Genomic DNA, 71,149 nt, shown 5'->3' with positions numbered 1-71,149 from the left:
ATCTTCCTGCTACTGGCTCTGGCACCACCCAATCTTGTGTTTCATGTAACCCGAACCCAGATTTGGAAATTTCTCAGCACCAGCAGAGCCCAAATCTGGCAGATTTCTGTCGCTGGCAATGACACCACCCAGATCTGGTGTTTGCAGCCAGCGCCAGCACCCAGATCTGAAAACTTCCTGGTGCTGGCACAGCCCAAGTCCAGTGATTTGCTGGCACAGAAAGCCAAAGTTTGGAAATTTCCAGGTTTGGGCTCCAGCATTATCCAGATCTGGTGTTTGCTGGCAATGCCAGTGCCCAGATTTGGAAATTTCCCGGTGCCTTCACAGCCCAGGCCTAAGAATTTTTTTTAGCTAGCTGGGGCAGAGAAGTTCCTTGGACTGTGACTTTCCTTTTTCTTGGAACTGTTTACACCTGCTCTGGACTGAGAACCCAGACAAACACCTGCAGCTCACACCTGTGGCCCACCAAGCTCTGGGACACTGCATTCCAGAACCAGAGGGACTTAGAAGAGACCGAGGGAGCCAACTACAACCCACAAAAAGAACTTTCTGAATTTGCCATCTCTTCAGCACTGTCAGAGGTTTTATTTAATATTATGCATTTTTCATGCTTGTGAATACTTTACTTGTTAAATAAACTGGGGTTTTTTCACTTTTCTCCAGGGAAGTCTTTCCCTGAACTAGTAGGGGGAGGGGCTGCTTGAACTTGCTTTCTAGATGGACCCCTTTTGGAGGTTTCCTCCCCAAATTTGCCCTAAGCCAGCACAAACAGTCATCATGAAAATTTCACCAGTGGCATAATTTCCTGGTGGCAAATCTTGCGACAGAAGCTTGACCTTGTTCTCCATGAGAGATTCTTGGGAAGAGCAGACAGGAGAAGATTCCTGGAAAACTGAAACAGCTTTCCAGAAGTGAAATGGAAATGAAAGAAACAATCCAAGGTGTTTTCCTCTATTTATTTCTATGCTCCCCTTTTCTATGTTGCATCCCAGTAATTCCAGATGCACCTCACCTCTAAGATCGGTGGCTTAGTGATTTTTAGATACTAAAATACCATGAGCCACACACAGTTTTCCTTCCCCTGTTTTTACAGGAAAGCAACACTGGAGGTGTGAGTGCAGTGCTGGGGTCAGGTAGGAATCCTACCCCAAGGGAAGGTGGCCCGACAGTGTTTGACCCTCAGCAAGGACAATGCACAGCAGCAGGCGAGGGGATCGCTGTGCCAGCGTGCAGGAGTCAGGGCTCTGCATCTGGGCTCAAGGCTGCAAAGTTCCCGTGTTTGGGCAAACGGAGGGGCTGTCCCCGGGGCGCGCGGGGCTCGAACGTGGGGCTCGTGGGGCGAGCAGGGAACGGACACGGGGACGAACGGCCCCGGTGCTACAGTTGCAGCAGCGGCAGCGGCAGCAGCAGCAGCGGTGGCAGCAAAAGCAGCAGCAACAAAGAGATATTTTGAATAATCTCTTTCTTTCTCTTCTCTTCTCTCTTTCTTTCTCTCTCTCTCCCTTTCCCGCGGTCGGGCACCCTTCTCTCGCGGTCCCTTGCCCGGCGTCCCTCTCCTCTTCCCGCCTCCCTCTCCCCTGCCGGGCCGGGCCATGCCCCCGGCCCGCCCCCGGCCCCGGGCGGGGCTGCCCCGTGTCCGGCCCCGGCCGTCCCGCCGCGGTCTCGCCTCCGCCCGGCTCTGGCCGTGCTGGCGGTGGCGCTGCTGGGCGGGCATCGGTGCCTGGGGCGGGGGCGGCATCGCCGCCCGCCGGCTCCGCCTGGCCCGAGCCCGGCCCCAGACCCGACGCAGGGTCCAGTCCCGACCCCGGCCCCGGCCCCGGCCCCAGCCCCGGTCCCGGCCCGCGCTCCTCCCGGGGCCCGCGGAGGACACACGTTGCGCGGCCGCTCCCGCCGCCTCCGCTGCGGCTTCCCCGGCCCGAGCTCCGCCGCTCGGCAGCGCGGCCGCCGGCCCTGAGCCTCCCGTGCCGCGTTCCCGGGAGCGAACGCCTGGGCATGGCTGGCCCGGGGCGGGTGAGGGGCGCTCGGGGGCCGTGGCTGGCCCCGAGCCGAGCGCTGACAGCCGCGTCCCGCCCGCAGGGACGGCGCAGGAGGCCCTGCAGGAGCGGTACCGGCTGGGATCGCCGCTGGGGCGCGGCGGCTTCGGAAGAGTCTTCGCGGCCACGCGGCTCTCGGACGGCGCCCCGGTGAGCGGCGGGGCCGGCGGCGGGCGCAGGAGGAGGGGATGGAGGAGGAGGAGGGCGGAGGGCGGAGGATGGGGCTCGCAGTGCGGGCGGCGAGCTCACCCCGCTGCTGCCCTTGGCTTGCAGGTGGCCATCAAAAGGGTGCCACGGAACCGCGTCCGGCACTGGGGCGAGTTGGTGAGTGAGCGGGGCCGGCAGCCGGGGCTGCCGGCCGGGGATGAGCCGGGGCCCGGCACGGTGGGAGCCACCAGGACGCCCCGAGGGAGAGCGGGCGTGGGGCCAGCGCAGGGCGCAGAGCATCCCGGGCTGGCTGAGGGCTTCCCCAGGCCTGGCACGGCATCGGCCCCACTGACGGCATCGTGCTCCTCCCGCAGCCCGACGGCACCAGCGCACCCCTGGAGGTCGTGCTGCTGGCCAAGGTGTCCACTGGCTTCCCCGGTGTGGTCCAGCTGCTGGAGTGGCTCGAGCTCCCCAACTGCATCGTGATGGTGCTGGAGAGGCCAGAGCAGTGTCAGGACCTGCAGCGTTTCATTCGGGCACGGCAGTTCCTGCCCGAGGAGGAGGCACGGGAGCTGTTCCGCCAGGTGCTGGAGGCCGTGCGGCACTGCACCAGCTGCAGGGTCCTGCACAGGGACATCAAGCCAGAGAACATCCTGGTTGACCTGGACACCAGGCAGGCCAAACTCATCGACTTTGGCTGTGGCACCTACCTGCAGGACACAGTCTACACTCACTTTGCAGGTGAGCCTACCCAGGGCTGTGCTCCCGCTGCTGACATCTCATGGCCCAACATCTCCCAGCCCAAGCTGGCTGTGGCAGCGGGAGTTCTACCTTTTGCTGCCAGTCAGGGCACTGAATCTTCAGCTGAGTTACTTTAGAGCAGGGCTGGGTGGGCAGCCATCTTCCAGCCCTGCTGACAGCCTCTGCCAGCCACTCTGCCCAGGACTGGGACTGGGCTGGGGCAGCCAGCCCGACCAAAACCCCCGTGGGTGGGGGTAGCAGAGAGGGAGGGCGGAACCTGTGCCCCAGCCACTTTGGTGTGCAGACGAGAGGAAGGGCTTGGGCTGCTCCACTCGCCCTGTTTGCCTTGGCTTCATAATATTTTTGGGGCAATGCAGGCAGGGAGGATAAGGGCAGGTTTTTTTCCCAGCATGGAGTGGGTTTTTCCTTTGCATGTCATGGTCGGGCCTAGCCAGGGCTGCCCTCTTTCAGAACCAAAGGCTTCTTTTCCAACCCTAACTTTGTGCACAAGTCCCAGGTGCTGGCGAGAGGACAGTGGTCACCCTGTGTGCCCCTGATGCAGCCCCCGCAGGTGCAGGGATGCTGGGGCCAGGCTCGGGGAGCAGCAGCATCCCCCTGATGAACTCCATCTGTATTCCATAGGAACACTGTCCTACAGCCCCCCGGAATGGAACGACTTTGGCTGGTACCATGGCGAGGCAGCTACCATCTGGTCCCTGGGCATCCTGCTGCACCAGATGGTCTGCGGGGAGCATCCTTTCAGGAGGGGCCAGAACCTCAGCTGGGGCCAGCTCCCGCTGCCACAACGGCTCTCTCAAGGTGGATCCTCTTATCTGGGCACGGGGGGAATGCCAGTGCTGGGAGCCAGCAGCGGGCTCATGGGCATCCCGCTCTGGCAGCTGCTGAGGAGGTGGCACATGTCCTGCTCTCCTCCAAAACAGGGAATTGATGGGAAAGTTTAGGCCCAGCTCTGAGCACATCCAGCATGGCCTGGGCATGGGAATAGTGGGGTAAAGCAGAAAGGAGCCTTCTCTGGCCGACCGGCAGTTTCTGCTTTCTCTCCCCAGAGTGCAAAGACCTGATCAGGTGGTGTTTATCCGTGAACTCCTTGGACAGACCCACACTGGAAGACCTGTTCTGTGATCCTTGGATGTGGGATATTCCTCTGCCATAGAAGAAGGGAGAGAGCCACAGGCACACTTTGATCCAGAGCCCTGGTAAGTTCCTGCTCCACATATGCCTTGGCAATCAAAAACAAAGGAACCCAGAGCTTTTTGCGCTGCCTGTGTCACTGCACCAGGGTCATGGGATGGGAACACACAGCCCTTGTGCCTGAGCTGAGCTGCTCTGCCCAGCACTGGTGGCTGCCATCCAAGCTGGTTTTGCTTGTCCTGGTTCCCTGACAGCTGGGGCCCTGGGCAGAGCCCTGAGAGCCTGGTCTGCCCCCAGGGAAGGAGAAGCAGCCCCTGGAGAAGCTGTACTGGGTGGGGATGCTGCTGCTGCTGCTGCTGCTGCTGGAGACAGCGAGGGTGACATCAGGGATGACAAGCTCTTCCTCAGCCTGGCCACTGGAGGCTGAAGGTGATGCACTTTGATTCTGGCACCTTCATCAAAGCCAAACTCCACAGGGAATTTGCAGATGAGTCCCCATCTGGGGAAATTCTGCCAGATTTGGGCATTGCCCAGCATGGCGGGGAACCAAAGGCTCCCCCTTTGCTGGGGCAGATGCAACTCATTCTTCAGTGGCTGCCCAGCTGCTTTTGGCAGGGCTGGGAGGATGGGCTGGGGTGGGTACGAAATGGGAGTGGGCTCCTGGCCCTGCCAACAGCCCCCAGCACCCACCGTGCCCCGGGCTGGGGCTGGGGCAGCCAGCCCGACACAAACAAAGCCCATGGTGGGAGCAGAGGTGGGACTCCAGAACCTGTGCACAGCTGCTTTGCTGTGCAGGCAAGGAAGGGCTTGGGCTGCTCCACTGCCCTTGTTTGCTTTGGGGTCACCATGATTTTGGGGGACAGTGCAGGGGGGAAGACAGAAAGTGTGGGCTTCCCTCCCCAGTGGTGTGTTTTTCCCTGGCATGCAGGGGTTTGGCCTTCCTCAAGGCCCTGACAGAGATAGGAGTTTTTACCGTTTTTCTTGTTTTCCCTTTTTGCATCTAACCTCTTTTCAATAATGTGTTGTTTGTTTTTCCAGAGGAAATGTTCCAGGTGGTCCAGTGTGGATGGGGAAGTGCTTGGGAGCAGCTGTGGCGTGGATGGGCCGTGCCCTTGGAGGATGCTGAGGACAAGGTTTGGGAGCAGCTTTACTTCAGGGTGGCGTGAGGTGGGTCCCTGTGTGCTTGGCAGGGTGGGATCAGAGCTTTTGGGAGCTGGCAGCGAGCACAGGAGCATCCTGCTCTGGGCAGCTGCTGAGGGCTGGATGTGCCCTGGCTGGCTGCAGGCTGGGCACATGTGCTGCCCTCCTGCTCTGCTGCCAAAGGCAGCAGGGATGGGCAGCTCTGGGCACATCCAGCATGGCCTGGGCACCGCAGGCCTTGGCACAAGGGCACAGGAGCCCTCAGCTGACGGGCGGTTTCTGCTTTCTCTCCTTGCAGCCGGGCTCTGCGGGTGCTGAGGCTGCTCTGGGCTCTGCCAGGGCTCTGCTGGGCTCAGCCCTGGGCACAGCTGGGCTGGCTCTGCCCTCACATTGCTCTGACAGCTCTGCATCAGACGAGCCCGTTGCGAGCACAGCGCCTGAGCTTTCTGCTTTGGCAGGTGAGTGAGACCCTGCTGCAGGCCCAGAGATTGCAGCTGGGGACACACATCCAACTGGCAAGGACCCAAACTCTCCACAGTCCCAGCTGAATGCCTGGATCTGCACAGGGTGTTTTGTCTGTCCCATTCTTCCTTCTTGATTGGCTGGAATTGTGCAATTGCACTTTGTTCCTCCTCTAGCAGTGCCACAAGTGGGCCAAAGCTGGCGAGTGGGCCGTGCTCCTGAGGCAGTGCAGTGTGGAGCTGGTGGATGGAGAATTGCCCTTCTGCACTGCCAAACCAGAGCAAAAAGCTGTCAGTGGGACTTTGTGTCTCTAAGAAATCCCTGACAGTTTCAAAGGGAATGTGCAGCTCATTCCCAGGCCGAGAAGGAAGGTCATCTTCTAAAGGATTTGGGCTTTGACAGAGTTTCCATTCCCAGTCCTGCTTGGAGCTGGAAGGGCACAAAGCAATTTCCTCTTGCTTCGACCACAGTTTCAAATACCAATGTTGGAAACAAAGCCCAAAATCTTTTAAAAGGCTGCTGAGGTCAGTAAGATGGATCCATGCCATCAGCACATTTACAATGTAAAGAACTGAGTTCTCTTCTGAAAAAGATCATTTACCTCTTAATGCAAAGAATGTGTCTTTGCATTTATGTTTTGTTTTTTTCACTAACATTGTTTTATGTTTTTTCACTAAAACTTGGATTTTATTCTTATCTTTTACAATTTACCTAGTTTTTTCCTTTTTTTTCCCTCTAAATAGAAAACATGTCCTACAGAAGAAATGTCCTTTGCTCCTGGTTCCCATGTGGAGCAGCTCCCTTCTTGCTGGCTGAGCTGCTCAGGCAGAGCCCGGCAGCTCCTGGCCCTGCAGGGCTGAGGCTTTTCCCCGTTGCTGGGCACAGACTGATGGAGCAGCACTGCTGAACACGGGCACACAGCAGAGGGAGCAGCAGCAGCTGCCTTTGGCCACCTGAGGCTCCAAGGCCCAAACTCTGAGCAGCCAGGGCTGGAAGAGACTGGCAGGATCTGATCCCTGACTCTGGGCCAGGGCTGCACAAATGACCCCACAGCAGCAGCAGCAGCAGCAGCAGCGCATGGAGCTGACTTTGAGCACAGCCCCTGCCCCTCTTCCCTCCCGTGTGCAGCGGTGTCACAGCAGCCTGAGGCACCTGGGAGCCCCCAGGGCCAGCAGGGACTGGAGATGGCAGCCCTGGGCTCCTGGAGGCTGTGCAGGGAACAGAGCTGGGCACTCCCTGTGCATGGGGAGCTTCCAGATGGAAAAGGCTGCTGTGCCCAGGCAGCTCCAAGGGCACAGAAAGGAGGGTCTGGAGCCCTGGATCTGTGCCAGTGCCACAGTGCTGGGCAGCAGCCAGCGAGCCCTGGGGGAACAGAGGGCACAGCAAGAGGGACAGAACCAGGCAAGGGCAGAGACTGGAGAGAGCCAGGCCTGGGAGCAGGAGCAGCTGCTCCATTGCACTCTTGGAGAAAGCTCTTGGCTGGTTCAAAGCGCTGAAAGGCGTGAAGGGCAGAGGAGGAGGCCACAGCAAACAATGCTCCTGTTTGCACAGCCTCCCCTCTCCGTGTCCCAGAAGGAATTGCATGGACTGTGTTCTTCTCTCCGAGCCGTCTTGTTCAGCATGAGCAGCTCAGCACCAGGAGCTGAAGGAGCTGAAGGCTCAGGCCACAGGAGCTGGGCAAGAGGGAACTTCTGGAGCAAAGGAATGCTGCTAAAATAGCCCCAGCTGAATACAGTGGATAGAATCATGGAATCACAGAATCCTTTCTCTTGGAAAAGCCCTCTGAGCTCAGCCAGTGCAGCCGCTCACCCAGCAGTGCCAAGCCCAGCACTAAACCACGTCCCTGAAGTGCCAAGGCCTGGACACCAGCCCTGAGTGAGGCCTGGACAGCAGGCCCTGAGCCAAAGGTGGCCTCTGGATGAACCTTGCAAGCAAAGGTTATCTTTGTATCTGCTCCCTAATGAAATATGCACAGTCATTAGCACTGTGATAGATGTAGCCACTCATTAGTGAAACATGGATTGACCTTTGTGTATTTAGAAGCCTGACAAGGCCATGAAATCTGACATCTGGCCTTGTTTGGGGCTGTATGGTCAAAGTCACCTGCCTTGGTTCCTCCTGGGGCCCTGGCCAGGCTTTGGGAGGGACCCCAGAGGAGGATGAAAGCATATGTTGCCACACTAGCAGTGCTCTCAGTTTGTTCATTCAGCACTGTCAGAGCTGGGCCCTCTCCCAGCGGGGTTGGAGCCTCACCTGGGGCTGGAGGCACCTGCAGGAATTCCCAGTGCCCAGGGGTGGCTCTGCAGCCCTTGGCTGTGACAGCTTCCCCAGCTGCTGTGTGGGTCTGGGGGATGGTAAAGGCTGAGGGTAAATGCTGCTTTGTTAATCACTGCTGCAATCTTTGGTGGGGATGGTTGGGTGCATTGCTGAGCTGCTCCTTTTGTGGTTCTTTGCTGCTCTGAACTGCAGGAAATGACACTGATTCCTTCAGTTGGAGTCTGTGCCTGTGGTGCTGACCCTGCCCACTGGCAAAACAAAACTGGAACAGTCTGGCCAGATCCCAACAAAATGTCACTTGTTCAGTGTAAATGTGAGGAATCAGTCCCATCAGAAATTCCCAGCTGGGAAGCCCTTCCCTGGAGTTCCCTGGCTCTGGAGTGGGCTGAGGTCGGAGCCCCATGGGAGCAGTGGGGCAGTTGGGTAAAAGAAGCTGCACCCCTGGATGTCTTCAAATGCATCCAAAAATTGCACATGGAAAAGGAAAAGACCTTGTGGGTTTGGGCAGACAAAGATGAATTTGTTGTGAGTACATACGAAACAGCACCTTCAGAAGAAACAATTATGGTTGGAATGCTCCCACATGGAGCAAGAGAAGAAGGTTTTAATCTTGAGCTGATATGCATTTGTGCAAATGAAATATGTATAAACATAATAATTATATATGTATTTATAGTATAATAAGACCTCAATATGTCTATTTATATAAATTTATTTATGTCTGTATCTATCTATATTTCTATATCACTATCTATCTATAAAATTATATAATAATGTGAAATAGTGCTGAAAGTAGTAATTTGGTATCTTTGGCTGCTCAGGGATGTAACACTAAATACCCTACAGAACAGGATTGGCCAGGACCCTAATGTCAGTGGTCAACTTTTTGAGATTGTATACAATGAAAAAGGGAGAAAAGGAGGAAATTGGCTATTTTTGCAGGGGTTGCTGATACTGTGATGCAGAGTGCTTTGTCTGTTCCTGTGAAAAATACAGTGATTTTGCCTGCAGGGTTTTTCATGTACCAGATTATGCACAAGCTGCAGGAATTGGTTGAAAGGGTGAAGGGGTTGTTAAAAGAGCAGTTGGAAAAATGAGGAGATGGGAACCTTTGCCCATGGAGAACCCATCTCCCAGATGTGCTCCATGCCCTTCACAATGGCCCACTGGGGAAATGGAAATCCCCTGGCTGTGCACAGCTGCCCCCAATTTGCAAATCCAGCCATGGGCAGTGAGACTTGGGCTGCCTGGGAAATTGTTCTGGCTGTGATGGCCCCTGGCAGGGCCAGCCCAGAGGCTGCAGGGCTGGGCCTTCATGCATTGGAATTCATTGGGAGAAATTCAAAGCAAATAAGAGCTATCAGTACTGAAACAGGAATTCAGATTCCTCCAGGACACATTGCTTTGGTAACTGCTCCCTTGGAGCTTGGCCTTGCAAAGTGTTCCTGTCATGGCAGGAGGAATTGATGCAGAATATCCAGGAGAAATTGCAGTAATTCTGTAAACAATAGTGACCAGGATTGGATTAGTCAACCCTGTGACAGGGTAGTACAATTATTGATACTGCATTTTTCGGAATGATTGTGAAAAAAGGAGATCCAGCTCCAATCACCACTGTTTGTGCAAATAAAGGGCTTGGGTGCAGCAGTCCTAATAATGGAGCCAGAGTGTGGGTCCAGAGGCCAAAAGGCCCTCCCGAGGCAGCTGAAGGAACAGCTCCTAGGAAAGACAACTCTGAGTCCTGAAACCTGGGCAGGAACAATGGGAATGTGTCCCTGCAGCCAAGGATTCTCTGTGAGAACAAGTAGATCTGCCAGGATACTGTTTTACACATCCTGCCAGACCAGATCTCCCTGTTTGCCCCAAGGGCCCCTGTGGAAAATGCTCTGATCCACGGGGCTTCATGTGAAGGCTGCTGTGACACTGAGGGACTTGCACAGGAATTCCATCCAGGAGCCTGGGTGCCCCTCAGGGACTGGGACCCGACCCCTTTTAGCCAGAGGGGAAAGGGCCCCCCAAGCCTTGTTAGCCACAGACAGCGTGGTAGAGCTGAACAGCAAAGGGCCTGGGGGCATTATTCTGGAATTAAAAAGGTGCCAGCTCCATGGACAACAGAATTCTTGTTCCTAACTCAAATGAGATTGAGAAAAAAGAATGAAGAACGGTGTCACTAAAGTACTACTGATGTCTGTAAGGTGTACCTTGATAGTCAGCCAGAATCTTTGTCTGCCACAAACACCTCTGGTGTTTCACCAAGGGATTGGTCATCAAAATGTAACGATGGCTTATGATGGATTGCTGAGCTTCTTTTGTAATTCTTTGCTAATGATGATGTGCTTTGCTGAGCTTATCCTTTTGTAAATCTTTGCAGCTGTGCATGATATAAATGACACAATTCCTTAAGATGGTGTCTGTGTCTTTGGTAGTCACCCCGGGCTCTGGTGAAACAGGGCCCCCTCTTACCCAAGTGTTCCCTGGGAAAGCAAAAACCCTCCCTCCAAAATTCCCCCCTTCCTCCCTGTTCCCCCCTTCACACCCTGAGCATGATGTGCTCTGGTCTGGGGTACCCTGGGGTCAGTTGGGGTCCCCTGTCCTGGCTGTGTCCCCTGCCCAGCTCCCCCGCAGCCCCAGCCCCTCCCCAGCGTGGCTGGACGAGGGGCAGGACAGGCCTTGGCTGTGCTGCAGCTCAGCAAGAACAAAACCATCTCTGCGTGCTCAGCCCTGTGCTCAGCACCCGGCCCAGCAGTGTCTCAGTGCCAGGGGCTGTGACCTCAGTCCCTGCCAGGGGTTTCCATGGCAACTGCCAGGCCAGGTGACCCAGGTGTCCCCCCCCCAGTGCCGGTTGCCATGGAAACAGTGCCCAGCCCCGCCCCTTTCTGTCTGGCTGACCTGGCCTTTGGCCCTGGCAGTGCCGGTGGCTGCTGGTTCCTGGTGCCAGAGCGGCCAGCGCGGCACAGGGCAGGTGGCCATGGCACAGCCCCCAGCAAGGGATCCCCTCTGGCTCTGGGCACTGACACTAGCCCTGAGCAAGGGCCCAGGGCAGCTTTCCATGGCCACCAACCACCACAACGGGACCGGACATTGGTTGCCATGACACCAAACCAAGGAATGGGTCCCCATGGCCGTTGCCATGGCACCTGGTGGCACCAACGAGTGTCACTGCAATTGTACCTGGAACAGCCCTGGCACTGCTTTGTCCCAGGGTTGCCATGGCAGCCAAGGGCAGCAACAGCTCTGCAGGCAAGTGGCCATGGAACCTGGCTGCAAAAATGGCTCCTTGGGCTGGTTTCCAGGGAAACCTGAACTGATGGGTGTTGCCATGGCACCTAAACCCAGCAGTGGAGTCCTTGCAGTGACCATGGCAACAGTCCCTTGCAATGGCACCACTGCATGTTGGGATGATGATCCACCCTCAGAGCTGGCCCAGGGCAGGTCTGGAGTGCTCTGGGTGGCAGCTTGGGCTTGGCACACATTTGAGGAGGATGTCTGTTTGCAATGGGGAAACTCAGGAGTTTTAGATTGCTTCAAAAATCAAAGAAGGAAAATCCCTCTTTGGCTGTGTGCAGCCACTTCTCCAAGCAAAGCAGGTCCCAGGTGAGTGAGGAGAGACACAATGGGCTTGGGGAATGTGGAGCAAGGTTGTCCACACTGGCTCAGAGCTCAAGGCACCACTTGTCTGAGCAGGCCAGGGCTCCTTAGGAGAGTCCCTGGATCAATATCAGTCACTGAATGCTGCAATCACCTCTTGTGTAATAGGAACAGCAATAAAAGACACCCTTTAAAATAGGACTACCTATTTCCTGGAAGCTCTTTGAACTATTTCTCCATAACTGTCAAAGGAAAACCTCCTAATGAACTACACTGGAGCAGAGGGAAATCAAGGCAGAGCCAGGTTTGTCAGGACTTTCTTCATCCTCATGAGCCTCACTGTGCATTTGGAGTGAGCCCTTGAACCTCAGGGCCTGGGAGGAGATTGCACAAACCTTGCCAGGAGTCAAAGGCAGAGGAAACACCCAAAGTGTCTCCAGGCATTCATGGCTCCCACTGAGGTCCCTCTCCAACACAGGCTCCTCATGGACTCCTTGGAAGAGAGAATTTGTGGCCAGGATGGCACAAAAACCTCTCAGACAGTGTGGAAAGGAAAATCTAAAGTACCTTCAACACCTTGAGTGTCTCAAAGCATTAATGAGCCCCATTTCGTGTCAGTACAAAGCTCTCCAGGGACTAATTAACGCAGATAATTGGGGCCATGATTGGACAAATATCTCCCAGAGTCTATCCCAAGGGAAACACCAAGTACCTTAAAAGAACTGAAGTACCTTGAAGCATTTATCAGCCCCACTGAGTGGTGTTACTGACAAAGCCTCTCTAAGGACTAATTGCAACACATAATTGGAGGCCATGACTGCACAAAGCTCTCAGCGACTCCAAGGCAAAAGCATAACCCCAAGTCCTTTGAAAAACCTGCAGTCCCTGGGAGCATTCAGGAGCCCCCAGGGCCATTCCTGAGCAAGGCTCCCCAGGGACTCCTTCCAGCAGATCCTTGAGGCCACTGGGATGTGGGCTAGGGGGGGATGCTGAGGGCAGGACAAGGGGCTTACAGTGCCCAGCCTGGCTGGGGTTGTGCCAGGAGGCTCCCGTGCCTCAGGACAAGGTGTCTCCTCCCAGCCCTTGGTGGCACAGACCCTGCTGCTGTGCCCCAGGGCACCAAGACTTGGCTTCTCTTTGTCCGCAGCTGCCATCAGTGCCTCCAGTTCTCTGCTCTGCCTGGGGCCTGGGGACACTTTCCCTGTCGTGTCCCTGACAGGGATCTCTTCAAAGTACAAGAAACTTCAGTGTTTCAATAGAACTGAGTTCTTGAGGGTTCTTGAAGGTTCTGTGACATCCCAGAGCTGGCTGTGACATCACAGAGTAGGGTCTGAGGCCATAGAACAGAGTCTGCCATCATAGAGGGTGGCTCTGTGGCATCATAGAGCAGGCTGTGACATCACAGAACAGATTGTGACATCAGAGGGTGACTTTGTGACATCAGTGTTCTGTGATGTCACAGCACTGCTGCATGACATCACAAGGTGACATTGAGTTTGGCTCTGTGACATCAAAGGGGCAGTGTTATATCACAGAGAAGGCTGTGTGACATAACAGGGACTCTGTGACATCACAGGGGCAGTGTGACATCACGGGGGCTGTGTGATATCACGGGGCCTGTGTGACATCACAGGGGCTGTGTGAGGTCACTGGGGAGGTCACTCTGCCCCGGCCCCCCTCACAGCTCCCCCCAGAGCAGTCCAACCCTTCTCGTGCACAGCGGGGTCCCCTGTCCCCTGGGTCCCCCCCACCCCTAGCCCCGCAGCCTCCCCCAGAGGATGTTCCACGAGATCGACCCCAGAGCCTGACACGGGGACGGGGGTACGGGGCCCTGGGGGTGGCACAGGGGGACAGGGACCCCCCGGCAGCGTCCCCGTGTCCCCCAGGGCCAGAGCCTGGGCCAGGGCTCCTTCACCCTGCTACCAACGAGGCCTTGAGAGCGCTGAAAAAATCCCCAGCAAGGGAGCAGCAAAAACCAGATTTAATATTAAGGGACAGCAGCACAAAGTTCCTTGGCAAGAGTCACTCTGCTCCTGACTGGACTCTTCAGGCACACCAGGGAAACAAAGCAACAACAAAGCCAAACAGAATCCAGGCAATAAAACCAGAAATTAACCTAGAACTGTCCCTGTGTGTGTATGTGTGACACAAGGACAGCAAGGGCAAGGATAAAAGGAACACGGCCTGAAAGCTTAACAGAGCTCAAACTTAACAGGACTTTACTTATACATTAACCTTAACTGATACTTTCAACCTCACAATTTAGCAAAAGAGCACAGCGTAACAGCATGTAACATAACTTAAACCTATGACTTCGCAATTTAACAGAGGAATAACACTTAACAATATTGAACTTAACATAAAAATTATATTAAAGGTAACCGCTTAGCAAAAGAAAAACTCTCAGCAGCATTTAATTTAACTTAGGCCTTGTGATTTAACCTTCCCTACAGGCCTGACTGACTCAGCTATCCAAGGCACTCCAACCCCTCAGAGAGCAGCATTTCTGCTAACAACGTTTCCCCAGCACAGGCACTCCTGTGTGCACACAGACACAAAGAGTCAGTGCAAGGCACATGGGAGAAATTCCCCTGAGGGCAGGAAATGCTCACTGTGGATCCTTTGGCATCTCCCCAGTGAGTGAAGGGCTGAGCCTGGAGGAGTGGGGGGATCGGCCTAGGCTCTGTGGTTGTTCAGGATCCCTGGGTGCAGCAAACGGGAGAGTTCCCGGCTGGGAGAGGCCCCACTCAGAGGGAGTCGCTGGCCCAGGAGAGCTCCAAGGGCTCCTTTTGGAGCGCTGTTTGCAGGGCCCCAAGAGAGGGGCTTCAGGCCCAGCAATGGCTCATCCTGGCCACACTTGGCACCAACAGCTTTCTTTGGCAGGGTGAGAACAGGGATCTTGTGCCACTGAGGGAACAAAAACAGTTCCCAGGGCTGCTCCTACAGGAACCAGGAGCTGGTTGGGCAGCTGCAGTGCCTGGAGCAGACAGTGTTTGTGATGAGCTGCAGAGGAGCTGAGCCCAGGGGCTGTTGGCCAAGGCCCAGGCCCAAGGAGCATTTCTCAGCTGGCAGGGCTGCCTGAGAAGGGGAGGGGGGAATGCAGCAGCACAGGGCCCATGGAACCAAGGGACCATTGTGACACTGTGGGGCCCTGTGAGACCAAGGGACCATTGTGACTCTGTGGGGCCCTGTGAGACCAAGGGACCATTTTGGCAATGTGAGGCCTCATGGAGTGATGGAGACCACTGTGACATTGCTGGGCCTCATGGAACCATGGGGACTGTACTGACGCTGTGACTCCATGGAATGTAGGGATCATTGTGACACTGAGAGGCCCCATCGAACCAAGGGTCCATTGTGACACCACGGGACCTCATGGAACCATGGAGACCATTATGATACTTTGTGGTGTCATGGAACCAGGTGGCCATTGTGACACTGTGGGACTCCATGGAACCAAAGGTTCATTGTGACATTGCAAGGCCTCGTGGAACCATGAAAAGACAATTAAGACACTTTACAGCCTCTTGGAACCAAAGGGCTATTGTGACACTGAGGGGCCCATGGAATCATAGAGACCATTGTGACACTCAGGGGACTCATGGAGACCATTGTGACACTATGAGGCCCCATGGAATAAGCAAAGCATTGTGACACTGTGAAGCCTCATGGAACCAGTGAGACCTTTGTGACCCTGGGAGGACCATTGTGATATTGTGGGGCCTCGTGAAATGAAGAGGCCTTTGTGACACTGCAGGGCTGCATGGAACCAAAGGTCCATTGTGACACTGCAGGGCCTCATGTTATCAGTGGTCCATTGTGACAGTGGGCAACCAAAGGAGACCATTGTGACACTGCAGGGCTGCATGGAACCAAAGCTCCAGGGCGACACAGAGTGACCTGCTGTCATCAATGGTCCCTTGTGACACTGTGGAGCCAAAGGAGAGCATTGTGACACAGCAAAGCCCCAGGGTCCAAAGGTCCATTGAGACATTGCAGGGTTCATGGAACAGAGGAGTCACGAGACATTTTGGGGCCTGGGGAACCATGGAGACCATTGTGACACTGCAAGGGCTCTTGGAATCCTTGGGACCATTGTGACACTGCAAGGGCTCATGGAATCCTTGGGACCATTGTGACACTGCGGGGCCCCATGGATCCAAGGCACCATTGTGACACTATGGAGCCCCATAAAACCAACAGAAAACAGAACAGGTCTGGCTGGTTTGGCTTCCCATGGACTGCCTGACTGATCTAAGTGACCTTTGCATGTTGAGGGTCACTTCTCATCTGCTGCTAAAACGCTGGGGCTCTGTGCTTTCCTTCCCAATGGAAAAGAACTGTCCTTCTGCTCCAGGCACCCATGGCCAGAATTGGGATTTCACCTCCAAAGTTCCTTATATCCAGAGATTGTTCCCATAGGAATATTGCCAGGATAAGTCTGGCTGGCAGTAGTTTCACAAGGGTCACCTCTCATCTATCCCCAAAACACTGGGGGAGGCTCCATGCTCTCCTTCCCATGGGAGAGAACTGTCCTGCTTCTCCAGGTGCCCATGGCCGAGATTGGGTTTCCACCCCCAAAATTCCCTAAATCCAAAATCTGCTATTATTGACAAGTCTAGCTGGCCTTGGCCTACTGAGGCTCTCACCTGCCTTCCAAATCTTGGGGCTCTGTGCTTTCCTTCCTATGGAAAACAACTGTCCTTCTCAGCCAGGTGCTCATGGCCAGAATTGGGATTTCACCTCCAACATTCCCTGTTGTGACAGACTGGAGGAGACTGTTGGCTAGAAACATTTCATATGTTGAGGAGGAAGGGGCAGGTCCAGCCTTGCCCTGCCCTGTAAGCCCAGCCTTGCCCTGCCCTGTGACCCCAAGGGGCCTCCAGTGTGTTTACGGTTTCTACCTGACCTGCGGCACACTGAACCCCCAGCACTGCCATCCCAGCCGGGGCACTGGGGCCCTCTTGGCTCTACTCAGTGCTGCTGCTGTACTCGGGGCACCCTAAACCCCGCTAGCGACCCACGTCCCCCCACTGCAGGGATTGTGCGCGACTCACACTGCCCCGATCCTCCACGCACCCGGAGCTCCGTTCGGGGTTTGCGTGCTAACTCACCAATTCACCTGCCATCTTTACTTGAGTTTGGTGCACAGGAAAAACACCAGCCAGATATCTGCAAGAGGTCAGGAATTACACAAATTTTTACAGGCAAAGTACAAAAAAACCAAGAAACTTTGGAAGAGGATTTCATGCAACATCCAATTACAAAGAAAACACTTATCCTAGCAGTAACTTCATTAACTTAGTTCATTTGACGTAGAAATCATTGAACACGTAAGCTGTTGAGGTACCCAAAAATGTTCCATATAAAGAGCATTAGAAGGAGAAGAAAGAGAGACAGAAAGACAGAAGCTCTATAGAAAGACACACATCTGACTAACAGCTCCTAGGATTCCAGTGTGGGTGAGACACAAACCCCAGGAGAGGGCAGAGTCCATACCAGGGGCTGACCTTGTGCTCTGTGTTTTTAAGCCTCCGGGCCTTTGTGGGCCTCCCCCCAAGTGGGATTTCTGATCGCTCAGGCAATCAGGGCTGGGTTAGCACTGTCCTCACTGTGTGACTGATTGACAGCTCATCCCACAGTGTCTCAGGACATTGATCTCATCCATCCTCTCATAGTGACTATTGGTGACACTGGGGAACGTCATGGAACCATGGGTCAGTTTTGACCAGGTGGGTACAAGGACACCACGGTGACATCAGGGAACCTCGTGGGAACAAGTGGCCATTGTGATGCTGTGGATCCCCATGGAACCAAGGGAACATGGAACAGGCTGATGCCTTCAGTTTTAGCTGTCATATTTCCAGATTCTCTACTGCATTAGTCTGTAACTCTGTACTTCATACACAGTGTTAGCAAGTTCTCTTCACAGTGTAGTCTGACAAAACAATCCTTTTCCAGCCCCAGAACTGGACACTGTTGCAGCTTCAGGCACAAAAAGTGCAAACAACAGCGAATTGAGGAAAGCAAACTGGGAGGATGGGACTGCATAACCTGAGGCTGTAACTGGACAACTAACGCCAATATTTAAATGGACCAAACCTTGTAAAAGTGTGAAAACTCCTGACCAGTCATCCATTTTGAGTGTAACCTCGACTGGGCTCTTGTCCTGCTCAAGGTGAATCCTTTGAAGGCCTTTTAATAAATCCCAGCAAGAGGCAGAAGCCATGAGAAAGCTGACAACTCTTTGTGAGAACAGAGTTGTGGAGCAGTGAAAAACAACTTGTTTTTCCTGAGAAAGAGCTCTAGGACTGTGGAAAACAACCTACTTTCCCTGAAAAAGAGCTGTAAGACTGATAAACACCAGCCACCTGTGTAAACTGTATTTTCCCTCTTAGATAGAAAAATGAAAACTATCTCTCACAAACAACTTTTCCTGCACATACACACCAGGGGTTTGAGTGACCAATCAATACAGGGTAACAACTTGTTGCTGACCAACTGGGGATAGACAGGGGATGTTCTTAAAAAACCCTACAAAAAGGCCTATAAAAAGACTGTATAAAAATAGCACAGGATTGATCCTTTCTTTTTGCACCATAAAACGTGTCCTGCATCCCTTTCAGTGCCCTTTTATTTCATAGTTTTTTGGATGGTCTGTTCCAGTTCACCCCCTGTATGTTGTCGTTCCCCAAGCTGGATTATTCCCAGGTTATATCCCTCCCCTTTTATCCTTCAATGATTATAATCCCCACCTTGTATTCCAGTGCCTTCCCTATCCATCCCTGTAAACTCTGCCCCTGTTCTGGACCCTTCCCTGTCAGTCTCTTGTAAACCCCTCCCCTGCAGGTTCTGCCCCTCGGGAATTCCCCTCATGGATGATGCCCCATTGGCCCATGTGACCTGCCCTCTCCACCCCCTTATCCCATTGGTCCCTGAGATGTATTCCCCGCCTTTTACTCCTCCCTCCCTGATTCCCAATTGGCTCAGCGATCGTGCCCACCCACAGTTCTAGTGCTGTATAAAATCCTGAGCACACTGGTGCTTGGGGCTCTTTGGTGCCTGTTCTCTTTGACGAATAAATCTTCCTCAGAATCTCACACCAAAGGCCTCCCTCTCCTCTTTGGTCTGCTCCCTGACGCTGACACCATTCCAGCTGTGGAGCAGGTGGAGTTAAGGTTCAGCTCTCCCTGTATCAGGGGAAGCTGCTCCCCACTCATGGCATGCAGCACCCCTGAGCCAGCTGTGTACTCCATCGCGGTGTCAGCCAGGGGCTCCTGGTGGGCTGAGTCTGCGCTCAGGCAGGCCTCAGGTCCCCCACGGCATCTCGGTGTCACCTGTGAGCCCTGAGGAGAAGACACCTCTGTGCCCTCTGCTCAGAATTTCACTGCCAGGACAGCAGGAATGCAACCCAAACCTGCCTTCAACCTGCTGGGGTGGGCAGCTCCTGCACCAGCGGCTTTCTTGCCATTCTGCTGCTCATGGCCAAGACATTTTCCCTGCCCCCCTGCCAGGGGAATGCCCTGTGCCAGTTCTGCTGTGAGGCTTCCTTGGGGCGATGCCGGCACCAGTGGTTCCTTCAGTATTGGAACTGGAGTCAGTGAACATGACTGAGCCCTGGTGAGCTCTCAGGATGGCCGGGGACAACTGGTCCACCTGGCCCACCCCAAAATTCACCCAAGTCCTGCTGGAGCCGATGGACTCAGCAGCCAAGAACGACCCCAGAGCCAGGTAGAACCACTCGCCCTTTCCCAGGACACCATGGTGGCTCTACCCCACTGTGGCCAGGCATTACAGGCGACCATGTAGGGCCCCTCGCCTAGGAAACCCCAGAGCCCCACAGTGCCCCGCAGACAGGTAGACCCAGCAGCCCCATCCCGCCAGGGAACCAAATTCCAAGACCAATAAATAATTTCAACATACTTTTGACATAGGAAGATTTTTTTTTTTACATTTAAATTCTTTTGAGTAAATAAAGAATTTTGGGGTTGTTATATTGTATTTGCAGGGTTGCCCAACGAAGTCAGGAATGATGCATTTAACTCCATGTTCTCAGAAGGCTAATTTATTACTTTATAATACTATCTTATAATAAAGTATACTATACTATACTATACTGAAGAACAGAGAAAGGATTCTTAGTGAATGTTCAAAAGATAATAATGAAAACTCGTGACTCTTTCCAGAGTCTCGACACAGCTTGGCCATAATTGGCCAATGAGTCAAAGTAACTCACACCAGAATCCAATCAAACAATCACCTGTGGGTAAACAATCTCCAAACACATTCTGCACATGAGCACAACACAGGAAAAGCAAATGAGATAAGATTGGTTTTCCTTTTTCTCTGAGGTGTCTCAGCTTCCCAGGAGAAAAATCCTGGGCGGAGGGATTTTTTCAGAGAATGTGAATGCCACAGTGTTAGAGATGAGTAATGAGATAGTTGGCTTTCCCAATTAAAGGGTGAACATGATAAGTATGTTAAGAGAAGTTGTACAGATGTATAGTTATGTTACTGCAATGTGTCCCCCCCACCCAGCATTGTTATCCCGGGCTGATCTTGGTAGTCCGGGCATTTGGGGAGGGGCAGATTGTTCCTAAGAGGCACGGCTTAGCAACACCTGCCCTCCAGTCCAGTTCCAAGAAAGCAGTCTACACCAATGGACAGCGAGGAAGAGTCAACAGACAGCCTTTGGGAGGAGCTAGGGCTGCCTGTTGCAACAGCAAGGCTATAAAAGGGAGAGCAGCCATTGTGTGGATGAGCCAGACACGTGGTTACCAGCCATGAAGTGGGGGAGGCTCCCAGCACTGTAACTTTTTCCTTATTTAGTCCTTTTGTTGTAAGTTTGGTTAAGGTTTTAATAAACCTTTCAAAATTTTGAGAAGTGAACGGTCATTTCTCACAGAGAGAAAAAGTTTTAAAAGAAAGCTTTTTTTAAATTTGTTTTTCTTTTAAACCCAGGCCATTCCTACCACACTCACAGTGAACCACAGCCTTTCTCACCACCTGGACACCCACCCCCCCAGTCAACTCACTCCCCCTGGATTCTGCACAACTCCCAACACACCATTTGTCGAGGGGAAGGCACAGACTGTGTAAAGGCAGCAGAGCCCAGACCTGGCCTGACTTCCCTGGACCACTGGAAAGGAGGAAATCCAGATCCACAGACACACACACGGACACTGAGCAAAGCTTTGCTCAAAGGGTTTATTGATTCTTGATGATTGATTCTTCAGGGGAAATGGCCCAGGGCTCAAAGAGTTCAGGGGGTTCCTCCAGGGATGATCATCTCCTCATGCCACTGGAGAGGAAAAAGGACACTGGTCCTTCCAACCCTAAAAGACCAACCCCAGAAGGTGACCTCTGGAGCCCCTCTGGGCTTTGTCCCCAGCCCTGTCCCTGCAGGCACGGCTCACCTAGGCATCCAGAGAGGCAGCCAGGTGCTTCTGCCGCAAGAGAGCCCGCAGCTCTTCAGCCACAGGGGGCTGGGGACAAAGGCAGCGTTAGAGACCCACTGGGGGCACCGGGCTGCACTGGGAGGCAGGGGAGAGCAGGGGGGCTTTGGGGAAGGGGCTGTGGCAGCAATGGGGTGCAGGAGCTGCTGTGCTGCTGCCCGGAAGCACTGGGCTCCGGGCCAAGAGGCACAACTGGGGCAGGGGCTGCGTCCTGGCTCATCCAGGGGGTCCTGGGGTGACAGGGATGGAATGCAGCATGGCCCTGGGCAAAGGCTTCACTGGGGAGGAGCCCTAGGGCAGGGCATTGTCTGGGCTGTCAGGAAGGGTGCACTGGGCTGTGCTGGGACAGACTGGGATGGCCTGGGCTGTGGTGGCCATGCAATGGGAGGGTCTGGCACCGGCAGAACTCGTGGTACCCACCAGAGGCGTCTCCAGGACCGCGACATTGTCTAAATCCAACTGCAGAGAGACCAGGAGACCTCGCTGGTCACTGGGATGTCCCCAGTGCCAGCAAGGGATGGGGGGACACCACTGCCCCCCAGTTCCCTGAGGGGATGCCCTCCAATGCCAGCAGCCCACTCACCTCCCGCAGATCATCTTGGGTTCCTTCCAGGAGTGCCTGGAAAGGAGAACAAAGGCTGGGTCTGGACTGGACCATGTGGGGCTGGGGGGGACACAGGTGCAGGGAGCAGAGCACAGGCAGAGGGATGGGAATTCAGGGCCTCCAAGAAGATCTGTTTGAGGTGGGGGGAGACCCAAAAGCACTGATCTGGGGTCAATTGAGAGTCCAGGGGACAGGGCTGGGGGTGTGGAAGGAGCAGGGTGTGAGGTACAGGGGAGGAGAAAGGAATTGAGGTGTAGGGACATGAGAGTGCAAGGGAGGGGCTTGGTGAGGACAGAAGAATGAGGACAGGTGGGACAAAACCAACAGGACTGGGAGATGGTGTGGGAGGGGGGGGTGAGTCAGGGAATTGTACAGGGGGACCCCTCTGCAGTGGCCAGGAAGAAAGACAAAGGATTGAGGGGGGGCATGAAAGGAAAGGTCTCAGGAATGGTCAGTGGGAGGGCAGCTGGGGACCCTGAATGGGACACAGAGGAGGGACCAAAAGGGTGGGATGGGAGGCCAGAAAGGGCAGGATGTGGGGACAGTGTTTGGCTGGTGCCTCACCTTGGCCTGTGCCGGGGGGCACAGCAGGATGGAGAAGAGCAGGGCCACGCTGATCACAGCCACCTTCATCTTCCTCTGGCTCTGGGCAGCGCTGCCTGAGGCTGCATCAGGTGAGGAGCACCTTTATCCCTGCCGGGACTCCTCCCTGCACCCTCCCTGCCAGCCCCCAGGCCAAAGCCCGGCTTGGCACAGCCCCTAGCCCTGGCACAGAGCCCATCCCCACCTGAGGCACGGATCCAGCCCCCTTGCCTGGCATCCCTCCAGCTTCCTGCACAGGGCAGCTGCCCCTGGAAGGGCCCAGGCACCTGTGGGGCTAAGGGGGGCAGCCAGGGAGCCAAAGGCACCTGGGGACCCTGTGGGGACAACCCCCAGTCCAACACAATCCATCCTCCAACAGCCCCAGTGCCAGATCCCCCATCTCCTGCTGCCCCTCCCCTCCCAGAGCTTTCCCTGTGGGACACCCCAGAGCTTAGCCTGGCCCCAAACCCAACATGTGGGAGAACAAGGGGAACAAGGGACACGTGATCAGGTGGCTGATTGGCATCTCAGACACCGCAGACACTGGGGAGCACTGGGCAATGCTGATCACCTGCAGACAAGGCTGAGGGCTGGGGAATGGCTCAGCTGTGACAATTCCCACATCCACACAACTCGATATCCCTTTCCCTGCAGATGCCAAACCCGACCAAGCTCCATGCCCAGAGCACTGTCCAGAGGGGAATATGCCCTGCCCTGCTCCTCATCCTGTCACACCTGCAGCCTCGGAGCCCTCCCAGAGCACCTGGGTCATGGCCCTGGCTCTGGGCCCAGGCCAGCACTGGAACTGAGCAGGATGTGCCCATCCCAGGGCACATGGGAAAGTGGGCACCTGTCCCCAGGCAGCCACTCGGAGCTAATTGGGGTGACAGAGGTGCCCTGTGAGGAGGAGGGGTGTTGGTGCCTGCCAGCATCTCTGACGAGCCCTGTTTACCCAGGCCCTGAGGCACCAGGAGGACATTCAGACATCCTGGGCCTCCAGGAAGGAAAATCCACAGTGAAGTGGTTTCTGAGAGCTGTCCAAGGCTGTGATTCCTGTTCGACATTCCAGGGCATTAGTGAGGGGTTCTGCATCTCTCTTTTTCCGGGGACCTTTTGGATCCAGCAGAGATGTCTTGTGGGCCACCTGGGAAAACATCTCAGGCCACTGCCTTGACTGTTTGCTCTGGAACTTGCCCCAGGAGCTGCAGGGCCCAAGGGGGAGGATTTTCCTCAGGGGTTTTGCTGCTTTGTGCCCTTGGAGAAGAGACCAATGGGAGATTTGAATAGACGGACAAGAGCTGTGACATCATTGGTGGGCTGAGGTCACCTTGGGGAGAAATTTAAGGAAGTGTCTGCAGGGTCCTAAATGGTGAATGAATGGATGAAGGAGATTCTCACTGTCCTGACCCACTATCCAGCAAAACCACAGACAAGGGAAGAGGCCTGGTGGAGTCAGGGGAGAAGCAGACCTGGTTGAGCCTGGTGCACACTGGGTAGTGTGGGGTGATCCCCTGCTGGTGTCCCAGCTGTCAGTGCAATACCACTGCTCTGATGGACTGGGTCCGTAAGAAACAAAAGAAGTGATCAAGCTCAGGGGAGAAGGGGATTTGGTCGCACTTCTCTTCTCTGGGAGTTTCTCTCTGAGAGAGGACATTCCATGAGAATTGGGATGCGGTAAAGGACAGGGCTGAGGGCAGCTGCTCCCTCTCTCTCTGGGCTTCGGATGAGGACGCTGGGAGCTGCTGCTTGGGAAAAGGAATTGGTTGAGCAGGTGGCCAGAGCAGCTTCCCCAGGCAGGTGCTGTCAGGTGCCTGCAGCACCAAAAGCGTCTCCACTTGGGGCTGCCTTGACAACTCCCCCAGCCCAGCAGACCCTGAGCCCAGATGGTGCAATCAAAGCCTCACCAGAGGGACGAGAGGACTCCTCACATAGCAGATCCAGCTGGGTTTATTAAGGGAAAATCCCAGGGTCCAGGTGAAGTGAGGGAGAAGAGGGAAACAGGAGCAAGCAGGAACACAACCTCTGCTGAAGGGAACCAGAGGCAAAGAGCTAGGAACAGGGCTGGAGCCGGGGTATATAACTGGAGGAAGACAGGAGGGGTCATCCAATGGGGAATGGAGCCAGGGCTGGAGTTAAGGTGGGGTGACACAGGATACACCAATGGGGGAGCAGAGTGGGAGGGGTCTCTCAGGGAAAGCCAATGGAGGAACAGGGAGTACAGAACTTTCTGGAACTGGGGGATGAACAGCAGTCGATTGACAACAGCACATTAACATTAACAAGCAAAGAACCATGGGGAATTGCACCAGTCTCTCACCTTAATTTAAACAGTGCTGTCCTCCCATGGCATTCCAGGTTCGTCTTCTCCATGGCTGTCTCCCACATCTCCCCCTTTTTTATTTATTAAATAAACATTTCCCAGTGTTTTGTCAATTCTTTTCTGAAAACACATCAGTGCTGCTGAAACGATAACAACTATGAGAAGGACCCACAATAAACTTTTAAGAATGGGGGCCACCCACAGAGGAACGCCCCACTGCCTGATCATTTTGTCCATCATGTCCACAACTTTATTTTCAGTAAGAAGGGACTTCATTTGCTCTTGCATTTGTTTGATGTTGGCCTGGATCGATGTGCTTTTCGATGGCACGTTAAAGCAACAAAGCCCTTTGAAATCTTCACAACCATGGCCATGGGAGAGCAGCAGGAAAGCGATGGCTGCTCTGTTCTGAAGGGTGGCATGTCTGGTGGTTTCCTCGTCCACTAGAAGTTCTGATAAGGCAGGGGACGTAGCGTTGGTCTGCTTACTAAGCCAGCACTCCAGGTGAGAAAGCTCACTGAGGGCCTTTGCAGCTGCAACCCATGGTAGAAAGACAGAAACAGCGACCCTCTTCGTCTTGCCCCAATTATAAATTTGGTCATCACAATTTTGATTGAATTGGGAGTATGATCTTTTCTGGCGTGCCAATTGAGTTTCTCATTTCCAGTTTTTTATTTGGGTAGTGTTTGGGGTGAGGGTAGTAAGCTGACCAAGGCTGCAGGGGCCCCCTTTGATCTTTGAGGGGATCCCTGCCCACACCCCACAGATGGGAAACACTTAGTTGGGAAGCACTCTGGGAAATGGAGAGGACTTAGATAATGTTTCAGCAGTATAATTGTACCAGTCAACGACATTGTATCTCTTATCATTTGGTGATATATCTTTTCTTACTATCATCTGTTGTTTTGGATTTCTCATGCCAATTTTGTTGGGGTTGCTCATAGAAAAAGTTTACACAATAAGTCACTTTGAGGAGCCTGGTAGGTCTAGTTCTTTGGGCTCCTGTGGTGCATGTGGTAAGATCTTCATCCACTTGTCCCAGGTGTCTACCGGGGTGGACTTCTTACCTGCATAGGTATATTCATTTGGTGACAGGGGGATTCCGACCTTACATGTAGACAGTGGGGCTTTTGCACATCCCATGGCTGTGCAAAAGTTGTCTTGCTTGAGAGATTTCGCCAGTGTGACCCATACGTTTTCTGTTGGTTGTGGCACGACCCATCCAACCACTGTTTGGATGCACAGGAGCACAATGACAGTGGCAGCAGCTGTTAAGGTATTTTGGGGTGTCCTGGGAGTGGCCATCGGGTCCTCAAATGAGTCAGTTATCAACTGTTCGAGCACTGATAGAAACATGAATGGTCAAGTTAGTTGTCACTGTAATTTTCTTCGTTTTGTCCCTATGGTTGGGAGGGTGAGGGATTGGCAATTGGGGCAGGTGGAGACAATTGCCTTGGCTTGGTCTCTGGAAATCTTAAATTGATGCACTAAAGCTGGAGCCTTCTTATGGAAGACTGCATGGCTTAGACGAGCCTTTTGAAAGACGTGTGGTGCAGTGGGGGAAATGTGGGTGGCACTTGCTGCCATTGCTAACAAGTCTGCTCTCCGGTTGCCCTCAGTGATGTATCTTGGCAGCTCTGTGTGCGACCGGACATGCAGGATGTGATAAGGTTGCTCTCTGTGGGAGATGAACCAAATTAATTTAGAGAGCAAGCTGTATAATTTTTTATTTTGGACTTTCTTGAGCAGGGCACGCTCTGCCTGCTCTGCTATCCTGGTGACAAATGCAGAATCTGTGACTAATTTGAAGGGTTGTTTGAATGTTCAAAACGCCCTCACAGCTGCAGCAAGTTCTGCAGTCTGGGAGGAACCTTCAACAACCTGGATATCAGACTCCTCCTTCTGAGTGTCAGGGTCCCTCAAGGTGAACACTGACTTGAGAGATTGTCTGAATCATCAGTGAACTTGGTGATAGCGTTTTTGAGTGGAGTTTTACTTTTATACGATTTTGGGGCCAAATGCAGTGAATCTTTAAAAAGTCTTTGTTTAGGATAATGAATTGAAACTTTTCTGGGATAGCTGTCTAATGAAATTTGCGGATGTTCATTTGTTTGTAATAGAGAATCCAATTGTTCCAAAGTATAAAAGAGGGAAATGCATGCCAGATTGCAAGCTGTGAGGGTCCGGAGGCAATGTCGGCCTATAATAATAAGTTTGGCTACAAGTTCGGGTGGGTGGTGACTGTTTGATGTGGTTGGTGTGGCAGAAAAAGCCACTTGATGGTGATGAGTGGGTTTTTTGCAGTATGATCCCACTGATAGAGCAATGCATGGAAGTGTGGGCACTTACCAAAAATACCGAGGCTGAGGGGAAGGGACCGGTCTGTCCGATGCGCCTGGCGGTGTTTGATGGCGTTGACAACTCTCTCCAAAGCCTCACAGGCTTCTGGCGTTAACGAGCGTGGGGAAGCCAGGTCACCATCTCCTCGTAGAAGGTCCAAGAGCGGTGCCAGTTCTTCTGTGGTGAGGCCCAGGAGAGGTCAGATCCAGGTGATGACGCCGCACAGCTGTTGCATGTCTCTTAATGTGTGGGCGTGCTCGTTGATGGATAGAGTATGGGGCACTATGGTCCTTCCTGTGATTAAAAACTCGAGGTACTTCCATGGGCTCGATAGCTGGATTTTTTCCTGGGCTATCTGAAACCCCACACTTCTGACTGCTGTGACAGTCTTGGAAAGTGCTGTGTCTAATAAGTGTTGATGGAAGCACAGATTAGTACATCATCCATGTAATGCAGGTGTAAGACTCTGCCTGAAGTTTCTCTCATCTGCCTCACATTTGTCATTGGGGACCACGGAAGAAAAGACCCTTGTCTGAAGTTTCTGGCCCTGTTGGAGAAAGTTACATGCCAAGGGCCCCGAGACCTGAGCACAGCTCCTGGCATTGCTAAGCTATTGTTCACAGGTGTGTTTGCTGTATGCTACGCTGTACCCAATGAAAGAAAGAAGGGGGCAGCTTGTCTTTTTGCAACACTAGCCTTGGAAGTTGTCCCACCTCTCGGCCTGGCTGGACTTCTCCTGAGTGTTGGGTGTCCCCACAGAAGACTCCTCACTTGTCTTACAACTGCCGTGACAGACAGACTGAGATGTAAGAAGCCTCTCCATCAAAGACCGAGACATGAAACCCTTATGTGAAAAGGCCCCCCACACTCTTTCCAAGGACTGGGACTGAGGCCCCTAACCTGGGGGAGGTGTGTGGGGGAGGCAAGCTGACCGAAGCAAGATGGACGTTGCAGGTGCGAGCAGTGGACCAAGAAGACAATGGCTCTCGCCCACTGCTGAGAACATGGACTGCGTGTACCTTTCTCTAAAAACTATATTTTCCCCCCAAAATGCAATAGACTACCTTTGATTTGGTTTCAAGTTTTACCCCTTCCCCCATCAAAAAAAAGAGAGTATAATAGAGTTCAGATGAACTGCAACCCTGAGATCTCCCTGGACGTGACCTGGTGAACTCCATTGGCTGGACATCGAAGAACTTCACCGTTTCTACGTTTGGTAGCTCTATACCTTCCTTTCTCTTCCTCCCTCTTTTTCCCTTTTCCCCAGTTCCTCCCCAACACATTTTGTTGTGGTTATTCAATAATGGTACATTTGTTTTGATTATCACTGCAACCCCCTGTACCGTGTCAGTGTTTTTTGCACTCTGAGATCAACCCACAAACCATCACGAAACCCGTTCATAAGGATGGATCGTGACACTTGCATACATAATATATAAATCTTCTATCAAGCCTTAAAAATTCTCTACAAATTCATTTCCAACATTACTGGGTCTGGCACTGCCAAGATCTGGTGCTTGCTGCCACCACCAGTGCCCAGATCTGGAAATTCCCTTGTTCCAGCAGAGCAAAATCCAGCAATTTTCTGGTAAAGGAGGACAAAATCTGACAATTTCCGCTTCCAGCATCGGCAATGCCAAGGTCTGGTGTTTGCTGCCACTGCCCGTACCCCAATCTGGACATTTCTCGGTTCCAACACAGCCAAGTGCAGCAATTTTTTTGAAAAAGAGGACAAAATGCAGCAATTTCCTGGTGCCAAGACTGTCACCACTCAGACCTGGTGTTTGATAGCACTGCCCATGCCCAGATCTGGACATTTCCCTGTGCCACCACAGCCCAAGTGCAGCAATTTGCTGGCAAAGAAAGCCCAAACCCGGCAGCTTCCTGGTGCTGCCACCAGCAGCACTGTCTGTGTCTCTCTGGGAGCCCCTCAGGATCCCCGGCCAGTCCCGAGTTGGCAGACACCCGGGGCAGCCCCGACACGGCCGACAGCGGGGAGACGCTCTCTGTGCCCCGAGGGTCCTGAGGGCACCTGGGCTGGGCGCCTTTGCAGCACAAGAGACACCAGAGACATCGGTAGGAGATAAAGGGCCGACTCTTAGCAGGGGTTATTCCAAGGTTTTATTCTAGGAGTCCCAAAGGAGCCCCTACACCTCAGGGGAGAGCCCTGGGAGATGTGCCAAGGTTACATTTAAAGGGAGGTGGAAACCCAAAGGAGATAACATCTTATGGACCAATAAGTGACCTTAAGGGATGGGTACTGGGGGACAGACATTTAGGACAGCATATAGGGCAAGGCTTGGGGTGCTGATCCCTGGCCTCTGGCTAATCAATCTACATCCTGGACCGAAGCTTCTAGATGGAGGGGATGGGATGCTGAGTGATTGACAGAGAGGCAGGGTGGGGATTTGGAGATGATCTCAGCAAGGGAAAGGGGTTAGACAGGTAAAGGGAGGGGGGTACAGTCTAGAATAAACCATTTGGGAAAAATGTGGGGATACAAAACAAACTACTTCCAAGTATTACAAAGTATAAAAATGTACTACAACATTTGTTATAAAGATACAGTTTTTATTTCTGTTGTTAATTATAAGCTTAGACATAATAGTGAAATAGCTGATATAAGTATGCTTGTGTTAAAATGCCTGCTTGGATGGGATAACATCCAATGAACATGAGATGAAGACACCTGGTACAGATGTGCCAGCCATCAGCACTCACTGTCTGAAGGCAGTGTGGGCCGTGGCCAAAACTGAAGGTGATGATAAAAAAAGGACCAAAACCACAACCAAGGCATGTGCATGCTCTAAAAAGGTGGAACCGAGGAGGAGCCATGCTAAACAGTTCTTGGAATATGGAAACTAGTTTGGGAAAAAAGTTTACTATGCAGGAGTGGCCATGAATATGCAACAGGCTGATGGAAGGAAAAGGTATTTAAGGGATATCCCGAAGATAACAGGGTGGTCTTGATTCAGTGCCAAGATGCACTCAGCCGTAATAACCTTTGCTCCATGCTCCCCTTGACCTTTATTAAACTCTTTGAATTTTCCCAGGAGAGTGACCATGTTTCTCCCAGCCCCGAGCAGAGAGCTCTGCCCGGGGCCTCCGGGCAAAAGCAGCGGCGCTCGGCAGCGGCCCCAGCCCGCCCAGGCCCGGGCATTGCCCCGCACCGGGACAAAATCCTGCCCGAAGGAGCCCTTGGAATGCCCGCCCGCGGCTCCTGCGCGTCCCAAAGCTCCCGGTGCTGCCCCCGGTGCTGCCGCAGCCGTGGCTCCGGACAAGGGGGGCTCGGCGGGACCCCCGGGCCGGGCCCCCTCCCAGCCATGCCCGCCCCGGGGCTGATGCTCGGCCCGGGCTCTCTCGCTGCTCCGGCTCCCGCACGGCCCCGCTGGGAGCGGGCCCCGAGCGTCTGCCCGGCCCAGGGTCAGTGTCCATGGCCGGGCCCTGCCCAGGGCTGCGGCCCCTGCCCACCCCCGGCACAACCTGCGGCTCCAGCGCAGCTCCCTCCAGCCGGGCACTGAGGGTTCCAGCCAGGAACAACATTCTGGTCATGGCATCTCTGCTATCTCTGCTCACATGGGCACAACATCCCGGTCACGGCATCTCTGGTGTTCCTGCTCACATGGTGTGAAAAAGGCATGTATTTTATGATTGGCTTTTTGCAAATATTAAAATCAATATTATATGTGTTGTGTTAGAAAGCAATGCTGAATTCATTTTCTTAAGTACTGCGTTAAATATAGTTTTAGGTTATAAAAATTGTTAAAATATAAACTATGCTATGTAAGATGCTTTGTTTAAAAGAAAGGACTTGTAGCGAGATAGCAGCCGCAGGACACCTAGATCTTTCAGAGAAAAAGAATTTATTGCTCTCTTATCAGAAGAAACAAACTTCTTCCTGCCTGGAAGGCACGGTTAGGATTGGAGGGAAGAAGTTAACACTGACCAGACAGAATCCTGTGTTTGAATGGAATTTATGCATCATGTATGAATATGCAATGCGCTATTGTTTTTAAGGGTTAGTCCTTTGTGAACGGGTGTCCTTTTTCGGGCTCATGCTGCCCAGAAAAAGGTACCTGGATGTCCGTAACTCTTTGCTTTTATTATCTCATATTGTCCTAATTCAATTTGTCCAAATTGTTATTACTCTAATTGTGTCACTATTCTTTTTAACCATTTTATTACTATTAAACTTTTAAAAATTTTAAAAACAAGTGACTGGCGTTTTTCACAATTTGATAGCAGAGGATGGTTTGCCGGCCAGGAGTGGCTGGCTCCGTGCCAGGGGGGCTCCCAGACTGTCGGGGTCCCGAGCCCAGGATGGCAGCATCGGCCCGGTAAGTGGGCCGAGAGAGAGAGAGAAAGAGAGAGAGAGAGAGAGAGAGAGAGAGAGGGCAAAAGAGACCCAGGGCAGCCCCCAGGGTCCCCATGCCCGGGGCTGCTCTCCCCGGCTCCGGCCCTGCAGCCAAGGGGCCGCACTGGGGGAAGGGCCAAGAACAGCACTGACAGCAAGGCTGTGAAGAGAGGGGGAGAGGGGCTAGCACTCAAAGATATAATCAAAGCAGAGATTGATGACTCTCCAAACCTCACAAAGTGGTTTGTTTTTCTTAAGTAAGAAGTTTTTTGTTTTGTTTTTTTTTTTTTCTTTTGTGTATTTTGTTTGCTGTTAATGAGAAGGTTTTTTTCCTGAAGAAGAAGACGCTGCTGTAAAGAAAGCTTTTAGCTAAACCCAGAAAGTTTAGGAGGAAATCAAATAGTAAAAGTTAATGCAGTATTATCTTTCTTTTATTACTATGCTATTAAGAAGTCCTTTCCAGGTACTACTGAGGCAACAATCAAAATCACGGAAAGAGAGTGAATTCATGCCAGCAGAATCAAAGGACTTGTGAAGAAACTTGAGGAACGGACTATCACATTTAAACCGGGTGATACTGAACTGACTTTCCAATGGGGACTGAGTGGTAATGGTTTGAGAAAACCCAAATGATCCAAGAAATGTACAAAGAATAACACTGAATTTAGAAATAAGATAACGCTTATATCACTGGTTTTGAGCACTGCCTGAATAAAACATCTCCTTGGGGGAGGAATACTTCAGATAGAAAGATCAAGAATGTTTTTGTATTCTGACCTTAGCCTGAGAATTGTACAGGGGAGAAGGAGAATTACCATTTCCATTAGTAAACTTTATTTGATTCATTCCAATACTGGACATGCTAGCTGGGTTATAAGTAAATGCTTATATTGTGAGAGTAATTAGTATTGTAGTTCACAAAATTTATGCTCTTATTGCAAAAAGTGTTAAAGCAATAACTTTGTTTTGTGGATGGGAATTATTAGTGCCTGTTGAATGAGAGATACCTGAGGAACAGTAAGAGACCGCAGTTAAAGGGCGTCAAAAACAATTTGCCTAGAAATTAGTTAAGACAAAGCGACAAGAAAATAAAGGGCAAGACCATATTGGCCTCTGTATTTCGCCACCGAGAAGATCAAATACACCTGCTGTGGGTTGCAGCCTCACAGGCATGGGAGGTGGGAGTATAAGCCATACTGGAACTCTGTTATTCCTATGTTTCTGGCACTCATTTGTTGTCTTTTCCCTTTTGGGATACCAGCAGGATTGTGTCACAAATGCTACAGAAAGCATCACATAGAAAGAAACCAAAGTTCCTCTTTTATTACACACACCTATGTCAACAGCCACTGCTATAACCCATCCAAATTAAGAACTTGTAGGCAAAACAGAGTAAATTATTGGATTACAAGAAATTTAAGAAAAAGTGGTAATAATTTGGAATTGAATGTCGAAAAGGAGAGAGATGGATTTGTTTTAAATTTAATCTTGAAGATACGGTTCAAGATTTGGTAAAAAAACAAATAATAAATGAAAAGCTAAAACCAGCACAGCAATCTAACTCTGTATTGACTCCAAATCATCTGTTGAATTGTATTACAAGACTCCAAGCAGTTACAGAAATGGCAGCAAATAAGGCTGCCCAAGCATTAGAGCTAATATTAAGCCAGCTAAGTCAAACAAAAACTGTAGGGTATCAAAATAGGTTGGCTTTGGACTATTTATTGGCCAAAGAAGGGGGTGTTTGTGAGAAGTTCAATATATCAGATTGTTGAAAATTGATGACCACAGAAAAGTCATTCTAGCAAAAGCAAAAGAAATCAAAGAAGAAAAATATATATGCATATAATAACCCAGGTACCAACCCAAAAATTAGAAAACAATGTTAAAATCTAGCTGGTGAGGTAATGTATTAGAAGAAATTAAGATCTTTCATTTTGTGTTACAATTGTTTTTGTATTTCTTCCTTGTGTAATCCCCTGTTTTATTTTGCCAGCATAGGCCAGAAGATACAAATAGATAAGAAATATTGCTCAAGCCAAATGATTTACAAAGAATAAGAGTGGGAATTGTGAAAAATGCATGTATTTTATGATTGGCTTTTTGCAAATATTAAAATCAATATTATATGTGTTGTGTTAGAAAGCAATGCTGAATTAATTTTCTTAAGTACTGAGTTAAATATAGTTTTAGGTTATAAAAATTGTTAAAATAGAAACTATGCTATGTAAGATGCTTTGTTTAAAAGAAAGGACTTGCAGTGAGATAGCAGCTCCAGGACACCTAGATCTTTCAGAGAAGAATAATTTATTGCTCTCTTATCAGAAGAAATGAACTTCTTCCTGCCTCGAAGGCGCTGTTAGGATTAGAAGGAAGAAGCTGACACTGACCAGACAGAATCCTGTGTTTGAATGGAATTTATGCATCATGTATGAGGTGTATGAATATGCAACGGGCTATTGTTGTTAAGGGTTAATCCTTTGTTAACAGGGGTCCTTTTTCGGGCTCGTGCTGCCCAGAAAAAGGTACCTGGATGTCCATAACTCTTTGCTTTTATTATCTCAGATTGTCCTAATTCAATTTGTCCAAATTGTTATTACTCTAATTGTGTCACTATTCTTTTTAACCATTTTATTACTATTAAACTTTTAAAAATTTTAAAAACAAGTGATTGGTGTTTTTCACACATGGGCACAACCAGCTACTGCTGAGGCAACCCCAGCTCCCACTGAAGGCTTCCCACCCAAACTGCTGCCTTCAGCTCTGACACACCATCCAGGAATCCAAGAGCAAAGCTGAAATCTGATTAGAGAATCTTGCAAAATCACATCCCAGAACATTCTGCTATAAAATCACAAATGTTGACAGAAGCTGAGAAAGCCAACAAGGTTAGAAAACAAGCTTCCAGCACTGGGACTAGAAGAGCTCAGGCAATCTATTTGATTTGAATGAGCCCTCTGACATGTGAGCAATGCCATAGAATTTCCCAAACCAGGGAAATAGGGAGCCCAGGCAGCAGCAGCTTCACACACAGCAATGACACAGGACAGGGCAAGAGGCTGACAGAATTATAACTTCTACTTGCAATGAAGAACTTTTGTTTTGAGTTCTACTATAGCCACTATTTATAGAGTCAAAAATACTAAAAAATGTTAGTAGTAATAAAAATAATAGTTTAATGTTAATAGCAATAACAGTCACAATAGCAATAAGAAGAATCAATAATGGTAATAAAAACCCTGCCATGCTATACTTGGTTTGCATGGCCAGGTTTTGGTAAGGGGAGCTCTAGGAGCGCCTTCTGTGAGAGGCTGCTGGAAGCAGCTGCTCCTCTGTGTCCCACAGTCAATTCCAGCCGGCTCGAGGATGGAGCAGCCGCTGGCCAAGGCTGGGCCAGCTGGAAATGGTGGTGACACCTTTGGGGTGAGAGATTTCAGGAAATGGGTGGTGGTGTAGGTGTGAGTATGAGCAGGGAAGAGCAGGGTGAGAACACTGAGAGGAACAACTCTGCACAGCCCAGGACAGGATGGGCAGCAGGAGGGGCAGGAGCTGCTCCAGGGGCTGGAGCTGATTGCCCTGAGATTCCCTGGGCAGCCCCTGGGGAGGCAGCTGGGCCCCTGCAGCCCATGGAGGGCTCAGAGAGCAGAGATGCACCTGCAGCACCTGGAGGAGCCCGTGCTGGAGCCGGGCAGGCCTGAGTAGGGACTGGGAGCCCATGAGAAACCTGTGCTGGAGCAGGGACCTGACAGGGAGCTGCAAACCCTGCAGAGAGGAGCCCACGCTGGATCAGGGTCCTGGCAGGACCTGTGAGCCCATGGAGGGTGAGGCAGCTGCAGCAGTTTGTGAAGAGCTGCTGTCCCTGAGATGAACTCACCCTGGAGAAGTTCATGGAGAAGTGTCCCCAGGAGGGGCACAGGAGGGGAACAACTCCTCTCCCCGAGCAGCAGGAGAAACAACGGGTGATGAACCGAGCAGAGCCCCCAGTGCCTGTCTGCCTGCACCGCTGGGGGAGGAGGCAGAGCTGGGAAGGAGGGAGGGATGGGCACAAGGTGTTTGTGAAGCTTTATTTTACTTCTCACTATCCTGCCCTGATCTGGATAGAAACAAATTCAACTAATGTCTCTAATTTTGAACCTGTTTTGCCCATGATGGCATTTGCTGGGTGATTTGTCCCAGTCCTTATGTCAAGCCATGAAGCCTTCGTTCTATTTTCCTTCCCTTTCCCTTCCTCCCCTTTCCTCTCCCCTCCCCTCCCCTCCGCTCCCCAGCCCTGCTGCTGCGGGGGATGTCACAGCCCCTAAGAGTATCCCCAGTGTGGCAAGAGCTTCTCCCAGAGGTCAGCCCTGACCCAACACCAACGCAGCCAGCACTGAGGGAAGCCCTGGGAGTGCCCCCAGTGTGGGCAGAGCTCCGTGCGCTGCTCCAGCTCCATCCCCACGGGAGGATCCGCGCTGGATGACCCCCAGTGACCCCGGTGGGCAGAGCCCCGGTGATCCGTGGTGCCGGTGATCCCTGCTGGGAAGACACCTGGCTGGGGCTCCACATCCTCCTGGCTCTCCGTGGCCTGGATTTTCTTTTCAGATCACTTCATCCTTTCCAAACACCCAAAACCTGGGTAAAAACAAAGACGTTGAACTAAGAGAAGGATGGGGACATGGGGGGCTGTTCCAGGGGATGTGGGGGATGCTGGGTCCGAGGGAGCTGAGGGTTCCTGGGAAGGACTTGGGGGTTGCTCAGGGCTTTGAGCACTCCAGGCTGAGCAGCTCCGGCTGCGCTGGGAGACCCTGGCAGAGGTTCTGGGGCAGCTGATCAAGGAGCCCCTGCCCTGGAACTGCCCCCGTGTGCCCCTGTCCCGCTTCCTGGTGTCCCCTGGAGCGGCTGCCCCATTCCCGCTGTCACTCCCATTCACCCAGCCCGTTCCCATGTCCCCCCTATCTCGTTCGCGTCCTGGTCTCTGCCCAGTCTGGACCCCATTCCTCTCCCTGTCCTGTATTCCTGGTCCCTGTACCGTATTTCCAGTGCATTCCAGGTCCCCGGCCGTGTCCCCATTCCCGGTCCCATTCCCGGTCCCTGTACCCATTCCCTCTCCCTGTTCCCAGTCACTGTCCCGACTCCCCATTCCCATTCCCCATTCCCGTTCCCAATCCCTGTCCCCATTCCCCATTCCCCGTTCCCCATTCCCCGTTCCCCATTCCCATTCTCGCTCCCTGTCCCCTCTCACCGGACGCCGCCGCCATCGCTCAGGCCCCCCACCGGCCCTCACGTGACCGTGCAAACCCCGCGCTGCTCCCGCCCACCAATCCCAGCGCGCGATCGCTCCTTTATTTGCATAACCACGCCCCTTTCTCCGCCCCCCGCCGGCTGGAGCCGCCTCCGGGCGCTGTTTGCTCCCAGTAAGAGCGAGAGCGGCAGGGAGAGCGCTCCCAGTTTCTGCCCGCTGCTCTCACCATCGCTCCCAGTGCTCCCAGTTAGAGCGGGACCAGCAGGGAGAGTGCTCCCAGTTTCTGCCCGCTGCTCTCACCATCGCTCCCAGTGCTCCCAGTATCGCTCCCAGCCCCGCGGGTCGGGGCCGCTTTGGAACCCCCCAGGGCAGAGCGCGGCTGCTTTTGGGTGCCGGCACTGCCCGGGCCGGGCTGGGAGCGGAGCAGCAGCAGCAGGAGCGGGAGGGAGAGGAGGGACAGAGGAAGAGGAAAAAGAAAGGGAAAGGGAAAGAGAGGAGCGGGAAGCAGAGGAAGAGGAGGGCCAGAGCAGGAGGAAGAGGAGCAGCGGAGGAGCAGCCGCAGCACCAACCCCACGCGGTTCCCCCGCTCGGGCCGCGGCTGCCCCGGTTCCGCCCCTCCGGAGCCCGCAGGTGAGCGGGGAGGGAGAGTCGCCCCCAGCCCATGGCGGGGGGGTCTCCGGGAGTGTTTTTTGGCGGGGCGGGGATGTTTGGATCGTGCAGGAGCCCAAAGCCGAGCCGGAAATGGCCCTGCAGGGATCTCGGGGGGTCCCCGGGGCGCTGGCCCGGTACCGGCAGGGAGGGGGCGATCCCGGCTCTGGGGATCCCCGGGAGAGCCGGGGGGAAAACGCGGGAGCCCAGGAGCAGGAAGAGCCCCGGAGAGGGGCGATCCCAGTGCAGAGGGACCCCCCGCAGCCAGGAGGGGTGCGGGAGGCTGGGGATGAGCGGGGTCCGGGCCCCCCGAGCCTGAAAGGGGCGCTGGCTTCTCCAGCTGCCCTTGGGCACCGGGACCATCAAACCCAACACGCTCAGCACTTGTTTTGCCCCCCAAACCAGGATTTCCCATTCCCAAACCTTGGCCAGGTGGAGGAGGAGGCTGCGAGGAGGAGGAAGATGCCCCAGGACCCCCAGGCAGGTGAGGAGGAAGTCGGTGCCCCTTTCCCGCTCTCTCCTGCTCCATCTCCCAGCCCAGCATGGCCCCCGGCTGCAGCACAGCCCCACTGCTGATGCTGTTCAGCCAGGGATGCACTGGGGGGGATCTCCTTGCCTTCCCTCTGGCACAGAGGCAAATCCCATCCTCTCCTTGTCCTTCCTCCCCCAGGGAAGGAGCTGAGGATGGAGAGCAGGGCGGACAAATCCCCACGGCAGAACCTCTTGGCAGAGGCCGTTTTGAGCGGCTCCACAGGACAGGAATCCAGTAGGGAGGAAAAGCCCCAGAGATCCCACACAAGGAGGGGCTGCAAACGTGGATCACGGGGATCCGAGGAGGAAAGACCCACCCTGTGCCAGGGGGGCGGCCGGAGCTTGGAGCTGGGGGTCGCTGAGCAGCTTCACCATGGGGAGAAGCCCCACAAGTGCTCAGAATGTGGGAAGAGCTTCAGCAAGAGATGCCACCTGACCTACCATTATAGAATCCACACTGGGGAACGGCCCTACGGGTGTGGGCAGTGTGGGAAGAGCTTCTGTGAGTGTGCCAACCTGATTGTCCACCAGAGGAGCCACACGGGGGAACGACCCTACGAGTGTGACAAATGCAGTAAGAGCTTTCAGAGCAGCTCCAGCCTCCTCCTGCACCAGTGCCCTCACACCGAGGAGAGGCCCTTCTGCTACCCCGACTGTGGGAAGGGCTTCAGGCACAATTGCAACCTTGTCACCCACCAGCACATCCACAGCCGGGAGAGGCCCTACGAGTGTGCCCAGTGTGGGAAGAGCTTCAAGACCAGCTATGAAGTGACTGCCCACCAGAGGAGCCACACGGGGGAACGGCCCTACAAGTGTGGGGAGTGTGGGAAGAGCTTCAGGACGAGCTCCCACCTGACTGCCCACCAGCGCATCCACAGCAGGGAGAGGCCCTACGAGTGTCCCCAGTGTGGGAAGAGCTTCTCCCAGAGGTCAGCCTTGACCCAGCACCAACGCAGCCAGCACTGAGGGAAGCTGTGGGAGTGCCCCCAGGGCAGGAAGAGCTTTTTGTGCTGCTCCAGCTCCACAGCTCCATCCCTCATTGGAGGATCAGCACTGGATGATCCCCAGTGACCCCGGTGGGCAGAGCCCTGGTGATCTCTGGTGCCAGTGATCTGTGTTAGGAAGAGACCTGGATGGCTCCTGGCTCCTCATGAGCACCTGGACACATCCACAGACCAGCATCAGAAATCCACTGAGGAGAGCTCTGATTTTTTAAGATTTTCTAAGGCTTCTGATGTTTACATTCTTGTAGCAAACTTTCTCACACACTTCCTGTAAATAACTTATTGTTTTGCATTCTTTTATGGAGGAAGAGAAATTTGATAGGCTGTTGGTTTGTCCAGTGTCATTGGAGAGGTGGCACTTTCACCCTCCAATCCACTGTCACTTTTGGAAAACTATAAATGTTGGAGTCAGAAAATAAACTTCCCTTTTTCCACCTTGACAACAGCGGTGTGTGCGCTCGTGTTGTTTTGTGTCCTATAGTGGCATTGAGCAGATTTGTCGACTTCTGACCCCAGAAGAATTTCACTTCTTGCATCTTTTGGTGGCATCAAGTAACACTGGATGGCCTTGGAGGTCTTCTCCAACATAAATCCATCATTTTAATTCCCTCTGCCCCACGGGCATCTTCCACAACCAAATCGGGCCGGACCGGGGCAAAACCCATGATTTTGGAGACAGTGGGGTAGAAACCCCTCCAAAAAAGGTTCTTCTCACCCACCCGAGCTCGTGGATGCTCTGCTGGCAGGGACACATAAATCCTTTTGTTTTGGCCTTCAAACACAAAGGTTTCTGTTCATCCCTTTGAAAGCCCTGAAATTGGGGTAAAAATCAAGACATTGAATGTGCTTGGATGGGCACGTGTGAGGACACAGCCTTTGGTGGGGACCTGGGTTGGAAATGGCCATGGACAGGGACATGGGGGGACATGAACATGAATGGGGACATGAACTGGGACAGCATCAGTGCCACCACCTGTGCCACCACAGTGCCACAAGCACCTTCATCTCAGCCATGGCACTGCCTGATCCAGTTCCTGCCACCACGTTCCCCCTGCCACCATTGTGGTGTCCCAGCTGAATGTCACCCCCCAGCAGGGCAGGATGGGAACTTGTTCAGCTGGTGACAAGTGGCCCAGGAGTGAGTGACAGCCACCAGGGTGTCCCAGGGCCACTGCGCTCAGGAGACCCCAATCGCCCCTGGGGACAGGGCAAGGGTCAGTCTCACCCGCAGGGGCCATGCAGGGCCATGCTGGTGTCACTGGAGGCGTCCTGGTGGCAGTGTCCCCACAGGTGTGGTGACATTGTCCCCTGGTGTGTGTCCTGCTGGCATCATGTCCATTATATGTTGGTGACCCAAGTTACATCATCCTGGTTCTCCTCCCCAGTTCCAGAATGCTCCCCACTCCCGCTTTCCCATTGGTTCCCGTTCCCTGCAGATCCTCCCCTGAATCCCAGTTGGTTGTTGCCCTTTTGTCCTGCCTTTGCACCGCCCTTGTTCCCTCTGCCCATTGGGCTCAGAGCCAAAGTGTGGTGGTGTTTGCAGGGGCCCCAGGACAAGGGAGAAGATGAGAATCTTGACTCCATGTTTCAGAAGGCTGATTTATTATTTTATAATATATTAAAAGAAAATGATATATTAAAACTATACTCAAAGAATAGAAGAGAGGATTTCATTAGAAGGCCAGCAAGGAATAGAAAAGAATAACAAAAGCTTGTGACTCTCAGAGAGTCCGAGCCAGCTGACTGTGATTGGCCATTAATTAGAAACAACCAACATGGACCAATCAAAGATGCACCTGTTGCATTCCACAGCAGCAGATAATTATTGTTTTTCTTTTCCTCTGAGGCTTCTCAGCTTCTCAGGAGAAAACTCCTGGCAAAGGGATTTTTCAGAAAATACCATGGCAGCACCAAAGCTCCACCTCCCTTGTCCCATATAAAACCCTGGACCCTGCTTTGTTCTTGGTTCTCTGTGCCTGGAGCCCTTGGGTGTGCTGGCCCATAAAGCACCACTGGAACTCCCAGCATGGATCCCCTCCCGCCTGTTTTCCCCCGAGCTGCAATCGCCACCGGCCTGGTGCTCGCTGGGCCATCCCTGCCCTAGAGGAGACGCTCCGGGGAAGGCAGTGCCTGGGGCTGGGATGGGCTCTGGGCACTGCTTTGGGCTGGGGAGGCTGAACTTCCTTCCCAGGGGCTTCTCTGGGGCAGGGCTTGGGTTTGGCCTGGAAACAGAAGGAAAGTTCCAGGAGGTTTTTGTTCCTGCCCAGAGCCGAGGCCTTTCCTGTTCCTCATCCTGCCCTGGCAGTGAAGGGCTGGGGGAGCAGCAGAAAGGGGCAGAGACAGAGCCGGGACAGGGACCCTGACTCGAGCCCAGGGCATTCCCAGAGTGTGTGGAAGAAGGATCAGTCTGGAAAGAGGGGGAAGGAGCAGAAAGGGGGGGATGCTGGCAGTGATGGCATTTGTGTCCCCAGGTCACCATTGCCTGGGCTGGAGCCCTGCTCACCTGGGCACGGATGAACACCCACATGCCTGTGGGAAGCAGGGAATGAATTCCTGGCTTTGCTTCCTTGCATAGCTTTTCCTTCCCCCATAGACCTGTCTGTGCCTGAGCCCAGGAGTTTGGGCCCTTTGTCTCTCTCACTCCCTGGATTTTCCCCCATGGGTGCTCCAGGGAACTGGGCCTGAGGCCAGAGAGAGAGACAGGAGAGATGGAGCCGTGCACTGCTGCCATGGCCACAAGCAGGGCACCCTCATCCATTAATGAAATCACGCACAGACATGGGCAGATGTGATTTTACACCCTCCCCTGCTGTTTGCATTTCCTGCAAGCTTTCTGCAGTGTTGCTGGCAATATTTTTGTCCTTTTTCAGGTGATTGACACAGCACCTCACAGGACATACTCACAGGATCAGGAGAATTATGTGATATACCATGGATTCATGTCCCTAAAATTACCAAGGCTCTAATTGATTAGTTACTGTTTGAGTCTAGAAGTGGTCAGTACAAACTTCAGTTTTTCACTTTCAGGTGCTCATGGGGAAAGCACAGCATATTCTTCCAGGTCTTTGCACAATATTTGTTAGCTACATACAATAACAAATCTCATTTACATCACTGTTCAACAGCTCAACATAGGGAACCCAAACTACTGGCCTATCCCTAAGACTACACAAACAGAATAAAACAAATATGTTTTGCTTCCCACTTCAGCTGCATTTGGGATTTTTGATCTTTCAGTATATTTTAAGATGTACTTGTAGTTTTCCTGTTATGTCTAGGCTCTGAAGTAGGGTTTGTCATTGTTGTGAAACCAAGATTAATCAAGGATTAATACAGAAATAGATGTTCTAATCTATCCTTGCACTTCTGCTGGTCCCTAGGAAGGCTGGTGGGTGATTTCTGTCTGTGTTCAAATATTTAAAGCAACAACAAATAGTCCCACACTTTATATTTCAGATAAGCAATTTATTGGCATCTTAACATTGTTTTCACAATCTTATAATGTGTATATTTTACTCCTTGTGAAGCTGAAATCTTTTTAAATACAAGTAATTCTACTGAAATTTTAGAAGTTTCAAAACCATTTTAACATAATGAAAAGCAAACAGTCTAAAAAGACAGGTGCAGGAAAAAGCAAAAAGACTTCAGGTAAAAGTACATACATTTAACAGCTACATTTCTGCCACTAAGTATTTATGTGTTAAGAAAAACAGAGTAAATTTAAAAGAACAGAAGTTCTTTAAAAGCAGAATTTCTAATGCCAGAAACAGCTTTGAAACAACTTTCTATGTAGTTCTATTTATTTCCAAATTTAAAATTGGCTAATTTGTGTCCCAACATTTTGCAGCACAAGGGAGGAAAGGTGGAAGATGCTCTGCAGGGGTTGCAGTTATGGATCTATAAAGTTTATATGTGTAAAGGAATGAACATAGTATTAACACTGAGTATGACAGAAAAATGCAACAAAGCACTAACTCTGAGAGAAAAACAACCCTGCAAGCAATGCCAGGGCACTGGGCATTTCTGCATTTTAAGCAAAGAGCTTTACAGCATCTTTAATTTTCCTTTTCCTGTCCGTTTTGGAGAGCGCAGTCCAGCCCACCTGGCGCATTCTCCTCATGGTTTTGAGTTTCAGAGCAGAGCCTGGAGATTTCACACTGCATGGAGCTGGGCTCTGGGAAGGAAAATAAAGCCATCCTTTAGTTTCTGTAAACAATCTGATTAACTACTTGGTTTAATCTTAGGAAAGGCTAACATACCTTTTTTGGTGCTGTGGAATGTACTTGTGATGCTTGTGGATAATCTTTGTACAAATTTTTAAACATTTCTTCTTCCGAGACTATGCTCTAATTAATTAAAAGTTGAAAGTTAAATTAAAAGTTACTTAGTCACACTATATTAAAAGTACTTTTTCTTTCCGCCTAAGGATATTAAATTATGAAAAAGAAAAGATGTCATTATGATGCAAAACAGTTGAATAAAAAGAATGTTAATTATGTACATACAACTACGATTCCAGGAAGAACCAATAAATTAAAAATATACACATAAATATTGGCTGGAATGTGGAAGTCCAAACTCTTTATTTCATTCTCAGCCCCAGCAATGAGCACAAAGAGCTGCTCAGCACACGATTTGTTCTCTGGCTCTTACCAGGAGCTCAGTGTGCTCAGAGCTGTCTGACTCAGTGTCCAGCTGCACAAGCATTTTCTGCTTTTTCCTGCTGCTCTGCTCTGCAGGCAGGTTTGTGCTTCTTCCACTCTGCATTTTATCCACTGGAGGAGTCTTTATAACACATGTCTGGGAAAGAAAATGTTTCTCTTTTTAGATTATATTTTATGGGGTAAGTATGGAATCTAAAGCCAAACTCAGGACTCAGTTTACAGTGTAAATGTCCAAGAATTCACCTGACAGAAATGGTGGAACTCTGATCTTTCCATCCAAATGTGGAGCAAATACCCAAACAAAGTGGGGAGGGATGGAAATATAATTTTTTATACTATTTTTGTTGCCAAATGAGGAGAATGAAGGGGAAGCTATGGAAGAGCTGAGTTTCATGGCACATTGTATTTAAGTTCTCTGTGCTTATCTGCAGAAATTCAGGTTATTCTGAACTGTAGCCACTACGTTGGACTCTATCAAACATCAAAGAAAATAGGAACAAACAAAACTGCAGGAAAAGGCTTCCAGAGAAAGATTGATAGCTACATCAAGATTGGTGTTACTTAAAATAGTTTTTTCATTAGAAGTTAAACAGAGAAGCATTGAATGGTCCAGTGCAGTCCTTTTTTAGACAGATAACATCAAAATGGTGCTGGATTCCATTGTTCCAATGTGAAAACCTCAAGTGAACTCCTGGCAGGGAAGAAGGGTGAGTTCTGCAGTCAGGGCTACTTTGATCCTTTGATCATTTTTACAGCTAGATCAGCTTTTTTCTCTTCCATAGAGGAAAAGTGCCTTTACAAATGGACACTTTTAAGACTAAGTAAAACAATTCTAGAGACATTAAAAAATCAACAACTGAGCAAGAAAAATTACACACTGGGAGCCCTTCCAGACACTGCTGTCTCATATCTCCATGGAATGGTGTGACCCTTTAAAATCCCTTCTTATCCCAGGGGGGAAAAAAATCATCTACAGAGAAGTAAGAAATACAGGCAGAAAAATGCAACAAGAAAAATTCACTGTTAGGAGTTATAAAATATCAATGTTGGACTGCCCAAGGGGCTTCCTGTTTGGAAGAACATATTTTTTATTTTTATCTTTTTTATTTCAGGAATATAATTTGGAGAGTTTCTATTTTTTACATGAATAGATTCACTGTATAGATCTACACAAGGTTTAGAAGTCAGGAACATAAGTTTGTATTTTCTATAATTTAAAAAGTTTGAAGTCAAAAGCATTCCAGTGTCTTTTGCTGAATGCAAATAAATTATCATGGCACTGCAATTGATTGTACACATATAAATACTACAAAATTCTAAAAGTAATTAAAAAGTTAAAGTTACCTTGTGGTTCTTTTCACTTTCAGCAATCATAGTGCCAGAGTGCTCTTTTACAAGATTCTCCTACAAAAGAGTTATGCGACAGCAAGAAAATATTTATTTGAATTCAGTTGTTAAAAACCTTCTTGCTGCCATTACAGAGCACAGTCTATAATCACAGACTGTTACAAAGTTCACACAAAAATATGAGCAGGTTTGGTACAACCTCAGCATTCAAAAGTCACTAAAAAACCCTACAGTTTAGGGAACTTTTTTGCTTTAGTTAAAATTAACTAAAATAAAGGAGAGTTTTGTTTTGTTGTTTGTTTATTTATATATAATCTATAATCACAGACTGTTAAAAGTTCACACAAATCTATGACCAGATTTGGCACAACCCCAGCATTCCAAAGTCACTGTTTTTCTGTTCAGTTTCATTTCTGATCCAACTTCTCCCACAGCACAAGCCCAGGCCACACCTCTCACCCCCACTGCTCAGGGAATAAAAAACTCCACCTTTTCTTCCATTTCTGCTTTCAGTTGTTCCTTAAGGGAGGACAGTTCCTTTTTCAAACATGACAGCTCATTTTCCTACAAACCATTAAATAAAGGACAGGGTTAACTCTGCACAGCCCAGAAAAAGGAAAACAGTCCCAGGTGAGACAGTAATTAACAGGGACACTCATTAGATACACAAGGTAATTCTATGTGCTTTTCAGCCCTATACTTGAAGCTTTGCTTTAGCTTGTTTAACAAAAACTGAAGCACTGTAAGAAACAGGTATTTGATCAGAAGTGTTCAAGGTAATACCTTAAAACCCTTGGGAGAGCAGGGGTGAGAGGGCACAATCTAAATATTTAAAACAAAAGTTTCCTATTCAAAGTGGGGAGTCAGAACATGACACACTATCTGGAGGAGCAGACACAAACACACTGCCACTCCAATTTATTTTCAGAAACATTTGGAGTTTTTAGTGCCCAGAATAAGATCTGTTGCAGCAGGTTGGGTGGCACTGCTACTGGTAAAAATTAAAAGCACACTGGAAGAGTTCCCAGAGAATGTCTCTGGTGGGAAAGACCCCAGAGCACAGCAGGAAAAGAAACTCTCTAAGCAAACTGAAAAAAGATTTTAGAAGTCACAGAGTGACTGAAGATCACATCTTTTGTCTCTCTGTGCTGTCGGTGGGCAAGAGGGAGGGATTGGGAAAAAAGGTGTTTTAAAGGTTTATTTTAATTCTCATTACTCACTTTTAATTCTATTAATAATAATTATTTTATACTATTTAAGTTTCAATCTGCTTTACCCTCAAAGTGTTTTTCCCCTAATCCTTATCTGAACTCAGTCCTTGAATTTTTCTTTCCCCTCCTCTGCTCAACTACAGCAGAGAAAAATGACTGAATGTTTTTTTGTGTGTGTGCCTGCACTTAGCCAGCATAAAACCCCTACACAGGGACATCAGCCCCTTCACTGAATTATTGACCATTGCAAAGTGCTCCTTACCAGTGCTCTTTCTGATGAGAACTGCTTTTGCTGTTTCATTTTATATACTTTTAACTCTGCATCTTTTTCTTCAATCATTTTATCATATTCATTCTGTGTTAAAAAAACCAAACCAACAACAAACTCAAAACATGTGACTAAATGTTACAATTACAGAGATATCCAGTCTTAAAACATCATTTTTTTCAAACCAGGCCCTTAAGATTCAGAAAGAAAAGATTCATTGATGCTTCTGCAGAAACTGTAAAACAGGAAATGCTCAATTCAAGTATTATTTTGTGGACTGGCAGAGAGTGCTTTATTTCTGTGCAGCAATATCTGCTCAGCATTAAGAGCCAGCTGTGCCATCTTTATTAATGTATCTGCTAAAGATATTGCAAAATGAGGAATAGAAAGGTAAACTAAAATGTGTCAGGCTAAACTGCTGACAGTCACTAGGTAACCTCTGAGAAAGAGGCCAAACTGATACTGAAAAATATTGCATTCATGTGGTATCAAAGGAAGCCTGAATTGAAAAAAAAAAATCTAAAAATCCCAGAAGTTTAGATGAATGGAATTTATCTGCCCATAGGAATGTGTTCATAATCTTCAAATGAATTTGATTTTAGATGATGCAAAGTGCAGCATGTGTTCAGCTTCCTTTTCCCAGACTCAGGCCTGTTTCTGCTTTTGAAAGGTCATTAACGTGGTGTCACAAGTTATAAACATGGTATTGACATGGTATCACACATTGCAAACCACAGCAAGCAGGAAAATCTCTGACCTTGTGCTTTTCCATCAGTGCCATCATCTCAGTTATCTTGTGCTGACATCTGGCATCAGTTTCTCTCTGTATCATTGCAGTTTCATCACAAAGCAACCTCATCTGTTCTACCTGTTAGTAATAAATTGCATTTCATTCATCAATATAACAATATATTTCTTTTAAATCTTAATTTCTTCTTCCTCCTGTAGGTACAAAGTTTGCAGTCTCACTTGGGGTTTATTTGCTTTTAAGACCCCTTTCAAATCCCAGATCTTTTCTGGAGATTGTTAAAATGGGCAAGATCAAAGGTACAGCCATGGCAGGCAAGCTCACTGCAAACCAAAAGGCCATTTCAAGCCCTCTGCCTTAACATTTCTTAGCATTGCCATAAAAAAAAAAGTGTGGGCAGAAAAATACTAATATGGGAGAAGTTATAATCTAATTTAACTATGCTGACTTTATACCAAGGGTGGAATTTCTTTGACCTATATCTTGAAAGAAAGAAGTCTTAATGGAGTTCTCATTTTCAAAGACATATTCAAATACTTCAACCTAAGCACCTAATGTACTAAAGCTTTGCTCACAGGGATTCACAACAAGTTCCATTTATGTCTGCAATGTAAGAGCAAGAACTCTTGCCATAAAAGCTTCATAAAAACATTTTAAATTAAAAAAAATAAATGGCATTAAAAATTAACAACCCTCGCCTCTTCATGAAGTTTATTTTCATTTACTTTTCTTGTTTCTATGTCTTTTTGATACATGTCAACTTCTTCCTTATGTTGCTTGTTCATATTTTCCATCTCTAACTGCAATTTATTCACCTTTGGAGAACGCAGAATTGCTGCTGTTATTTGTTTAGGAATTACTATGTTAATGATTTTTTCTTACCTCTTATTTTTGAGCACAAACACTGTTACTTTTCAGGTATATGATTAAAGTGTTTCCTATTTAAAAGTTCAGGTTTTTTTAATAAAGAGTTGAACTTTGGCTTGAGGTGAGTTAGAAAATACTCAAAGAAAGAATGGCAACAGCGCAATGGGGAAGACTGCCCTAAGCAGTCACCCTAAATGCTCTGAATGCCTTAGTAAAAAACAAATGCAGATGGAGATTTTATTCTCTCTCTTGTAAATCTATATAAGATTTTCACAGGTTTTATGGTACATTTTTCTCCCAGCTGTGCATTTTGATTACAGTTTTTCCTTTTAAGTTTATCATATGAATATCCTCAAAAAAGTCCACTTTTCTTCAAGTGCAGTACCCAAAGCTGGACACAATATTCCCATCAGAGGGATTGCCACTGCAGAACACATTTAAAGAACAGTCTAAGAAGATAGATATATATATACACACACATATATATATGTCTTTTAAATGCTTTTCTGTTACAATGAGGTTGCTGAACCCTGTTCAGTCCACTATCAACAAAAGAAAAAAAAAAAAAAAGGAACAGATTGGAAACACCATTAATTGCAATGTGAATCCATCTCTTAAATGTCCAATAGTCAGTGCCTAATGATTAAAAATGGAAGCATCTTCTAAAAACTATGAGCTCATTCCTGCAAAGTCTGTATCCCAGATCCAAAAACCAGTTCAGAATGTATTTAATAAGTATTATCATTATTTACAGAGGGACTTAAAAACACTCACCTCATCTTCTACATGATATTATTTAAACCTACCTTCCCTTCATAAGTATTGCTTTTCTTGCTTTCTGCAGTAATTTTCTTTTTCAGCACCTTATTCTGTTGAAATTAAACAAAACAAGCACTGTACCTTAATAAATTAATAGAATTATGTCATGGTTTAACTGCATCAAGAAGTTCCAGCTTTCATCAGGCAAATACCTCTCAGCTGTTGTGCAGCTCAGGTTCCAGAACAATTCTTCAAACAAATGAATGTTCAGCTAATTTCTGTGATAATTACTATTTCTTCATGGCCTTAAGAAAGGCTCCTCCTGAGCAGCAGCAGGGAATAACAAATGAGGTGCAGAATGGGAATTAAAACTAAGATGCTGCTGACAGAAGGTGTGAAGATGTTCATGACCAAAACCACAAGTTATTTATTTTTACAGTGAAGTTACTACAGTTTGTGCCAGTGCAGAATTCTTTTCTACTAGTGGTAACTGAGATACTCAATGCAAGTACATAAATAACACTATGCACTAAATGAAAAAGAGTAGAAGTTTATTAAAGATATTATTTTTGTAATTGCTTTTTTCAAATTAAGGCTCATTTAACAAATTAAGTGATCCCTAAGATGACTCCCTAGTTTGCTCAGGGTTAGGATAAGAAAGGAGAATTTTTAAATTACATAGGTGTATCTAAAGACATCACAGCAGACACAAACCTGCTGAAAAGCAACCCAAACTATAATGTATTTATGTATTTGTGACATTTAAAATCTCTACACACCTCCTGCTGCAACTCTTCAATGCATTTGGTTTTATTTTCCATCTGTTTCTTTAAATTATTCATCTGAAAGAGATGTTTCAGACATGAATTAGTAAGTTCTACAAATGACTCCCTATGTGAGCAATTCCTGTAGATGTTCTTGAACCTGCCCTTGCACCAATCTGGTTTGTTCCGATGGGACTGAAACACCAGCTGACATGTTAGAATAATCAGAGTTTTAGCCATAAAGTACCACAAGATGTTAATTAATGGCAGTGAACCAGTTCCTTAGTGGTAATAGAGTTAAGAAAGAAGAAGAAAAAAAACCCAGTATCTTCACAATTTAATAAATGCACTTGTATGAAGTTCCCTACATCCATGAAAAAAATGAATTTTCCCAATTATTCTCTAGAATCTTCAATGGCTTTTCCCCTCTTGAACTTTCATTTTCAATACTCTTAACCTGAAATGACAATTGTAAATCATTGACTTTTACAATGAAATTTTGAAATTTGCTAAAAACCCCAGGTTGCTTTGAACCAATAGAAAGAAAATTAAAAATGTTTGAATCTATTTAAGCTCAAACTCACACTACATATAAAAAGCTAATCCAGAGCCCATCCATCACTGAGTGGGTATATGAAAAAACACAAAAGCAGGTTCTCTGTTTGCCTGAAAACAAACAAATGAATCTTTAATATTAAACTTCCAGCACAGAGTGAACATCCCAGTGACTGTGCTTGTCTTTTGAAATACCAGGGCTCACATGTGGACACACAAGGGCACAGCTGGCAGCAGCTGGGAAAGAAGAAACCTCTGGCAGAGATCACATCCCCCAGGCAGAGCTTTGCAGAAAAAACCCCAACAAAGATTTTACATTGAATGCTGTCCTACAGGTTCTGTAAGATAACTTCCTGACACATGACAAACATTTTCTTCTCTTTCATCCAGTGTACTTTTCATCTCTTCACCTGTCTTTGCCATTTTCTCCTTCAAAGACTCCAGTTCATTTCTAAGTGTCAAATTAACAAGCATTAGTAAATACTTCCTTATTGCCTTTAACTTATTTTCAGTACTTCTAATAAACCCATATTTTATTTTCTAAAAAGAGCTGCTAATGTTGATGGGAACTTCATAACCTGCTCAATGAAAATGTTCTTAAAATGCAGCAACATGCCCAGTAAGTCAATATGTGAACTGTCCATACTTCTTTTAAGTAGGAAAAGATGTTCCAGGAACCCAAGGAAAATACATCCTGAACTGGACTATTGCAATGTAGCTGTGAAACATGGAAGCTGCCTGTCTGTTGAACTGGGGAGGATACAGAGAGTAACTCTGATCCAGTTTTGCCGTGTCACATTTAATCCATGACCTTCAGTTTCCATTTGAATTTCCTTCACACCTGAGATGTCTAATGCAAAACAAGACAGCTCCTACCGTGTAATACAAAATGATGGCAAACATTGTTCCTGTAGCAATTGGTATTTCTAATCTGAGACAATTTGTACTTGGCCAACAGCAATTCTGAATAGTTTCTGTTTAGCTATGTAATCTAGAAAAACATTAATCAAAAAATCCCAGAAAGCAGCATTTGAACAGAACAAACTGAGTCTACTTCCTTTAACAATATCAGCTATTATTATTTGTTTTTACTTGCCTTAGCTGGCTATTTGCCTCTTCTAGGTTTTCAACTAACTGCTTTGTATTTTCTTCTTCTTTCTTACTATCCTAAATAAAGACCCATGTGTCAGCAAAGAAATAAAATTCAAAGTGACTTCTTAAAAAATTCAAACACATCCAGAGCACACTGACCTGCCTTGTTCAGAAGTGTAAATACACTTCCTTTCCAATTCAAATACAAAAAATAGCTCAGGTACTCTACAGAACCAAGTCATGTTGCAGCTCATCATCTAATTTGTGAAACTGAGTAATTTGTCAAATTGAATGTTGTCCTTTCAAGAAAGGTGGAAGTTTACAACTTGCCTCTTGTTGTTCTTGCAGCTTCTGGAGTTCTGCAGCCACAGCATTTTTCTCTTGTGCTGTTTGTTCTTTCTCTAGTGAAAGCTTACTGAGATCCACTGTTAGCTGTTCATTCTTTAACCTAATTTAAGTCAAATGCCCAAGAAGAATAAGAAGATGCATTTTGAAATCTCCTTTTAAATTAAACTTACCCATTATCAAGTGTTATTCCATGCTGAAAAAAAGTCCAGGCCTTTATCTACAAATATAAGCTTTGCAGAAGAGTCAAAGAGATGTAAAAAGGTGACAGAAGAAGGAAAGAAACTCAGAGTCAACTTTTATATAAATATAATGGTTAGTGAAGGTGATGTAGTTCAAAGCAAGATTAGCAATGAATTCAGAAACTTTCTCTTCTTGTTAAATAAGTCAGAGAGATATGGAACAACTACATATGCCATAGAATACATACAAATAGAGAAAGTGGAATTTAGAAATATAAGTATATAATTAATGGCACATATGTGGTTCAAAACTTCCATTAGAAAACAATCATAGTTCATTTCACTGTAGATTAAAGCAACTTCTATATGACACCAAAACTAATTCAATATTATATTTTCAAAATGGTCATACGCCTCTTGTTCAAGATCTGTTTTCAGAGTCACAAGCTGCTTTAAATAATCTTGTTCCTTCTCAGCTGTACATGTCAGCTGTGCTTTCAAATCCTGCAATTCTTTCTGCAAAATGGAAAGGAAGAGTTTTCAGTATCCATGTGCAAACTCCAACTGCTGGAGGTTATCAGACATGAACTAAGAGCACAAGGCTTTCAGAAGAACCCAACAACATCCATGCCATGGATTATCCAGATTGGATCTTTCCAGTCTCTGCTGGGATCTGAAGTGGTGTGAGACAGTGAACTGTGACACCGGTGCTGTTCATGTCTGTCCCCTGCTGTGAGATTCATTACCTGGGCTGCGCAATTAGGGTGGGACCCTGCTCTGGGTGCTGTTTCTTATGTATAAACTTGTATCCAAGTCATGATGTGTAACTTCACTATTTCTAAAAACATGTTACTGTTGCCCTGCTTCAGACCTCTCTCATTTGGAGAGCATTTTCATTTCTCTCTCCACATTTTTCTCTCTCTGCATATTTTCTAGAGTAGCCTCAAGATTCTTCTTCAATAAAAGTCCTCCAATTTACCCGTTTTAGAAAATGAGTGAAACTCAGTTCAGAACACTCAATGCACAGATTATAACAACAAGCACACACAGTATAATGCACACCTGATTTCACACTATCTTAATTTTCGTTGATACGGATTCTTGTTAGGCTTGTAAATATAAAATCATAATGAAAATAAACCTCTGTTAAGAGTGTATTTCATATAGCTTAGACTGCTGTGACAGAAAATGGGCCTGTGTCACAGCACAGCAGGGTTCACAGAGGCAAGAGCTAATTACCTTCCTGGAAGGAAGAAAAAATGGGAAAACTTTATATCCAGAGAGAGTGGCATTTGAATGGGCATGAACAAAGAAGGAAATAACCAAAAACCTTGAGAAGGAAAACCAAAAACATGGGAGACAAGAAAAACCAAAAGCACAGAAGACAAGAAAAACAGAGGCAATAAAGAAGTTCTTCAAAGAAAACACTGAAATTGTGTGTGAGAAAGTTTAGTAGAAATGTTAAGGTTGACTAGATGGAGTTTATTTATGGCATTTAAGATACTTACAAAGCAAGAGGAATTTCATATGAAGAGCAAATGCCATGAGATTAATAAAATGAACATTTACCAGAGTTTCTGACAGCTCTTCAAGTTGCACTTCTTTATCACATTTCACTTTAGTCATCTCTTCTACAGCACATGGAATGTAAAATGAACGGAACATAAATGATTTTTCATATTTAGCAGGCAGTATAAAACATTTACCCTTTTGCAATACCCAGTTCTCAAAACTTGTTGGATTAAGTTCAGAAACTGAAAAGCTAATTTATGACTTAATCTAAATGCAGACTTGAAAAAATGATTCAGACATTAGCAAATCTATATCTGAAGAGAAACTAAATATTTATCCTAAATAAAATTTAGAGCCTATTATGTTTTCCACAAATATAGCTTCAAATAAACCATGGACTGTAAGACTAGAGTATTCTCCAAGTATTGATGCACCTGCATTGTTCCAGAAAAAAAATCTGAACTGCTGAAGGTATCAGATGGATATGCTGAGAAAGGAAACCAGTTGTTACTAACTTCCAGATGGTTTCTATGTGCACATCCACAATTCTGGTATTTTTTGCAAGTTCTCAACAGCAAGACAGAGCTCTTACCCTGGGGACTAAGGAGCACATCCCTAGAAACCACAGGATATCAAATTGATGATATTTAAAGACAACCCCTGCCAGCATCATTCCACTTCCAGCATGGGGAGGGTCACAGAAAACTCCATGGGAAGGTTTTATCTCTGCTGCAGAAGTGACTCCTGGCACCTGCAGTGCTGCTGCTCTGAGCTGCAAACCAAAATTACCTCCAGAGGAATTCATGCATGAATGGTCTGACTATTGGAGCTGTGCACAGCACTGCCCTTTGGCTGCTGCCAGTACCAATGACCCCCAAAGAAAAGGGATCAGCTGAGTAAAAATAAATCCAGGCATTCCTGACAGGTACAGTACTGTAAAATCATTTCTCCAACTACTAGAGACAGTCTATTTCCAGACAACAGCAGAAAACATTTTTATTACTGCCCAGCTCATTTTCTGCCTTTCTACAAGCCTTACCCAGTTCAGCAGATTTATTCTGGAGCTCCAAGGTAAGTAGCTTTGAATCATCTTCAGCTTTCTTTAATCTAAGAAAATGGTAAATAAAAAACCCCAAATGTAGAGTACAAAGCACTGCATTTGAAACTTACAGGACAATAAGACAAAGTCTTACCACAAGCACTTTAAGAACATTTACCTTTCAACAGGCAGGTGATAGATCTGCCTGCAACACACATCAAATTTCACTTGTACAACCTCACAACAGTAGACATAAAAGTAAACAAATATATACCTACAGAAATCTGTATTTCTTAAAGAGAGAATTGTGAAAATTGGAGGGGGCAAAAATTTACTTTTTATACAGTATCAACTATCACAAACAAAACAAATTATGTTAAACTCTCTGCATTTAGACCACTGTGGGGAAAAAACCTCCAAATTTCAGCTTCATTTCCAATTGTTCTTGGTTTTGTCATAGACTGCAACCTGTAAGATCGCTCTTGGAATTTAAACTCATTAATTTACCTATTTTGCTCTTCTTGCAGCAAGCTTTTCAAATTGGCAACAGAAGTCTCAAACTCCTCTGTCAGGGCTGCAAGCAAAGCCTTCATTTTTTTACATTCTTCCTCCTGCTCTTCCTTTTCTCCAGTGACCTGAATTAATGTTTTCACTGTAGTCTGGAATTCAGTTTCCAAGTTCTTCTGAGCAACCTTCAAGACATGATATCGTTTCTAAACATGTTTTGCAACAAACAGCTACAGCTGTTTCATGTCTAAAGTATCCATAATTACTCATGCAAATACTCATCCAGTCTATTTCTACTGTAAAACTATAAACAAGGGGTACCTCTGCCTTTTGCAATGAAATTTTAGCCTCTCCCAGCTCTGCCCTCAAATGTTCTTTACTGACCTGGGATTCCTTTAACATTTCTTCATTATGTACTAAACAAAAAAAGATGTTTATATTTTAAAAAATAGGATATTTACTAAAAAATACTGCTAAAAATGGAAAATTACATACATTTAAAGAATGTAACAAAGACCAATGGTACTAATATCATCTACTATGAAATAATATATAAAATTTTAATATAAATGGCTTAAAAATATTGAAAATCAAGTTCTGAAAAGTAAGTTTCCTCAGTGACATCTGCCTGACTGTACATTTGCAAAACTGAAGCAACATATTTTCCCCTTGCAATTTTCAAAAGCTCTCAATGCTTGACTCACCCTAAAAACTGCCCTGCCAGTCCTTCTCCCACATGAGCAGCTCCTGCTCCAAACAAAAATAAGGCCTTCAAAGTCCCAAAACTCTGCTGCCAGCCAGCAACAGAATAAGACTATCATGGCCCTGTTTCCTATGCTTCTATAAACAATTACATATAATAAATAAAGATTCATAAACAACTACATTGAAATTCTATAAACAATTACATTTAAACACAGCAGGCAGAACTCTTACATTTTGCTTCCATTAAGTCAGCAATCTTATTTTGTGACGTCTGCAGCTGAGCCTCGATGTCTTTTATGACATCATCTTTTTCATCTCTCTGTATGGTAAGAGCTGAAATCTAGAAAAATGCAAGAAATATCATCATTAAGTCTGGAAAAGGGACAGATATTAATTTTCATTTGTACCCAGGTATAATAAGCAGCCATTTTGCTGTCATTCAAGTTAGATTAGACAGATAGACAGACAGACAGACAGACAGAGATAGATAGATAGATAGATAGATAGATAGATAGATAGATAGATAGATAGACAGAAAGACAGACAGACAGACAGATAGATAATATTTGTCTAGATATAATCTTAGCCAAATATTGATCAAGTCACATAACTCTAAACAAAAAAGTTCTCCAATTCAAAATCAAACCATAAATTCCAGGAGACTAAAGGTACTGAAACACCACTAAACTTAGCAGAATTTGACTTAAATGCAGCTTCAGATGTTATTTTGTCTTTTTTACTAATACCCAGAAACACTTCTTGGCTCTTGCATTGCCCCTTTAGGCACAAATAAAGCTCTACATCTTAGATGGTAAAATGAACAAACCTGCTTTTCCTTTTGACTGACTTCCCGTTTGCATTCTTTCTCAAACTTGTCCACTTTTTTTGCTTCTTCTTTTACTTTGGAGATACAGTAACATCCATAGTTAACATTCTAGCTGAAATATACTCCAAGTTCAATACAACTTCCACTTTAAGACTGCTTGGAATTGTACAGCTGTACCATTTGTTTCCCAAGAGTAATTGTTGAGGCAATGTTTGATTTTATAATCAAAATACAAACAGAAAAGAGCATGTGAAAATGAAACAGGAACATACCAGACTATACATACAGAGAGAGAGCATTTAGCTAAAGTTTCTGTAGCTATACACTAGTGCATTGTCATTTAAATAAACAAACTATGGGAAGTAAGTATTGATCTCTAGACTGTACTTCACAGACAAAACTTCAATTTTGAGTGACTGTTTGAGAAATAAAGTTCCAGTTTTGGCCCAGTGGAACAGCAACAGAAAGGGCCAGGCAGTGACCAAAGGCAGCAGGAATAAAAGAAGGGTCCCAGTGTCTCAGTGTGAGCTGCTCACCATTCCAGCACTTCACATCTGCCTGCCCTGACACTGCATGTGTAACACAAGCTATGAAGTATAAAACTGAGCCAGCTGCATAAACTCAATAAACAGAAATCTCACATTTGAAACTCATTTCCAATCTGTCGTTCTCTGCTTGCACACGAAGCTCTTCAAATGCCACCGTCATTCTCTAAAAACAAAATTTAATATTTGAAGTTCAATACTGGAAACCCTGGAACTTCTCCAGGGGCTGCTGCCCCCCTCAGCCATTCTGAGGAACCAGCAGGGAGGTGAAACAGAGCCCAAAGAGAAGCCAGAAGCTGTGGCAGTGACCCAGCACTAAGCACACATCACCCAGATCACAGGGATCTACATCCCACACACTGCTGCACCTTCTCCATTGAATGTGTTTGATAGAACACAAAAATAATTCTTGAAAAGGGATTGAAAACCCAACTTCCTGCATCACACATGACATGATACCCACACAGTATGGATACAAACAGTATCCCAACATAAACATGGAACTCAGCTCACATAACTCACATTCCTTTCATCAAGCTTGGTAACTTACTTCTATGTTGCTGTGAAGTTCCTCATACAATTGTATTGTTGCTTCCTTTTCCTGTTCATCTATCAAAGCAAGAACATATGAGAAAGTTTTTCTTTTGAACAAGAATGCCAGCTGCCCAAGTCATTATACTTAATCAGCAAAATGAATTCAAAACGGAATTCTCAGCTCCATTCTTATCAAATAAGTCATTATGAAACATGCTGCCAAAAGCTACAGAATCTAGGGAAAATGTGTATTTCATTGAAACATTGAGCAAGCTCAGCTTTTAAATTTCCTTCCTAAGATATTTTTTTCTGTGAAAAGTGTAATTCTAGATCAGTTTATGTGACCATATTAATTATTATAGTATTAATGCTGTTGAATAATAATGTATCAGTCCTGTTAGTATTTATAAACTGTAATCTAGGGTTTAGCACTGAATTTCTTCCTATCAGCAGATACCTATAACCATAGAGCTGTCATTATAAAATTGCAACAACACTCCAGGTCCATATTTTCCTTCTTTCCTTTCACTTTTGTAATTGATACTATTTTTTCCTAAGAAAACAATTAAAAAGAGAACAGTAACAGAAACAGCTATCAAAAAAGAACAATACATCTATATACAAGTGTTTCTAGAATTAAGGCTAAAAAGAAACAGACATTTAAGTATCCAGGATCAAGTTAGTAAAATTCTAATTATTATAATAACGATTCTAAATTGCATATAAAGTAGGATTTCCAATCAAGAACATATTTAAAACCTCAGGAATTTAAACTTCATTCAGTTGTCCAACTGTCTTGGCTTGTTCTGTTTCATGAGAAGAATTCCAGTTACTCATTATACTTTGGGGTTAAGACCTTTTTTCCCCATAAATGTGTGATGGCTGAAAACAGGAAATGTCAGCTCTGGAAATTTGTTCCAGAGTGCTGGGAATTCAGAGTAGATTCTACTGCCTAAAACCAGGCATGAAGTGTCACTTCTCATGTCTGAATATATTCCCAGAGTGTGGCTGGGACTGCAAAGCTTCAATGGGCTGAGCAGCCTTGAGGAGCCCTGCCCTGCTCTGCAGTGGCTGCCAGTGCCAGTCGGGGCTGTGGGCACTGCCTCAAACCTGGAGTACTGTTTGGGCACCCAAAGAGCTCCCAGGCTGGCAACCTTGCAGCAAACAATTTCACTGCCTTCTAAAGCCCTCTGCATTTAGCACTACAAACCACAAGTCTGTTAGACCTGGGGCTTCACTTCCAATTTTGTGAGCCACTTAAAATTCATTTCTCATTCTGAGAGCCACATCCAGTTGATCTCAACTGTAGAACTTTTCTGAACAGCATGAGAAATTTCTTCTTCTTGCTTCTGTTTGTGAATTTAGAGCAAGCTAGAAGTACATTCACTCTGATAAATAAAAACTAAAAAAGCATTTACATTTGCTGGTCTTCTCTGCAAAGCGAGTGCAGGTTTCCTTGAGCAGATTACACAGATGCCTCGAAGCAGCAGCTCTAAAGGAGGGAAAAATATCATGTTTGCACAGGAGTGCACAGTGCTTTGTGCACCTAAAGAGTAGCAATGGAAATGACCTTCAAAATTTAACAGCTACATAAAACTGCCCACATGGAAACTGATTATTTCCACCACAAAAATATATCCTTGGTTCTATTACTTACTCTTTCAAGAGATCTTTATTTTCACATATCTCATCTTCCAGTTTCAAATGGAGTTTCTCATTTTCAAACTGATTTCATAGGGAACAAATGCAAAAAGACACTGTTATTGAAAAATATATTAGAAATGCACTTGAACTTCTCAAATCCCTCATGAAAAAGTCATTTGGGGCATCAGTAGACAGAAGTCTGTTTTATCTGGTATTACATGCTGAGTCATCTTTTGCATGAAAGATGCAATAATTAATGAACAATAATTTACCAGCAAATGAGACACAGGTATATTCTTCATACACACCCTCACACAGGACAGGTGCCTGCAACTTCTCAAAATAATCATTTTCTCAAGGCACAAACCAAACTGCAACAGTCTTTAATATTTAACTGTATTAATAATAGTGTCATACTGAATCAGGAAGCATTGAACTTCATATATTCAATGTACACTATACAATACTGGCCTGCAGTTCTTGAACGGCTTTCTTCTGTGCTTCAATAATCTTTCTATTCTCTTGGAGTTTTCTTTCTTTCTGGTTTAGTTCAGTTTCCACAGTCAGTTTCCACTGCTTGATCTTCTCAGCCTCTTTGTAGAGTTTTGAGAACAATTCATTCGTTGTTTCTGGATTCTATTAAAACAGGTTCCACAAGTTAATCTCAAATACTATCTAATTAATAGTATATAATATCTAATTAATACTGTTGTAGATAATGTATTTATCTCTTAGAAACATCACAAGAGTAATATTTTTTCCACAGATGGTGATATAAGCTTATATATGATCAGGAGCCCAAGTTTAAATCTTTGTGCATCCTCTGTGTATGTATCAAAAGGCATTACAGGGCACATAGAAGATACAAATACAATGAAATATCCCAAACCCCCTTCAGACATCACCAAATAGATGGGCTTAAAGACACGGATAACTGCAGTCCACCAAAATCAATAAAAATTTTGCCAGAATTATCAGTGAAGCCAAAATTCCTTCTAGCAGGTTCTTCACACATTTCTGTCCTCTCCTTCTGACAGATACTGCTGAGTTAAGTAAAAGCAGCTTCAGAGACTTTGCCCAGGAGTACTTGTGATATTGCCATGAATACACACAGAATCACAGAATAATGAGGCTGGAAGAGACCTCTCAGATCATCGAGTCCAACCTATGCCCTGACACCTCAACTGCAGCACCAAGTGCCATGTCCAGGCTTTTTTAAACACATACAGAGATGGAGATTCTACCACCTCCCTGGGAAGAGCATTCCAGTGCTTCATTATTCTTTTAGTGAAATTTTTTTCCCTAGTATCCAAACTATCCCTTCCCTGCTGTAGCTTGAGACTGTGTCCTCTGGTTCTGTCAGTGCTGTCTGGTGTAAGAGACCGACCCACCTGGCTCCAACCTCCCTGCAGGAAGCTGTAGAGAGCAATAAGGTCACCCCTAAGCCTCCTCTTCTCCAGGCAAAACAGCCCCAGCTCCTTCAAACGTTCCTCACAGGGCTTGTGTTCCAAACCCCTCCCCAGCCTTGCTGCCCTCCTCTGGATGTGCTCCAGCATCTCAACGTCCTTCCTAAGCTGAGGGCCCAGAACTGGACACAGCACTCAAGGTGCAGCCTCAGCAGTGCCCATACAGGGGCAGAATGAGCTCCCTGCTCCTGCTGGCCACACCATTCCTGATCCAGGCCAGGATGCCATTGGCCTTCTTGGCCACCAGGGCACACTGCTGGCTCATGTTCAACTGGCTGTCACCAGCATCCCCAGGGCCCTTTCTGCCTGAGCACTGCCCAGCCACACTGTCCCCAGCTTGGAACGTTGTAGGGGACTTCTGTGGCCAAAATGTGGAACTCAGCACTTGGACTGATTAAACTTCATGCTGCTGGACTCTGCCCATCCATCCAACTGATCTAAGTCTCTCTGCAGAGCCCTCCTTCCTTCCAATAGATCAACACAAGCTCCCAGCTTAGTATCCTCTGCAAATTTACTGATGAAGGACTTGATGCCCTCATCCATGTCGTCTATAAAAATATTAAACAGAACTGGTCCCAGTACAGCCCTGAGGGACAGCACTGGTGCCTGGCTGCCAGCTGGATGCAGCACCATTCACCATCACTCTCTGGCCCGGCCATGCAGCCAGTTCTGAGCCCAGCACAGAGTGCTCCTGTCCCAGCCATGGCTGCAGCTTCTCCAGGAGTGTGCTGTGGGAGACAGTGCCAAAGGCCTTGCTAGAGCCCAGATACACAACACCCACAGCCTTTCCTGCACACACCAGGCAGTCACCTGCTCACAGACGGAGCCCAGGTTGGTCAGACATGACCCACCCTTGGTAAAGCCATGCTGGCTGGGTCCGATAGCCTGGCCATGCTGGGAGTGCAGTGTGATAGCACTCAGTGCAAACTGCTCCATTATCTCACCTGGCACTGAGGCCAGGCTGACTGGCCTGGAATTACCAGGATTCTCCTTCCTACCTTTTCTGTACATGGGTGTCACACTGGCCAGTGTCCAATCATCTGGAACCTCACAGTGAGCCACAACTCCTGATAAATGATGGAGAGAGGCTTGGCAAGCTCATCTGCCAGCTCCCTCATCACCCTGGCATGGACCCCATCTGGACCCAGGGATTTATAAATATCCAAGTGTCCCAGCAGTTCTTTGCTCACGCACGGAGCAGGAAGGAAAAGCACCACCCTTGTGCCCTTAGAACACCTTGAAAGTGCCCTACAAGCAGTGTTGGGCCAGTGGTTGAGGCAGGGAGAGCAACACACAAGCCCCAAGGGCCCTTTGGTTCACTTACAACAGCCCCAAACACCATCCTTGTTTTGGCTGCATCACAGTTTTGTTACAGTCCTGATGGTACTTTAATAGCTTAGGATTAAATAAGTCTAAAAAGTTGTCAGGGATATGAAAACCAGCAGGGAGAGCACAAGAAATGTGTTTTATTTTGTGGTAGCAAACAGTGTTTTGTAGCTGCAAAGTACAGAAGCTATTGCAAAAAAAAATGAGCTGTACTGAGTTGTGCTAAAGCAGAGATGTGCTGGTAAATACACTGTGAAAGGAATCCAGTGCTTGAGGAAACCACTGAATTCATTGTTTTACAGATAAAATAAATCCAGACCAGGCAATTGGGATAATCCATTTCGGTTTTCCAAATAATACTCTGACTTCAACCCTTCTGCCCCTCAACAGAGTATTCAGAGGCAGTTCCACAAGGATAGTCAAGTGTTTAAATCTTACTCTAATTAAAGCTCATAGACTTTGCAGACACTTCAAACAAAGAAAAAAACAACAACAATATTGCAATCACCTTAATTTTTAAAGATTAATTTCCAGGCATGTTCACTAAATCACAAATATCTCCTCTAAAGTGATTCAGCTTTAAACAGGAGACAGAAAACATTATTCCCTTCTGATTACTTCCTTTAGCCCTGAAATATCTACTGAAGAATGCTTTAGGCACTGTTTGGGAACAAATTCAAAAGACCCCAAGGAATTAGATGCAGAGTTGATACTTAGCTGACCTCTTCATCTACTTCAGAGCAAAGTTTCACTTACTGTGAAATTGTATCTGAAACATGAAGAGATTTTGATCAATGTATTTCTAAAAAAAGTAACAGTGAAACTGTATTTAACAGTTACAGATATGAAACTGTGAGACTACTCATGAAAATTAAAACTTGACAATATATAAAAATCTAAAGAAGGTGCATGGCAAATATTCCAATCGTACCTGAATCAGTGATTTTGCCGCGGCTCGACACATCGAATGGCAGCTTAAATTCATCAACTGAGCATCTGTTAATACTCTGCACAAATTTAAAAATTAGTTCCTTAATAGTAGATTTGCAAAGAAGAATTATAAAAGCCAGGAAAAATCCCTACAGATGATGTGAAAATAGAATGTGTCATTAATTAAACAGCTGCCTACAATTTTCAAAGCCCAAGGTATTGGTAATGGCTTTGGAACTCACTTCTTACTTCCCAGTGGTAGATCAAACTGTTGGTGTCTTGCAGTTTGATTTACAGACTGTGGCCAAAGGGGAGCTTTCAATGCAGGGAACTCAGCAGCTCCTGCCTGTCTGGGCACTGGTGCATGGCAAAGGACTCGAGAAAAATTACTTTTCTGAAGACTTCAGTAGTTGATATTTCTTTTTTGCTTTACTTCCAAGGGCACTTCTAAACCACATCTGATTATGTTTCAATATGAAAATACCCTTTTACAAGTTTTTGAAGTCACAGAAGTTCATCCTGTAAACAGCTAACTCATCTGATGTCAGAATATCCTGTTTGAATCTCAACATATTTCATAAGGAGCTTCGACATGAAAAAATAACTTGTTGAATTCCAATAACTCAGTGTGGGGACAGAAAATTTTCACTGAACACCTGATCTGGTGAGACCAAGACACCAATGCCAGTGCGAGCATCTGAGTGGGGCCTGTGGGAATCCATAAAATCAGAGGGGTTTGGGAAAGCTGCAAAAGGCAGCCTCAGAGACAGCAGAACTGGGATTAGAGCCAAGCAGCAGCCATGAGATAGGTCAGCAGAAAAATTATGCAAAAAGTAGAAAAGTAAGGACAAATAGAACAATGGTCTGTGTATTAATGCTTGGCTAGAATAAGTACCTAAGCTACTGAAAAGTTTATCTAGCAAGGTATTAGGAAGTTCTAAGCTTAATAATGGAGTTCTGTGCATTGTGTTTCAAGGCTCACAAGCAGGTATTGTATTCAAAAAAGGCAAGCATTGTTTTAACGAAAGGTACCTGTGCTTAAAGTGGTTGGATAGAACTGCTGTCAATATGCTTTTGCTTTGTGTGATTGGTCAAAAAACTTTTAAAGTAAGTTGTCACATTATGTTCTTTGTCTGCCGCCTGGGATGTGAGCTGCTGGCATCTTCCCATTGTCATAACCACGTAATGAGACTGATGCTGGAAAATAAAACAGCTCAAGGCAGTTCCTCAGCAGCCCCGTCCTGTTGGTGATTTGTACACAGACCCCGGCCAGTGATAGAGCCCTGCTCGCTCTCTGGGCTGAATTACCCACAGCAAACGTGGACTTACAGCACAGAGCAGATGCTCCAGAAGATGATTCCCTTCAGTTTTGAGAGAACACAACAACAAAAGTCTTTGAAATTCAAACCGAAGATGTCTGTGCATGTGCCACTCTAGGCATACGCACAGAAATTAGTCCAGTGCAGGAGCCGTCCCGGCCTATGCAGGGGCAGGTGTGTGTGTGCTCCGGCTCTGCTGGGGCAAGGGGCGTGTGTGTGTGTGCTCCAGCCCGGGGCAAGGGGCAGGTGTGTGTGTGCTCCAGCCCGGGGCTCTTTGGGGGCAAGGGGCAGGTGTGTGTGTGCTCCAGCCCGGGGCAAGGGGCAGGTGTGTGTGTGCTCCAGCTCGGGGCTCTGCCGGGGCACTTCCCGGGCCCAGCACTGTCCCCGTGTCCCCGGGGAAGGGCCCTGCGCTTTCCCCCCGTCCCCTCCTCAGCCGCGGTCTCCAGAGCAGCACAGCCCGAGGGGGCGGCCAGCGGGGGGGAAGGTGTGGTATGGACCGCCCTCAGCGGCCCCGCGGCCGAGCGCTCACCTGGGATCTGCCTGCAGACACCTGCCCAGCACTCAGGCGCGGCGGCATGAACAATTTAAAGCGGTTTTCATTCTCCATGGCTCCGATAAAAGGGCGGGCGGGGCGGCCCCAGCTCCCAGCGGCCGCTGAGGGCTGGCGCGAAGGGCGGGAAGCGGCAGCGGCCCCTCAGCGCGGGAGAGCTCTGAGGGGAAGGGGGGGTCCCGCCTGCACAGGGAATAACTGGGGGAGCCCAGTCCTCCCGTCGGAAAAATGCGTGTTTTATGATTGCCTTTTCGCAAATATTAAAATTGGTATTATATGTGTTGTGTCAGAAAGTTATGCTGTATTAATTTTCATAAGTAGTATGTTAAATCTAGTTTTAGGGTATAACATAATATTAAAATAAAAACTATGCTATGTGAGATACTTTTTTTAAAGAAAGGACTCGCAACGAGATAGCGGCCACAGGACACCTAAATCTTTCAGAGAAAGAGAATTTATTGCTCTCTTCTCAGAAGAAACGAACTTCTTCCTGCCTGCTCAGCTATGAAGACGCCATCAGGATTCAGAGGAAGAAGCTGACACTGATCAGACAGAATCCTGTGTTTGAATGGAATTTATGCATCATGTATGAGGGGTATGAATATGCAACAGGCTATTGTTTTTAAGGGTTAACCCTCTGTTAATGTGTGTCCTTTTTCAGGCTTATGCTGCCCAGAAGAAGTTACCCAGACGTCTGTAACTCTTTGTTTCTATTATCTCATATTGTCCTAATTCAAATTGTCCAAATTATTAATACTCTAATTATAAAAGTATCTTACGTAGCATAGTTTCTATTTTAACATTATGTTATAACCTAAAACTAGATTTAACACACTACTTAAGAAAATTAGTACAACATAACTTTCTAACACAACACATATAATATTCATTTTAATATTTGTGAAAAGCCAGTCATACAATATGCATTTTTCACACAGGTAATGCAGGCCCTGGAGGCATCTCCTGAAGCTGGCACAGCCCAGCAGATGGCATCGGTGAGGAGGGGGCTGCTGGGGGTCAGTTTGGAATAACTGTGCTGTCCTAGGGTGACATTAGGACGCTTGTATCCCCAGCTGTCTGCTCTGTTCATGCTGGATATTATGTTCTGTGCCTTCAAGACTGGCTCTGAAGAGCGAAGTTTTATTTTGGTTTTGTTATCAGCCACTCCCCCATGGCTGGCAGGGCACAGAGACAGGGCAGTACATGGTGCTGCTTTTGCTTTTTGCTTGGCTTTTTGCTTTGCTCTTGCTTTTGTTTCTGCTCATTAGTTAGTTTAGCTAAGCAGTCTGAATTTTTGCCTGGACTGTTTTCCTTTCCCTTTTTTGGAACCACTCAAACCTGCTCCAGACTGGAAACACTGAGAGTTTGCACCTTGTGGCTGTAGCAGCTGCCCCAGCACTGGAGGGACTGATAACAGAGCGACCATTCCCAAGAGACACTTTCTGAATTTGTCATCTTTTTCAGAGTGGTGAAAGAGTGTTGTCACCTGGTATTGTTCATTTTGTGTGCTGGGGGTGCTTTGTCTGTTAAATAGACAGGTTCTTTCCACTTCTCTCCAAGGAATCCTTCCTGACCCGGTTGGGGAGAGGGACTGTGTGGGTTTCCTTTCTGGAGGGGCCCCTTTGGAAGTTTTCTCCGAAATTTGCCCTAAATCAGGACAAAATTTGGTGCCCAATGCATGGGGCTTGAGAGAGAGTGGAAAAAACCCTGGTCTGACTGCATTTTGGTTGCCATTACTCTGTGTTGGTATCAAGCAGTTAATGGCCATGTTTTCTGAATTCATAATGTCTCTTGGGGTGGAGGCTTGCATGCATTTCTGGTCCCCAGGTGCAGAGGATCATTAACGGGACATCACACCATGATCAATATGATCAAGTGAAGCCAATTTATTACAAAAAGCAAGCCATATTTATACTGTTCTCTATTGTTCACACCTCAAGCTAATACGTGATTGGTTAAGTCCTTTTTACGCACGCATTTTGACATTTCAGTTAATTTTAGTTAATCTTTCTTCTTCATGCATCTTGCAGGTTTTCTTGTGTGCCTTTGCATCCTGAACCATCTGCTGCTGAGCATGTTCTTCTCCTTTTGTGTCCTTCAAGGGCATAGAGACCTTACTCAGTTTCTATGAAGGCTGGATTGTGCATATGTTGCTGTGGTGGTTTGACCAGAAAGAAGTGGGAATTCTGGGATGCTGTGGTCAAACCAATGGGTGCTTGGATTTTGATACTGGCACCTGGGGTAGCCAGTGGGTTTTAGGACACACCTCCGAGAACACCCAGGGGTTAAAAGCAGAGCTTCGGGCCTGGGGGGCTCTCTTGGGACTTCGAGGGACCGAGGTCGGAGCTCTCCCCCGTTCAGCTGCTGCCGCTGGGCGGGGGAGGGGCAGCCATGCGGTAGGCCTGGGCCTGGACAGACATGGGAGTGAGGAGGCCTTGGAGGATGGAGGGGTGGAGGAAGAGCCCCAAGAGACATCGGACAGCTTTCCCCCCCCCCCCCCCCCCCCCCTTGGAGACAGAGAGAGAGAGAGAGAGAGAGTGCAGTCTGTGTCGTTACCTTGAAATTCAGTAAATATGTGCTGGCAGCAGGCAGCCCAGCTGAGGAGATGGGGGGGGGGGTGCAGCCAGGAGTCCGGCCGCCTGGAGGAGTTTTTAACCCCTTTTGGACAATGAAAACCTTACAGAACATTAACCCTTCCTAGACAAGTGATAAGAGTGAAGAAGGACAAAGGAAATGAGTGAGTGATGAAGGCCTGGACCAGAGAGAGAGAGAGTGAGAGATGTTGGAAAGATGGAGAAGATGGAGTGGCATTTTATGCTGGACTCTTTTGTGTAGCCATGGACAGAGCTATGTTTCCGTGAGATACAGAGACTGAGTTCAGGGGGAGAAATGTCCCAGTGCCAGAGAAGATTCAGTGTGGGTACCCCTCGGCCCCAGGGGGTATATAAAATATGGGGGGGGATAGATGTCCCAAAGGTGAGAAGGTGAGATACTGTGCTTTTCTGGAACTGGACAAAGCATCCTTAAAAAGACAACCCTGGAAGCAGCCCTGATCCCTGTTCAGTGGTGAGAGCACCGGAACAAGGACGGAAAAGGCCACCACGACACACAGAAGGACTCCCTCTCCTCTTGAGGAACTGAAAGTGTGAGCATTCTAAAGGGTAGTGCTGGACCCAGAACTGGTGATTTTGGAAGATGTATTGCATTGGGAATTTAGGAGGGAGGAGGAGGAGAGTGTTTTTTGTGAGGTTTTCATTTTCCTTGTGTTTTTTTTTCTTTTGTGTGTAGTTTAGTAATTGTTTGTGTGTAGCTTAGTTAATAAAATTTTCTTTATGTTTAAGTTTGGAGCCTGCTTTGCTTATTCCTGGTCACATCTCACAGCAGACACCGGGGAGAAGGTGTACCCATGGGGGCTCTGGCTTTGCCAGGCCCAAACCATAACAGTTGCATATGTCCATTGTCCTGCAAAAAACCTTCAACACTCCTCCCAATGCTTTCTGGTCATTCAAGTGCCCTTCAGCTGACTGGTTTCATGCTTTGAGCTTTGGGGAATTGCCTAATATTTCTGAAGCTCAAATAAATATCATATTAGTCAACATCTTAATTGTGTTTATATCTCACAGAATTACCTTTTCTTTTGTCTTTGTCTGAAACTGTTGCTGTACGGAAATCTCTGGGGGATGGTGGACATGTCAGATGGTGCTGGGACATCCCAGTGCACTTGGACCTTGGCTCTGCACAGGAGAGCTCTTCATCCCCTTTCTCTCCTTTCCTCCCTCTGGGCATGGAGGGAGCTCCTGACTTCAGTGTGTGACTCGTGTGTGCAAAGAGCAAATCTGGGCAGAATCGGGGCAGGGAGGGTTTAGGGAGACCTTGGGATCTGTGCTGGGCACAGAAGGTGTTTTCCATTGCTCTGAAGCTGTCTGCTGTGGAAAGTGGATTTAATATCCCACAGAGAAATGACTTTTGCATTTCATGGAGCTGTGCCTTCCCTTGGCTTTGTTAGCTGACAAGAAATGAACATCCCTCTGTGTCTCAGGCAGCTCCTTCTCCAAGGAAAGCAGGTGGGAGTTGGAGCCAAGGAGCTGAAAGCTGCAGGTGCAGCCTGGGCTGGAGGGAGCTCAGATTTGCACAAGGCTGCCCTGAGTGCCAGGGCTTGGATGGGGGAAATGGTGGGGTGGGGGTAGGGACAGAGTCAGATTGATTGTCAGCCATGAAGGGTCTTGATTTTCATATCTATTCAAACTGCATGAGGAGGTGCTTGGATTCAGTGTCAATTGAAGATTGCACATATCAATAAATTAACAGGGAAAAAAACCTAAACGGGACCTAAGAAATCTTTCCTCACTGTTTTTTAAAATAGAATATATTCAGTTTGAATGCACTTCTGAAATCTGCCTAATTAACCACACAAGATTTGAAAACTGAAATCAAATTATCCCCAGAGATTTGGCTTGTTAAGGGGTTCTGAATGTTACTGACCCCTGGGACACTGAATTCCCGCACTGAAGAGCTGAAGGCTGAACAAGCCTCTGGAGCAGGAAAATTCAGCAGCAGCCTCCAAGGTGCTGAGGATGTCAGCAGCCCCCACTGAGACCATCCCTGCCCAGAGACCGTGGGGGAATGGGCAGACAAGGAGAGTGTCCCTGGGGCTGGGGCAGCACAACTCAGAGGCAGCAGCGGCTCCAGCTGGGAAATGGAGTGTGGAATGTGGCTGGGAAAGCCCTGCCTGGGCTGGGCCAAGCAGGACAGACAAGCCCTGACTGCCATGCCCCAAAAAACTCTCTCAAGGAGACTTTTAGAAGGATTTATAGCTGTTTGTGTACTCTGAGTTGGATGCTCTGGAGAAATACCAACAGGAGATTCTCAGGAGCTTAAAACAATAAAACAGCCTTGTAGATTTTCATGTTTCTCTTTGCTGATTTATGACCGGAGATAGCTCAGGGACGCCACTTGTAAGTTTTCTGTGCTGTCTAGGTGGCCTGGAAAGGCCCAGGGATGGCCTTGAAGAGCCCGGCGCTTCAAAGGACGAGGAGAGACTTCTGATCTTGTCTCGGTCTCGGTGTTTATTAATTGTTTATCTAAAAGATTTTCTTTCAGCCCGACAGAGGTCTGCACAGCAAGTCAGCCATGGGCACACTCTGCCCCCGGGGCGGTCACTTATCTTTATACCCGAAGTTACGTGTACAATATTTATAATTTTTCCCCAATACCTTCTACCCTTATTAACCGGTGCACTTTTAGTAATAACCCGAAGTGCCACCAAAGTGCCACCATCACCACAGAAGATGGAGGCCAAGAAGAAGAAGAAGAAGAACAGGACACGCCCCAATTCCTCCATCTTACTTCTTTAGACCCCCCTGTACCAAAATCCTAAACCCTGTGTTTTACACTCTAATTAACTTATCCCTTCACCATTCACCCAGTGAAACCTTCCCAGTCCTCATACAGGTGTCGTCTCCTGTGTCGGATCAAAGTCCAGCCACCAGACACTTCTGGCAACATTCCAGGACTCCCGAGCCCCCCAAGGGTGTTCTCGGCCACTCTGCACCTCCATCCTGAGGTGCTGAGATCCCACACAGCCTTTACTGGCAACTTTAGAAATTGAGAGAAACTTTGGCAAAAGTTCAATTGACATTCAATGAACAAAAAACACCTCCCAAAGCATTACCTTAGCCCATTAAACTTCACAATCTCTAAGCCTGTCCAATTTTAAGTTAATCAAAATTTGCAGGAAGAGGTAATTTGAAGAAGGAGAAGAAGACACAGAAAGAAAGAAAGAAATGAAAAAAGATACAGAGCAGCACACACACAGCTACCAACTCCTGGATTCCAGCATTGTTCAGATGGAAATTCCAAGAAGAGATAGGGTCAAGATGTGTGCTTGCTTTGTGCGCAGCCTTCAATACCCCTTGGTGTTGCTGGGCCCTTCCCCCAGGTGGGACTTGGGCTCATTTGGTCCCTCAGGAGCTGGGCTGGGGTCTCCAGAGGTGGCTGTGGAGCATTGCCTGTGCTGTGCCAGGGACTGGCAGACACTGCTGGGCTGGGGTGGAGGCTCTGGGGGGATTGGGGTCACAGCGCAGGGCAGGGCTGGGGTTCCAGGGCAGGGCAAGGCTGGACCTGCCCCTTCCTCCCCTACACATGAACTATTTTGAGCCAACAATCTCCTCCAGTCTCTCACAGTAGGGAAATGTTGGAGGTGAAATCCCAATTCTGGCCATGTGCACCTGGACTAGAAGAACAGTTCTTTTCCCTAGGAAGGAAAGCACAGAGTCCCAGTGTTTGTAAGGCTGGTGAGAGCCTCACTAGGCCAAGGCCAGTCAGACTTACCAGTAATGGCAGATTTTGTCTGGGAGCAGTACTTGTACATAGGGAATTTTGGAGGTGGAAGCCCAATCTCAGCCATGGGCACCTGGAGAAGCAGGACAGTTCTTTACCATTGAAAGGAAAGCATGGAGCCTTCACCGGAGTTTTGTGGATAGAAAAGAGGTGATCCTTGTGAAACCATTGCCAGCCAGACATGTCCTGGCAATATTCCTTTTGGAACAATCCCTGGATATAAGGAAGTTTGGAGGTGAAATCCCAATTCTGGCCATGGGTGCCTGGAGGAGAAGGAGAGTTCTTTTCCATAGAAGGGAAAGTACGGAGCCCCAGTGTTTCAATAGCAGAAGAGCCCCTCAACATGCCAAGGTCAGCTGGATCAGTCAGGTGGACCCTGGGAGGCCAAACCAGGCAGACCTGCTCCGTGTTCCCTTGGTATTGTGGGGCCTCACAGTGTCACAGTGGTGCCTTGGATCCATGATGCCCCACAATGCCATAAGGGTGACTTGTTTCTACGGGGTCCC

The 71,149-nt window shown here is 47.9% G+C and overlaps 1 protein-coding gene, 2 long non-coding RNA genes and 1 pseudogene across 3 annotated transcripts in view; 2 read left to right on the top strand and 2 right to left on the bottom strand.

Annotated features, from left to right (window-relative positions):
- LOC132078435 (serine/threonine-protein kinase pim-2-like) overlaps positions 1-4,095 on the top strand; it is a 20,729-nt gene extending 16,634 nt beyond the window's left edge. The window contains exons 6-10 of the mRNA XM_059480571.1: positions 1,542-2,183; positions 2,307-2,357; positions 2,555-2,921; positions 3,564-3,740; positions 3,989-4,095. Of these exons, the coding sequence (XP_059336554.1) occupies positions 1,542-2,183; positions 2,307-2,357; positions 2,555-2,921; positions 3,564-3,740; positions 3,989-4,095 (1,344 nt within the window). The remainder of the gene's footprint in view (positions 1-1,541; positions 2,184-2,306; positions 2,358-2,554; positions 2,922-3,563; positions 3,741-3,988) is intronic.
- A 16,638-nt stretch (positions 4,096-20,733) lies between these two features.
- On the bottom strand, positions 20,734-22,253 carry LOC132078760 (uncharacterized). The gene is made up of 5 exons (XR_009419294.1): positions 22,164-22,253; positions 21,579-21,614; positions 21,416-21,454; positions 20,957-21,025; positions 20,734-20,875 (listed from the first exon to the last, which is right to left on the bottom strand). It is a non-coding gene; the product is annotated as an uncharacterized LOC132078760 (long non-coding RNA).
- Positions 22,254-37,012: 14,759 nt separating this feature from the next.
- LOC132078403 (uncharacterized) lies at positions 37,013-38,058 on the top strand. The gene is made up of 3 exons (XR_009419267.1): positions 37,013-37,046; positions 37,470-37,548; positions 37,735-38,058. It is a non-coding gene; the product is annotated as an uncharacterized LOC132078403 (long non-coding RNA).
- Positions 38,059-42,043: 3,985 nt separating this feature from the next.
- Positions 42,044-64,361, bottom strand: LOC132078434 (synaptonemal complex protein 1-like; annotated as a pseudogene).
- Between the last annotated feature and the right edge of the window lie 6,788 nt (positions 64,362-71,149).

The sequence above is a fragment of the Ammospiza nelsoni genome, chromosome 12 (assembly GCF_027579445.1).
Source record: "Ammospiza nelsoni isolate bAmmNel1 chromosome 12, bAmmNel1.pri, whole genome shotgun sequence".
NCBI lineage: Eukaryota > Metazoa > Chordata > Aves > Passeriformes > Passerellidae > Ammospiza > Ammospiza nelsoni.
The sequence above is the reverse complement of the archived record's forward strand: the minus strand, read 5'-3'. Positions and strand labels throughout refer to the sequence as shown.